The 60948-nt window shown below is 48.2% G+C and overlaps 2 protein-coding genes across 2 annotated transcripts in view; one reads left to right on the top strand and one right to left on the bottom strand.

The window, feature by feature from the left end:
• Nucleotides 1–1971: 1971 nt before the first annotated feature.
• slc9a1a (solute carrier family 9 member A1a) lies at nucleotides 1972–34547 on the bottom strand. The gene is made up of 12 exons (XM_023813091.2): nucleotides 33751–34547; nucleotides 20467–20927; nucleotides 17187–17437; nucleotides 16415–16632; nucleotides 15494–15696; nucleotides 14208–14297; nucleotides 13486–13556; nucleotides 12856–13032; nucleotides 12170–12284; nucleotides 9691–9789; nucleotides 9512–9596; nucleotides 1972–8748 (listed from the first exon to the last, which is right to left on the bottom strand). The coding sequence occupies exons 1-12, from the start codon at nucleotides 34043–34045 to the stop codon at nucleotides 8447–8449; spliced, it is 2367 nt and encodes a 788-aa protein (XP_023668859.1). The 5' UTR covers nucleotides 34046–34547; the 3' UTR covers nucleotides 1972–8446.
• Nucleotides 34548–56551: 22004 nt separating this feature from the next.
• fam110d (family with sequence similarity 110 member D) overlaps nucleotides 56552–60948 on the top strand; it is a 14710-nt gene continuing 10313 nt past the window's right edge. The window contains exon 1 of the mRNA XM_023812995.2: nucleotides 56552–56724. The gene's annotated coding sequence lies outside the window, so the exon portion shown is untranslated. The remainder of the gene's footprint in view (nucleotides 56725–60948) is intronic.

Here is a 60948-nt window from a genome sequence, read left to right as displayed (position 1 = left end):
AGTCCCATCAAACAGAGGTAAGGCAGGACCGTGGGACATGTGCAGTTAGGTCATATACATGCGGTCTCTGCAACGCTACACTGCAGTAAAGTGTCCTGGGAGGACGTCCACACCGGCTGCCAGGAAAACCTGGCTGTCGAGATGATGCAAGCAGACACCCACTGCACACAACTGCCCAGGCCAAGGTAACCGCAAGCATTTGACGACAACAGGATGCAACCCCGTGAAAGGACAGCGACCGGTGATGCGATGGCAGGGGAAAGCACCATGGGACCGTGTGACAGACGTGATCCAGTGGTATCTCAGTTTTCAGTGTTATCATCACCACGTGTCCCGAGGAACAGCGGCATTCTTATACTACGGTTGCTGGGTACGGGTTCGAACTACAGTGCCTTTGGGTTTGAGGCTCCTGGGGGAAAAGGCTCGGAGTCAGTCACAGCGGCGTTTGCACTCCCACCCATCAGTAAATCCCAACCGGCGATAACAGCGACAAAATGCCACGAGGTTACAGAGGGGGGGCTCATAATATATCAGCATCGTGGCGTGGAAACCAGTAGCTGGATCTGGGGTCTTTTTTCTTGGCTTTTCAGTAACTGCATCACAAATGCAAGTTAGCTAATTGTTAGTCATCTTTACTCCTGGTCATAAATCGGGCCGCTGCTGTCCATCACTAGGCCAAAGCAAGTCAGGCGGAACCTATTGGCTAAGAGCCAGCTGATGATTCTGTGGGTCACATGACCTCTTCAGAGGTGTGTGTGTGTATCGGCCAGATCGTCATCTGGCTGAGGGTTGTGATGAGGCATGATTTCGTCTCGTCTTCCTGGAAGGAAAATGAAAGTGAATCCCTTCTTTCAGAGCGAGCGTGACCTTCATCGTCCTCTCGGGTGAGTCACGCCAATTTGGGCACCGGGGAGCTGGAATAAATGAACATAGACAAAGCAGGAGCGTGACGTCGCTCTCGTCATGGACCTTCATGCTTATTTTACCCCCCCCATGTGACCTGTCAGGAAGGCCGTATTTAAATCGGGCAGAATCACAGCCCTGCTCTCGGTTTGATTTAGTCAGTCAATAAAACGCTTTGCCCAATGAATCTGAATGAGTCCTTACCAGATGGGGTCGGGGAGGGGGATGGGGCAAGTGAATTTGCTTACTTGTGCCAAAATGCGAGTGACATAAAGCCAACTTCCAGTTCATCTGCCACCCCGTGATCCTGGTGGTTGCCCATTTCATCCCCCAGAATGGTTCCCACATTTATTACACTCAGATCGAGTTCCAGATCAGCTCATGTCCCCGACACATGGTTCCGTTCATGGAAATCTTACAAGGATCTGGTGAATTTTTTAAGTGTCACTACCGATATTATGGCATTTGATGGATCTGCAACAGGTTCCTGTATTATGACAGTCCCACACCCCCCCCGGTAAATATTAACACATCCATCAGAGAGGCTTTGTTCCGAACGTTACCCATTTAGGCAAATGCCTCTCTAAACGACAGTGAAATTCACTGCGATTTATTCAGAACAGCCTGCACTGTGAGCACTCTGCATATTTTACAAGTGAAGAGTGCTTGACAAATGTCAGATCTGCGGGTTGTCAATTAGGCAAAGAACAGCCAGAGCTAATTTACTTCATTAGCGTGATGCTTCGTGGCACATTTCCACAAAAGGTCACCACGTGTCACACGTCCAAATAAGGACCTTCGTTTATTTAAACCATCCAATCACGCAACCTCGTTTTCTCTCTGTCACACCCTCATCTTTACCCGATTTCAAACAGCCGTTGATAACAGACCCTTGATGCATACAAAATAACCAGGGAACCATCAGCATCAAAACAAAATTAAAACCTCATTACTAATGAATTAATTCACTGTATCGATACAGCAGTTCCCATTTTTAAAATAAGAAGTTTACACAAAATAAAATTAAGCCAACTGCTCAAAACACACGGAAACGAGGCAGACAGCAGATGCATTTCACATGTATTATAAATTAAAACTTTAATTTGGTATATTTTCTTTAAACCATTACAGTACATTAGTTTTCAAAATACAGGGATGGAATGCAGCCTTGCGGAGGGAATGTCCGGTTTGCTCTTTGTCCTACTGGTTCGCATTACACACCGGTCCCGCGTCGAACACCGTAGATTCACACAGTTTTCAATCCATAAATCCTCTATTCATAGTATACAAAATAAAAATCTTCGATATTATTGCAATTTTTTTTGCATGTTGCCAGACAATGAATTAGCAGTGTGAGCAAAGACGGAGTGTTTCAGTGGGAAGGGGGTGGAGTTGAGCCAGGGAGGGGGCGTGTCCTCTCTGAAGGATCCTCCTCGGCAGGTCAACAAGGCGATGTGTCCCTCTCTGCCTGTCTGCAGTGCAGTATTGCTCTTCCTTTACAGCAGAGTTCCATTATAAAGGTTTCATGCTTTCTGTATGCACAGTGGGGGGGTGGGGGGCTGAGAAAGGCACGGTCCAGAGAAACCGGGTCCGCCGCGGTTCGGGAGGGGCAGAAGGCCGAGGCAACCGCTAACCAACATCCATTCTGACCACAGAACGGGTAACGGGCCAAACTCGGAGGAAGGTTCCGGCACTGGGTCCTGCTTGCTTACAGAGCCACAGATGGATATGGTAACAGACAGTGGCATTCCACTGCTCCCCCTAGTGGCAGCAACCAGAGAGCAACAGGCCGTGCAGAAATATCAGGGACAGATATCAGAGGAGAGACCAGAGGAGGAGGAGATGAATGCGCTGGTCAGGTGGAGTCTTTACGGGAGATGAAGAGGAGGTGGGGAGGAAGTGGAGGAGCTGAGCCCAGATGTGGGCAACCCTGTTTACATCTACATGTTCATAAAAACAGCACTGAGACAACAGTGAGCGAGAGTCTATTAGGGGATGCTGTGCTGGGAAGGGGGGGTTATACAGTGTATCACATGTACTTGGGGGGGAAGGGGGGCGCTCAATAGGACCTCACAGGGAGGATGGGAAGGTGCACAAATACATACTGGAAAACACACACTAAGGTTTCCATGACAACAGACTTGAAATAGCACAAACTGACCAACAGAGGGTTAGGGATTTCCCCATTTAACAAAAATGGAACCACAAACTTACAGGATTAAAACAGGCTACTGGCATCCCAGCAACGCCAGGGCACCAGCTCCGGATGAGAAAACTCTGTTAAAGTACTTCGTTGGACACCCCAAAGTGAACTTCGAGACACTCTCAGGATATACGAGTACTGTGCACTCTTTCGTTTGTTTGCACCAGGTCTAGGATATTGCACATGTACATCTTTCTGTGCGCTACATACTTGATGCTTTATGAAGAAGAATTTCCCTGTGGGATCGATAAAGTTCCTTAATTTTAATCTTAATCGCTCAATATGTGATGCTGAGAAAAAGTGGGGATCAGATCAGATCAAAACCAAACAAGCAGATCTGAACTCCAACCAGCTTCTCTCACTTAACTGGTCCAATTAGTCTCCACTGGTAAAATTATTTCCTAATTATCATCATCATTATTTGCTCCCGTTTTCAAACAGCACAGCACAAGACGACAGGTGCACTGCACGCAGGTGGCTGCTGATCTCCAAACGCTCATGATCATTTAATTCATCTACCCCACAGAGTGAGCTGGCTGTTACTAATCGATGAATCCCACCGCAGGAGGGTCTGCGCTGCCTCTAGTCACCGTTACCCAGAATGCCCCTTCCAACTCTACACAGCCACTGAAAAAATTATTATAATTGAATGCCCGAATTATCACTATATTCATGTCACACAGGCACACACAGCGAATAATGCATGGATACTGTGCCAGCCTGTGGTCTTATGAATACATAAGAACCCGCACTTCCTCTTGTGGCCAGCAGGGGAGCTTTGGAGCATGGAGACATTTTTGACCTCTGTCCTGCTGTGTTTGGTGGCACTACCCACAAGCCAAGGTTTCCATCCCAACCACACTGGAGACAGTGACGAAAGGCACAAATAAAAGCCATGATCCAGCCCGAAAAACTGAAACTGGGAGGGGGTCAGACAGAACCAGCTCAGGGTGAGGGGGGGTAGGGGATGCTGTGGGCATCTCGCCTCATTCCCTGTACTGATGGAAAGGCCAAACTACCATCTTCACCCCCCGGGGATGACAAAAATCACAGCCACACCGGCGATGCAGTACCACCAGGATGTGGCAGGGGGCGATCTTGATCACTGCCTCCTCCTTCATAAACATGACACCAAGCTCAAAAACATCAAAGCAACAAAACAGTCACATAGGACCTCCTGTGTGTCATACCAGCCTAAAGGGAGTCACATATATACAATACAGAGTAGCTTATACCAGCGCTGCAATAATATGGCAAAAATCACAGTCTAATAATCGTATATCCCAATATTGCCATTTTTGATACATCATAACAACACACACCCTGCCATTCAATAAATAACAAGCATACATGAAAAATGTGTGGCATCAACTTATTTAATTCTTATTGCATTTAGTTGCACGGAATAGTGCTGTGCAAAAGTGTTAGGCAGTGAAATAAAGTGTTTAACCTTAATCTTATCTGGGTAGTAAGTATATATTTGCTCAGAAACACAATTTAATATCAGAATACATGCAACTGAGCAACAGCAAGATAAATGTATAAAACATGATTTCCAAAGTGACTGATATCTTGTTGGACGGCTATAAAAACACAGCATCAGGTCCCAGAAGTGCCCCTCAGGTGTACCGCCAGCTCAATTAATCAATTATTTAGTTAAATGGTTAATTAGTTAAGTAACTCAATGAAGTACTGATTAGCCGTTCGTGGTGGGGCAGTGATCGGGGCGACTTTAGGAGAAGTTTTGAAATAGTTTAGTTGACACTCTGACAGACACTATGATCATTTTCTTTGACTGCCTAAAACATTTGCACAGTACTGTACGTCTGGTCTTTTCTCCATTTTAACTAACCAGTGACGTGATTTGTGCAAGTATTGGCCTATGCATCGTTTTAGCAGGTTACAGGTGACTCAGATTTCGAACTGCAGAGTAATGTGACAGAAGCCAGCATCTCAGCTGGAGTGTGACGGTTCGTCTATTACAGCTTTACACGCTGGCAAGTCACTCATGAAAAACCTCGTTCAAACAGGGCCGACGTGGCTCATGGTCAGGGTGCAATTTCCTGTTAATGTTACTAGCGCCTCTCAGAGTATCTTTAGACCGTTAGGCAGCTAACTGAAATATGATGTAAAATGTGGCATCTGCACATGTTATGAAAATGATCGCAATCCGGAATTAATCTGAATTCATGGGAACTGGGAACATTAAAAAGTAACTGATATTCATGTGATAATACATCATTAGCCCATGTGTGCGGGTCACAGATATTAACGCTTCATGACGTTATCAGGGGCAGCATGGGGGTGCACTGGTTAGTACTGCTGCCGCACAGCAAGAACCCCCTCCCTGCGTTTGTGTGGGTTTTTGCCGGGGGCTCCGGGTTCCTCCCACGGTCCAAAAGCATGCAGGGTTGGCTGATTGGCGTGTCTGAATTGGCCCTCTGTGTGTGTGTGTGTGTGTGTGTGTGAGAGAGTGTGTGTGCCCTGCAGTGTGTTGGTTCTCGCCTGCGCCCGTTGTTCCCGGGATAGGCTCCAGACCCCCCGCCATTAAGCAGTCACGATAAATCGATGGATGGACATTATTATTTAAGCTTCGATATAAAACAGCATTAATGCTATAACCATTTCCGATTTTTTTATCCTGGTTAACCATTATACCCAAACACCCCTAGTTTACACCCAGAAACATGACTGAGGCACTGGGAGCCAGCAAGTGATCATGTCTGACATGAAGACAACAGTAAAAGCAAATATACAGATTTAGTTGTACAAAAGTCAAATGACTGTAGCTATGATTTACAATCGATTTCATCAAGCTTGGGGTCCCTGAATGACTCACACATGCTCACAAAGACAAAGGAAGGATTTAAAAAAAAAAAAAAAACAGATCATTTTGTGCAGTTAGTTTGTACTCCCAGTACACAGTGGCAACTCAAAACTACCTGAGAACTGACCCCCCCCCCTTCAGTGCATTAGTGGTTCAGGTGTAGTCACGCACCATGCAATGACTCCACATGGCCAGCAGGTGGGGCAAAGTAACAGAAGCAAAAGGGACACAGGAAAAAGGTGCAAACTGCTGGAGTGGAGGCATGTAATGCAGTGTGACAGGGGGGCAAACTATACGTTTAATGAACACCCGTCACCCCCCCCCTCACCCCCCCACCCCCAGCAGAGAGACTCAAACAGAGCATCTGCTGGTAACCATTAAAACTGGACAGAGAGACAGGATCAGGGATCCTCCCTCTCACGGTTCTCAGGAACATGATCATTAGTGGCATTAAGACATTCAAGAGAAATGGGAAAGAACTTCTGCAGGTATACAAAATAGTGTTTATAATATCATGGCAATAAATCTATATTTCTGAAGAAGAGTAATTTCTAATAGTTAATAATTAATTCGTAATAATTAAGTAAAGATTGCTTGTCACTACATTTAACATGGAGAAATGCCAAGGCGGCTCGTTTTTCACGTCTGTGCACGTGCCAGCAAATGAATTAGCAACACGGGGAGACAAAACAGAGACAAAACAGAGACAGAGAGCAGGCGTCGGAGAGGGACAAGCCAGACACCAAGACGCAGTCAGAACCCATCATACACACCCAGCCAGCTGCCAAGCACCCCACTGACCCACCCTCGAAATCACAGTAGTCAGTCGATTAGTACACAGATGATATTGCTTAAGAATGAGAGAGACATGACAGAGAGCTGACAGGTGATGTTACAATACACCAAGGGTGCTTTTCCACTGCACCAGGTCCTGAAATTTTGATGCTTCAAAACATTACCCAAGAGGATGCTACTTCCTGTGTTTGTTTTATACCGGTGTGATAAACTGGTACTGGCACAGAATGACATTACGCCATGAGGCAGGGTGGGCTGGGCGATGTGCAATATTAATATCAACATCACATGTTACGCACATGCGATTCTCACATTGCAAGGACAGCTACAGTCAGCTGGGTTGAGATCACACGTTTCCACACCTTCATACTGTCCAGACATTACAGCACAGCCGGTTCAAGTTCCACAAAAACATTTTACGCTCTTAATAATCAAAACTTGGCAAGCTTTGCAATTTTAATGATTGTTGCTTTTCAAAGATTATCTAGTACAAGTTTAAAAATCTGTTGAAAGTTTAGCGCCGTTGCTTTTGCTTGAACTCTCCATCATTTTCAACCTTCCCATCTAAATTTGTGAAATTTTGCTTTGTAAATATTTATTGCAACAAAATCACACCGCGATGTTTGAAATTTTTCCTATACTGTGAAGCCCTAGTATAAGAAATGCTTTAATTCTTGTTACGGCATCCACATCTCGCTGAATCTGTTATTCTGACGTGATGGAAATTAAAGCTTGGCTCTCTTAATTAGTCCATGCTTCCATTCATATAACCAGGGGTGCCCAACTCCAGTCCTGGGGGGCCAGAGCCCTGTGTAGCTTAGTTCTTTCCCTGTTCCACCATAAATGATTCAGCTCAAGAGCTGTGTGGTAATTAGCACAAGGAGTTGAATCAGGTGTTAAATGAGGGGAAACCCAAAAATGTGCAGGGCTCCGGCCCTCCGGGACTGCGGTTGGGCACCCCTGGTATAACCTTTGTTTAAACTTCGTTTATCTTTGTGCTTTTTCAAGATGCCGGTTGTATTTTGCGTTTTAGAGGCAGGTTCAATAGTCCCGCCTCAGAGTACCAGGAGTACCCCAGGAGCCTTGGTACTTTGATACTGCCACTGGACTGGAAATCAGTGGAAAAAAGTACCAGAACCAGAAGTTCAGGACCTCGTGCAGTGGAAAAGCTTTCCCCAAGTGGAGGTTTACCCGAGTAGTAATTTACAATTTGGGTTTTTTTTCCCTTTTTTCCCTTTTCCTTCTGAATCGGATGCACCAACAATTATGGAACATAAACGAGATGAACTCCGACGTACAGAGAAGAAAGAACAAGAGCGCCACCCGATGGTGGCAGAGACGACAACACCACAAACACTGCATGAAACGGCCCAAACCGGGGTGGGAGGGGTGCCAACTAGAGCCGCCGGAGGGGGAGGTTGGACCCACGTCTGTCCTCCTGAAACAGGAGCGCCACCCTTTGGTAATGCATAGTACTGCAACCCCGGCCTCCAAAGCACCGAAGGGCCCAAGACTAGGCTTATGGCGCAGAGGACATTAAAAACAGACAACAATGGTACAAAATAAATGGCTGTATTGTGTTTTCCTCTTTCAGTGTCAGTTCATTTTTTTTTTGGCTTGTTTCAGTCTTTTAACCCAAATGAATGCAAAATCATGGAGGGACAGCATGGAGCAGGGTAGTCTGCCATCTCCTGGGGGGGCAGGGGGGCAGCGCTCGCTCATGGGAGGAAGGGCTCGTCCTCTTCCTCAGCTCCGCCAGGCCCCGGGTCACTCAGGCACCGCATCAGGCGCTGCTGCTCCTTACCGCCGTCCTGCTGTTCCTGCTCCTCCTTTTTTGGGTCTCCAAGGGGCACTTTCATCGTCAGGCCGCCCGCGTCCTCGTCCTCTTCCTTCAGCGGCACGGCCTCCTTCTGGAACTCGTCCACCACGCTGACGTACTCCGGCGACTGCGGCGAGGCCAGATCCACCTTGATGATGGGCACGTTGCCCAGGGTGGGCTTGGGGACGTAGTGCTGGGGGTCTGGGGGTGAGACAACCCAGGAAAGGAAGAGGCTCAGACACTTCATCACGAGGATCACGGACAGACTGTGAGACCAGGGGCACAGCAGGAAATTCTAGGCCCCCAAACAAAATGTCACCTTGGACCCCCCCACCTTACGACTTCCCCCACTGCAAGGCTGGCTTAAGAAATTAAATGGGAATTTCTATGGCAAAATAAAAGCCGCAGATGACAATAAAAGGCCAGCAGATGGCACACAAAAAGTTTAGTAACTCGTAAACACGTAAAATATATGTACAGCGCTGCTTTGGGGGATGCCAAGGGTAGTAAGGGCAGCCTCATGTGACATCTCACAGTGATCTTTCTGACGTGCATTTGTCACCTTTTCACCAAGGGGACTGAAAACAAATTTACTCTGTTTTTCCAGATTGCCGATGGCCTCCACCCCTAACACCCACGACGGGAAGGGCTGACTGCATATTTTATAATTTTATGTATTGAAGGGCTCCTGAAAAATACCAAGGCATCCATGCTCCTACTGTGCCTCTGCCAGGGACACCAAGTTATACGTGATAAAGGTCTCAAGACCAGAAGGTCCTTAATTTCACGCATTGTGACTTCTCTGGATTACTTTCCGACTCAGAGTAAGGTCTGTCTTGTGAAGCTAACAAGCTGTGTGCTCTCTCTGTCATTCACTGGGATTACAACAACTGTGGCAATAACAGGGTTGGCGGTCTGACAAGCGCAGCCATGGCCACTAGGGGGCGCTCTGCCCTCCACTCACCTGATGCAAGACGGGACCGGCTAAGCGTGGGCGATTCTGGGGGGGGCGCTGGCACGGTGAGGTAGTTACTCATCCTTGATATCTGCTACAGAGCGCAAATAAAAAAAAACCATCCGGATTAGGCCGGGCGACCATTCATATCATAGACCGGTGTTACTGTGAGGAAAACGGAATCTCACCTTGTCCATGTCCATTATCTTCTGCCTCTTTAGGAGCAAGTCATTCCAGCCATCTTCATCGGGTTCCCCCACCAGCGTGTGCCTGTTGTAGGAACGCAACTGGATCGGGGGAAGGGGAGGTTTCAAGTTTAATTTGTCTCTCTCACACACACACAGTCATACTCTGTACTACTGCGTATTGAAAAGCTTGCCCACCTGCTGCCTGGACTGTGCTTGAGGAAATAGGTAATACAAAGAAAAAACTAAATATTAAAAGACTAGAATAAAACAACAACAAAAACAACAAAGAGTTTGAAATCCTCCACAGCGGGCTGATAAGTGCATAAAGTGCTTGTTAGCTAAATGAATTCTTGGAGATTAAACAGTCTCAGGGTAGAAGCTTTTCCTGAGTCTCTTGGTTTTAGCCTTCAGGCTGCGGGAAGGATCTCCCTGACCACAGACGAGGCTGTTGCTGGGATTGGTAAGGTCTTTTATTTTCAATGCTTTGCACCACATACCGCGAGTGGCCTGCAGGTTCAGGAGATCACACCAGACAGGATGCTCTCAATGGGGCAGTTGCAGAATGCCGTCAGGATCTTGGCAGCCAGTCTGAACATCTTCAGCATTCTGACGTAGTGGAGGTGCTGACGTGCCTTATTAGCAAGGCCACTGGTGGGGGCTGCTCACACCAGGTCCTCCGTGATGTGGATACCCAGGTATTTGAAGCTGAACACCCTCTCCACTCGAGTTGCACAGACATCTTTTTTTCAGACCGAGTATGAGTACGAGAATTTGTGTACTTGCCGATACCGAGTACCAAACAAGTACTTAATGTCAACATTTGATTAGACAGCAAAAAGAAGAAAATGCCACAGCTTTGAGTTTTAACATAATGTTACCGGCCCGATACCCAGTGCCGGTACTGGTGCATCCCTACTCTCCACAGAAAAGACCTGATTGCAAGCGGGTCTTAGTGGTCCACCTGTTTCTTTCCAAAGTCCACAATCAGCTCTTCTGTCACACTATGTTCAGGAGATTGTTTTCCTGACTCCAGCTTGCCTGGTTCCGCACCTCCTTCTGGTAGGCCGTTTCATCATTACTGAAGATCCAACCCACCACGTGTCATCAGCAAAGCTAACAATGGTGTGACAACGCAGGGTCTGCACGTCTGAAAGCACAGCTACACAGGGTGGTGATGAGCCCCAAGTCCTTCAGCTTGCTGATGAGCTCGTCAGGGATTATTGCGTTAAAAGCAGAGCAGGTAAACATATTGCAGCAGGACCAGAAAGTGCAGAGCAGATCTATTCCAGTCTCTCACAGCACTGTTGAGGTGGGTGCAACTGGGAGGTAGGATGGGGCTTCTTGGGGACAGGGGTGATGGTGGTTCTTTTGAAGCATGGTGGCACTCTGGCCTGGGACAGTGATGAGTTGACTATGGATAAAAACACTGGAGCTAGCAAGTCTGTGCGGGCTTTCAGGTCCTGCCTGGGAGTGCTCTCTGAGCTTCTCATTTCACCTTTTGATTATATTTTGGTTATAAGAAAACAAAGGCATCCAATCATCCAAACGGAGGTCGAGACAGTACTTTGTAACAGACCCTGAAATGCGAATAGCAGTGATCAAGTCGCTTTCTTCCTTCGTCGGACAATCAATGTGCTGGTAGAAGTCTGGCATTAACTTTTTCACATCAGCCTTGTCAAAGTCCCCGGCTATGATGAGGACCGAGTCCAAGTTGCCGGTTTGGTGACTGCCGAACATTTATACAGCACGGAATCTGCGATATGCGTATATGCATGGAATGGCATGTAAACAGCTGAGAAGACAGAATGATCGGCATGTAACCGTTAGCTACTCCAGGTCAGCTGAGCACAAATGAGAAGGAATCGTAACCTTCTCCTTTCATCTTAGCCCTGAAGTCATCCAGTTAGTTTTCCAAGGTCTGCACGTTCACCAGCAAGAAATTGAGCAGAGGTGGTCGATATGGTCAGGTTTGTACCCCAGACTGCTTTCTTCAGGTCGTTGCTGGTTTATTGTTGATCTGAAGGATACCCACCAGCAAAGCTGAGTCGGTTCTTTAAAGATACCATGAGTAGACCGCAATCCTAAATTCATGAGTGTCATCATCTTAAGTGACAAATGCTGACATACAAGTAAATAAAAGAACAATCCAGTCAGAGCAGGCAGGACTGTGTCTGGACCTGGCCACACCATCTCATGTATCTTGAAGTGAAGTCAACCAAATTGAAACCTTTGTGCTACACTACAGGGATCAAATCGACCTACAAGACAGGAGATTCCCAACTATTTACGGATGAGCACTGTCTCCGGCAGCCGACACGGGAGAAGCTAAAAACGGATACAGTGACCAAAAATGAGCGTAAACTTCAACGCAAGACCTCAAGCTTTGTGGCTGCGCCCTAAGAATCTGACTATCGATCGGACATCAGTTAAAGCCCCAGGTTACTCTGGGTGGTGAAGGAACCCAGAAATGGAGTCTCACCCTCTGCCGGGTCTTCTGCAGGTTGCTCCGCAGAATCTTCCGGATCTCTTCCTCACGGCTCTTGGAGATCTGGGGCAGAGCTCGTTCAGAGTTGGACTTCTTGGGTTGGATGTTCCTGGGAAAACGAGAGAAACAACATGAAGCACACAACCACAGTGCAAGCCGACGTCTCTCCAAAATACAACTTAAAATCCAAAGGAGATGTGCGGCCTCCCATAAATCCTGCTTAATGAAAGGTGCAGGTTTTAGTGGAAGAGAGCAGAGTGACCTGGGGGGGGGGGGGGGGCAGAAGAAACTATGAGGCACTTTCCAGCACCTCGACGACCCATCACGGTTCATCAGGAGCTCAGGATTCACCGTCTAACAGCTGCCACTTACCCAACAAACACCAAGCTCTTAGTCATCGACCAACCAAATAATACACACTCGAAAGATTATTTTTGGAATGTATTTTCAGATCTATTTTTGTAAGAGGCTATATTGTGCGAGCGGAAGCCTGTGGTAATCTGTGGTCTAGAGCTGGGAACATTTGTCTGATCCCGGGGGAAATTCTTCTGCATACAGCAGCAAGGTTCTAAAAGTAGACAAACCCGACATACACCTGAAAAGTTGGGGGGGGAGCTGTTAGGGCTGACTTTAGGACACCCTCAGCTGAGTTTGGGGGCGGGGCTGGGGGCGGGGCTTACTGCATGGAAACGGTAGAGGGCACAGCGGAGGGCAGCTTGACGCCGCCACCGCTCTCCACCAGCTCGATGGCTTGCTTCATCTCCATCTTGTGGTAGAAGGCGATGAGCTGTGGCTCCTTGGAACGTTCTCCTGCGATAAGGCACTTCTTCACGTACTTCTTGTTGAAGCGGTTCAGCCTGAGGGCAAGATACAATCGCTGAGACCATCCCCCACAACTTCCTCCCCCGGCCACAGAGCCGCTCGCGTGACATGCGCGAACCAAAAGACGCTGATAGCGGACAACAGGAACCCTCCCCCCTTGTTTCTCAAACTAAAATGCAGTGTCACTGGCGGCTGTCACTGAGGTTGAGTCAGCCCTCTAATCCAGTGGAGATTAAAAGCTTGCCAACTTTGATGTAATCACGCAGGCTGTGAAGCTCCGCGCTGGGGGGCTCAGCCAGGGGTCCTGCTAACATTATTTTACATTTATTTTATGTCCCGCAGTCCAGGCATAAGCCAGCATGTAAAATTACTGCAAAATCCCAGACATAACTGTCCTGCAGTACATAAACACACAGACTCCCCATCCCGATCAGTAATATATGAGCACATTCTTCTGCTGGAAATCCGATACAGGAAGAGAGACCCACTTGTCCTTCCAGTGATGGTGGCCGTAGTGCCCACAGATGTCCTCGATGCCTGTCAGTAGGTGGTCCAGGAACTGGGAACAACAGGAGAGAGAGAGAGAGAGAGAGAGGGGGAGAGTGACAGAGAGAGAGAGAGAGAGAGAGAGAGCGCAAGCTGTCATTCACGAGTCCCATCTGCATCTTGAATCTGCGACAGAGAGACCGAGTGCTGCAGACCTCAGCTTCCGACACGCAGGCAGAATTCTGCTGACTCATGCATGCAACTGGAGGCTCGGAAAACAGCAGTCAGCTGTCACTTCCGGGGGGTGGGGGGGGGGGAGAATGTCCCATCTACCCTAACAGATTATGACTGTGCAGACAACCAGCAGCCTGACTAGCTTATGCCCCCAGAATGCCTAGTGCACCAGCTCCACGGGACCAGCAGGGGGTACTATTACAGGTATTCGGGGGGGGGGGGGTGATCTCTTGAATTACTACTCCAGTAAGCCAGAAGAAGAACCCAGCACCACCCAGTACCTCAGTCCCACGCAAGCATAACGGAGAGAACAGGTTTGTGAACCGGATGCCCAGTGGGAGATTAGATGTCGATGGTGATGAGTCCCTGCAAGGCGTCTGACGCCTGGAATCTGATGCCGACGGCGGCTCCAGCCAGGTCTAACCGGGCCTGCTGGTCAGGGTGTCACCATTCCGCTTCGCCCATCACCATGGCCACAGTCAGGACCTACCTGCGTGTGGATCTCCTCGTTGATGGAGCGCTTGGTCTCCTGCTTCTTCTTCACGGCCAGGAGGTCCACCAGAGGTCGGATTGTCATGCCCTGATGCATAAGGGGGATTACACAGCAGGATGAATCAGTCTGGAGAACTACAGGCATGACAAAACATCAAACTTGACAAAGGCGTCATTAGTCGTGACCGCCATGCCGAGAGACCAGATTCAGTAAAAAGTCTCCTGTGGACCTTAATGACCAATAGCAGGAGGACACTTTTGCACACGGTCACCCCACCGTGCCACAGTCCACGTGACAAAAACACCATGATCAGGCATCCAAAGGTGCAGATAAATTATTCACGCTGAGGCAAACAAAGGCAGAAAGGCTTCATCACCCAGCCTAGCCTTCGTGACAATACCAGCCACACAGAAAAACTATTTCTCCTATTTGTATTGTCCCGGATTTCTACCTACTGCGCTTTCTCAGAATCTTGCCTCGTATCTGCGAGATGTTTTAGTAAATCACAGATCCAGGTGTCCTTGACCCAGCGAATGACTTGCTGTGGGAGGCCGGAATAGGATACAGAGATCAATCTCTAACCTGCAGCATCGGTCTCTGTGGCATAACCATGCAACGTGCATATATGTCCAATCGTTTTTTTAACATCAAAGAGTAGAATTTCGCAAAGGGTAAAAAGAAGGGATTTAATCATTTTTAAGTGAGACCCTTTTATCTGGAAGATTCCGGGGCTGGAAACACCTTTAATCCTGGTAGATTGCTGAAGCAAACAAGAGCAGCTCTCCTCCTGGGATTTGAACCTATCAGTCACAAACCCAGTTTGCAAACAGGTGGCTAATGAACTGCCTTGGGAGGACACAGTACACAGATCTCCTACTGCCAGCTCTGCCAAAAGATCCCTCAATTCACATGCCGCAATGGAATAGGGTCAGGGTTATGGACCTGTGCCGTATCCGGAAGGTCACGGGTTCAAATACAGCGAATGGCTGAACAATATTACTACCATGGGGTATCTGTGCAAGACCCTTAGAACCCTGGGCTCCAGCGGGAATGGATGCTGGCTGAGTTTGTGCTCTGACCCTGAACTTGCTCTAACCTGTATATACAAGTGCCTCTCTCAAGGGGACATATGCAAAGACTACCCAATTTCTCCATGGGGGATGAACAAAGCACAATTACTCATACTATTCCAATTAACTCTCTGAAAGGAGTCTGCATCACAGTAACTACGGCCCTCAAGAGTTTTGCAGGGATTGTGGCTATTCGTTCCACACAAGACCTACCTGAACAAAGACCGTGAAAAAGACGACTGTGATGATGGTGGTAAGGAACATGTTCCGCATGGGAAATTCTTCGGGATGCAGGAGGTAGCCCAGAGAGAACGCTATCGCCCCTCGCAGGCCCCCGTAGGCTATGATGAACTGGTCTTTGTTGGTGAGCTTGACAATGCGGAACTTGTTGATCACGAAAGTGAGGCCCATCACCCCTTGGGGGAGCGAAAAACGGGCGTGAACAAGGGATAGTTAAAGGCAGACAACTCAGAGGGTGATGAAGTCCTGCTGTTTTACACTAACACTGGGTAAAGGTGTCGGAACGGGGATTGGGGGGAGGGGGGGCAGCTATTGGGAGGACTGAAGACCGAAACTACTCAAGCCTCAATAGGAAACGCCGCTGGGCGTCGATGGTGAAAGGGGCCAAGAGTTACAGGACCATAAACTGAGGTGATTCTAGGGACACTGGGGGACCTACACAAAAAACTACTCCAAGGGGCCCCCCTTCAACTCACCCTCCCCCGACATGGTGAAATTTATTACTACTATTTTAGCATTAAGTCTAAATGAATAATATCAACAAAGAGAGTATCATGAACACAATGACCTTTAATGACCTTTCTTTTTACTTTTGTGAAAAAACAGAATGCATGAATAAAGCAGATTTGTTATTGCAATGTACTGTGTAAATCGGCCACCTTCGGGGGGCGCTCTCCCAGCTTAGAGCCCCAGGCAATTGCCTGCCCTGTCCTGTCCTGTCACTATGCCTCTGATAATGCACAGGTCAAATGAATCACGTCGCTACCCTCAGTATTCCATTCCCCATAATATCCAGGATGCCCCAACACCTGGTCCGCAGTACTTCATCACCCTTACAGACACATCACTGACATATAGCCCAGGGGTGAGTTGTGTTGGGGGGCGGGTTCTCACCAAGCACACGAGCCACGAGGCAGAGGATGATGGTGACCGTGACGAAGGTCCAGTTCCACGAGTGGAGCCCAGCCACCGTGGAGACGCCGAGGAAGATGAAGATGAGCGTCTCGCTCACGCTGCTCCACATCTTCAGGAAGTACTTGGTGGTGGTATGTGACTTGTGGGAGATGTTAGCCTCCACATAGGGGCGCATGACGGCACCACAGGCGATCAGCCTGATGGGCGACGTCAACACGGACACAAGGGGAACAAGAGAGAACCTTTGATCAGGACCATCCTTCAGAAGTGCACAGGCTTAACTGGAATACGGGAAGCATTAGCAGGGTCACAATTTTACCAAAGCCATATTTAATACGGACTCTGACCACAAATCCGTCACAACGCCACAGCTGATCGCCTGCTTGCTGACACCGGTTATGATTCCACTTGCTCCCCATAGGAGAATGACACCGTACACAAACCCCTGAGTGGATCAAACAAGAGCCACCAGGAGCCTACCGTACCCAAATCAAGCCCTGCTTCTGCGAGCTGATCCAGACACGACAAACCAAAACACAGGCTTGAGCATCATGCAGAAGCACCACTCTGTTAATGAACCACTTGACTGCAGAAGCTAAACTGTATCTGAGTCACAGAGTCCTGCAAACTCGAGTAACATTTTCCCATCTCGTTCATTTCTTTCTATAAACTGGAATTTTAGAGACAGTATCTGACATCCTGGACGAAAACGCGGACGAAGGGAAAGACGGACAAACGTGTAAGAGCTTACGCCATGATGCCGGACAAGTGGAACACCTCGGCAGACAGGTACGACATGTAGCTGTAGACGAAGACGAAGAGCGGCTCGATGACGCGAGTGTGCGAAGCGAAGCGGGAGGTGAAGGCAGCCAGGAGGCCGTAGAAAGCCCCCACCAGCACGCCGCCCAGGGACACCACCAGGAAGCAGATCACGCCAAGGAAGACGTCCAGGAACGTGACCATGCCCAAACCCGAGTACTCCTCAAACAGGTGGTACAGGACCTGGGGAGAAGGGGACGAGAAGGTAGTCACCCATCCATCCATCCACCCATCCATCCATCCATCCACTCAAAACTAAGCGACCAACAATTCTGGGATTGCAAAATTCTGGGAGTTTTCCCATTAATTCCCATAAATTCCTGTCAATTCCCATGGAAAGTTTCAAAACTGGGGGTGGGGGTTGGGGGGGGGGGGTTACCACTGGTGAACCATGCCTACTTGCTGGCACTGATTGGCAGATTGACATTATATAATTTTTCATTCTTTGTGGAAAACAAAGGACCAATTACCAGGCCACATTTAATAAGGCCGGTAATCGGAGACCTCTAAGTGATGAATGAGCCAACAATCCCTCGTCCCCCACTACAGAACATGGCCGATCTCTGATATTCCAATTGTATTCATTATTTTAGTAGTTATATCTTTAGCTCTGGTGCTGCTAACTTTGAATAACTTTGATGAAGTTTACATACTAGCTCGCAATATCAACCAAGATTGGGTCTATGACTAACCGATATACCGGCTTCTTAGCTTCTTCTCTAGGCTGCTTGTTGCTGTCTGAGTTCCTGAAATCAGCCTGAGAGCCCCATGGGGCGTCATTCACACTGTAAAAATGACTGCCTAACAATCTCTCTCACACAACCACACATCTGCAGTGCCCTCTAAGAGCCATTTATTAAGAGAGGCGGCAGCTAACCCTCTCCTTTATCTCTGAGGTATTCCGGCCCGGAACGGTCCGACTGCGCACAGTCCTCTGCTACAGAAAGGGTGCTGTGTGCAGATGGGGCTCAGGCACGGCGTGAGGAGACAGACGGGGACAGTGAGATCCCCAGAATGGCTCAGCGAAGAGACACAGCTGAGTGTGTATGCAAGAGCGTGCTTGTGCAGGAATGCAGAAACCCCCCCGCCTTGTGAGCACCTGTGAGCGTGACTCACCCCGGAACGGGTGTGACTCACCCTCGCCATTAAGCCGTTTACACATCTTGATGACCATACAGAGACACTATTATTAGCATAGATGTCCTTCGTGCTGTGAGGAGAAGGTATCACTGCAGAACATCAATCAGACTGGGTCTAGCTAATCCTGAGCTGGGTCTGAGTTGGTTCAAACAAGTTCTTGTACAGGAATGCTTTTTAGACCATTAAGGGTTTAACAAACCCCAGAAATGTAACTGTCCTTCAGGATCACTCTCCCCAGCCATTGTCAGGACACGGCCTTCTCTCTCTCTGTCATCTCTGCTCTAGAACTTTCGGGGGCCGAGGCAGTTCAACGATGATGCAGAGGCACTGCACAACGCTAAAGCTGGAATCAGTCCCAGGGACACCCCCCCCCACCCCCACCCTGTGCCACTGCAGAGCTTCTCTGCTTCGACGCATTCTGAAGATCCACAACCCCCCCCCCCCCACAGCTTCACCACACCCAGCAGCTGGGAGACAAAATGCAAACAAACAAACCAAAAGAGGAACTCTGATGCAGGAGAACAGTCAGTTTGCATACGCGAGTTGAGGGGTCATACACACACATACACACACACACACACACACACACACACACATTATATATGCACATATTTATATATTTATAAAAAAACTGTCCTATGGCAGACCCTGTATTTATTTCCTTTGTTTATCATTAATGGGATACCAAACCATGAACCAGGTAAGTGAGCCATTTTCATACATGGAGGAATATCTTCATTGCCCCAAAAGGGGTGGACAGCCTGCCAGTCTCCCAGCTTTGGCACTAAACAAGATATTAGATTCAGTCCAATGTGGCAATCTTGGCTGATATTGCACCAAAGGTAAACACAACAGGCACTTCCACACCACAGGAACCAGAACTTTTTTTTCCCAGAACCAGGAACTTCTGACATGTTCACACCACAGGACCTCAGCCCCATTGTAGTTCCTCAGAGACAGTTCCAGAACCGTTTTTTAATACCTACTCCAGACTAGGTACTTTTTGTTCAAACATGAACTACTAGGAAGACGCTTACAACGATACGAGATGACTGCTTAGTGCGTTTGTCGTCAACCAATGGCGCTAAGGCAAAAAGTTTCACCGTCAGCATCAACCGCCCAGCTCAGCAAGTGGCTCAGAAGTTAGCAGGTTATCATGTTGGCAATTTGTAATATTGGGCAAAAATACATTAGTTACCGGTAGCGATGCCCCAATCAGCGGTTTTGGAGCTGATCACTGATCACTCATATAAAAATACATAACTTATTGTTATAAAATTTAAATAAACTGTCGATAAGGAACAATGCTTGATAGTACTCATGATCCGATCACGTTATAGAATCTAATGCAATTCCAGCCAGTCATATAGTAGTTTTTTTTTTTTTTTTTGGAGAACAGACAACAAATGCACAGGTTGGTAGAGTTAACGGAGCACGCCACATGCTTCCGTTTTGGAAATGTCACGGAAGAAGTAAACACTCCCACAGAGGAAACTTCAATTCTCAGCGAAGTTGACAGCTCAGCCTCCACAATGGCTTTTATTTTGGAGATATTGTGGACAAACAAGCTAAAATGTCATTGAGTTTCTATGTTGGTGAACCACTACCTTTAACCCACAATGCCCAGTCAGCATGAGAGGACCAAGAGGAAGCGCAACACATGAAGGAGGAACACAACAGATCATGGAAGTAGTGGAGTGTGGAGGAGTCATCAGGAATTGAGAGAAAGGTGCATTTCTAATATAAATGGGGTAGAGGTGGAAAGTTTAGGTCCAGAAAGTACAAATCCAGACCAAGGTTTTGTTTCAACCAACCAGTACTCTGTGACTAAGTTTTTAATAGTCACTGGGTTGGCTGAAACAAAACCTTGGTCTGGATTTGTACTTTCTGGACCTGAACCTTCCACCTCTGGTAAGGGGTAGGGAGTGGGAATGTAGGGCTTTGTCTGGTCTTATTAATCGTTTCTTGTGTTTGGAGTCGTATCTCAGGGGGTTGAGGTTCAGCAGATCACTATGAGGCAGACACAGGCATCCTGGGGACAGGGGAGGGGGGGGTTCTGAGCGCCTACTCACGACGGTGACTGCGTCGTTGAGCAGCGACTCTCCGAACACCAGGATGTGCAGGAGCTCGTTGATGTGGATCTCCTCGAAGACGGCCAGCACCGCCACTGGGTCCACGGCAGAGATGACGGAGCCGAAGAGGAAGCAGGGCAGCAGGCCGATGGATTTAAGGTCGGTGCCTTCTATCTGACAGACGGCGTACAGCAAGCCTCCGATGAAGAAGGAGTTCCAGAGCGTGCCCACCACGGCGAACATCAGGATGGTGCCCAGGTTCTCCGAGAAGGGCCGGATGGGCAAGAAGTAACCGGCGTCAAGGATGATGGGCGGCAACAGGTAGAGGAAGAAGACGTCCGACTGAAGCTCTGGGGGAGCCGCTCCCACCAGCTTCATGAGTCCGCCCACCAACAGCCCCACCACGATGAGCAGGCAACTCTCGGGAACGATGGAGGAGAGACGCGGGATGAGGTGGAAGCCTGCCGAGAAAGGAGGAGGGAGGGAGGGAGCAGAGATGGGTCGTCAGGTCTATCTTCATCCTTTTATTGCAAACCTAGATGTATTCCAGTGTGTTTATCTTCTATTGACACCATAACACACACTTGCTCAGCCTCAACCAGAAGGTACAGTAGAAGTTCCATGTTTAAAGTGCTTTATTATGCCAAAACACATTGCATCACTTCTGTCTCTAAGAGACTGTTTTTCCAAGGAACCACATTGCTGTAGCATTTTCAATCAGACATAAGTAGGGATCCATTACAGACCTTTTTATAAACAAGGACATGCCTATGAGTCTGTGAGCATACGAGAGCATAGACCCTGCCCATTTCCTGCACACTCTTTCAGCTTATTCCTTAACGTGGAAATATGGCAATGGTAGCCTGCAAACTCTGCCTCGTTTCAGACAGTAAAACGGAGGCCATGCTGGGATTCCCACTCATCCTCCATGCAAAGGCAAATCGGTAAAGTCAAAACCAGAAATTCTGCTGCATTCACCATTGCCTAAATTCTACACATTCTAACAACTCTTAATGCATTTACATTGTGTGAAAATGTTGTCAAACCTGTCTCTCTCTACATTTTATATGCAAGTATGTAGCACCGTGGTCTTCAGGAAATGTTATTTCCTGCCGCAGTATGCAGGGTGCTGAATATGACTTGACTTGATTGTGCAGTGGCATAAGGAAATGCAGGAAGTGACATCACACCTATCAGGACGTCCCCACTGGACAAGCAGAGGCTGAGAGTGTAGCCTCCCCAAGCCACTGAACAGAAAGAGAGATGCAAAACACAAGGAACGGAGGTGGCCACGATAAACTTCCTTTCACAACATTGCACACACACACACACACACACACACACACACACACACAAGTGAACTGATTAGTCACACCAATCAGCATCTACCTTCTTGAACCAGTCAAGCCAAGAGGGGAGACTACAGGAAAGACCGCTGGTACTTGCAAAGAGCTCAGAAACAGGTTCATCACCACGAGCAGAGAACAGCCACAGGGAATATAGCAAATGGATGGTGTAATATTTAAAGTGGGTGTTAACTGTGTCAGTCAGCATTATAAAGACCTCCCAAATCCTGAACGATAGGGTAGCAGGGACTCAGGAAGGCTGCACAGGATTCCATAATGAACCATAGAGCGGCCTGAGGGGGGGGGGGGAAACATTAAGGAAATGCAAATAAGTAAAAGAAAAGAAATACAAAAAATGCAAAAATATTTAGGAAAATTAAGAAAATAAAAGAAACAAAAAACACAGAAATCAAACATTTAACATTTTTTTTGTTTTGCAATTTCTTTTGTTTTTTTGCATTCCCTTAATGTGTTTTGCACTTCCAGCCCATTGTAGAATCTCCACCACAAGATCTGGATGCTGAGTAAAGCCAAGGGCTGGCTATACCAGCACCTGCCCAGGAAGCCCCTCACTGAGAACCCAGTGTGCCGGTGAGCAGAAGGTCGCTGGTTCAAACCCAACCTCAGCACATCTGTGGCTCCTTGAGCAGAGCCCTTAACCCCCAGCTCCCTGGGCGCTGCCATGGGTGGCTGCCCTTCACAGCCAGCCTGCTCTCACCAACAGTCATATGCCATTACTATGGGCTTTTCCAGTTAACATCTGTAGCCATCTACCACCAAACACCACATGACCATGAGAATGACCTTCTATTAAAGGACACATGTATGAAACACTGAAACACCAATGCAAGCAAAATGCTTTACAAGAGAAAACCTCATGAGACTAAAATATCACAGCGAGCCCTAATACTGAAATTTTACAGCATGAATCCGTTACTTTAACAGCCCTAATCCAGCCATTTCAATATTCAGTGAAGGTCCAGAAAAACACATGAAATGGGAAAAACTCAGCCCACAGAATGCGATGCCATCTTCCCATCCACCTGTCAGACACAGATTCTGACAACACGGGGGGGGGGGCGTTTTCTCTGCAGATTAACAGGCTTCACGCTGACATTCCCGGATGACGCAGACCCCCAGACGAGGAGCCCTTGGGTGTCCCTTCGCCCTTTGTCCTGTGAAGAGGATGAGTCACACCGACACGCCTGCACCAAGATGGCCGACCGGTCCTTCTGTACCGACTAGGGAGCGGATTGGGGACAGAAACAGGTCATGTGACAGGTGCGAGATCACACCAGATTGCGTGCAGCAGGACCCATGGAACCCTTTTGGTCACCATACCCCCCCCCCCCAAAGAACCCTGGGGGCCTGTGAGGCAAAACTATAGCACCCCCAGGAGGACCTCCAATCAAAACTATTTAAAAAATTCCTGCCCAATAGCCTCACTGCCACGCCGCTACCCAGAAACGGAATGCAGTCCTGTGGTCACACCCTACACGTTGCGTAAAACTGAAACATCCTCGCACCTCAGCTTGTGCAACCTGCTGCCTGCAAAGCAAACAGCACAGAAACCCAGTGCAAGACATACTGGAGGAAGAGGCAAGCAGATCAGATGCAGCACCCACCTCCCAGGCGATAACACGCCCTGTACTAGGAACTTGCAGCTTCAAAAGTAAATAAATAAACAGGAAACCTGTACCAGGTATCTTGAGTCACTACAGGTCATGGTTTAATTCAGGTACCTCAACCCCCCATTCAACTCATTTAGCAGACGAATAATTAAACGCAAGAGAGTGCAGTAACCCCTTTACGTTCGCGGTTTCGGTCATTCGCAAATTGGCCGTGAACAATTATACGGGAATATTTCTGGAGCACGCAGACGACGCAGCAGCCAAAAACAATACTGAAAATGATTCAGAGCGCATAAAATCATGTTATATATCGTATTAAATTGGGTAAGCCGCGCATTTTTGTCTCAGAAATCAGCATTACTCCCTTAGCTGACTTTGTAACCGCGGAATCTCACGTTTCTTCTTAAAATTTTACAGTTTTGTAATAATGGGTCCAGAACGCAGAGCCCCCTTTGCGAACGGTAGTAACTTCGTACTTACTGGGATATAACTTGAATAGTTTGGATATTAACCAAATGTGTCTAGATAAGAATTGACAAGGCAATTTAACATGCAAAGTGTAAAGTACAGTACTGATGGGAAATTGGTGGTAAATAGACTTTAGTGTTCAGGCTCGCAGACTGATATGGGTTGAGATAAGGTGTTCCCCCAAGTATTTTTTGCGAATTTTTAGATTCGTGGGCATCTTCGGAACGGAACCCTCGCGGATGTGGAGGGGTAATGTGCAATGCGACTGCGACCAGCAGCATTCTGCAATAACCCACTGTGCAGCAAAGACCTGCACGGAGAGAGAAGATGCCAAACGATAACCCCCGTGCAGTGAAAATAACGGAATGATTCCCAGCATATCGCTCTTAATGACCAGTCATTGTCGGCCGTAAATGACGTCGGATTTCACCACCATCTGAACGTGTCGGAGCCCAAGTACAGTCGCACCCATATTACAGATGCCGCCTTAACAAGGAAGCATGACTTTGTCAGCAGCTTAATGCGTGAAATAAGTGCTATCAGCTTTGCCAGTGACAACTGGAGCAGCAGTGTCTGTCCAATGTCTATCATTAGATTACCTACGCAGTGGATACTGGATAGATGAGTATCACTCGCCAGTGGGTCGCGCTACAAGCAAAGCAGTTCCAAACATCTGAGCCATTTGTTCTGTGCAGCCTTGCGCCGACTTACATTCGCGTTTGGACCGGGACCAACAGCCACAAGACAAATTTGGACGTATCTCGATATTGTAGCTGTCCATCACATATACATACTTAATTATAAAAATGATAAAAGTTAGATATGGGGGGGGAAGGGGGGCGGCATTGTTACCTCACACCTCTGGGGCCTGGGTTTGAGTCTCCGCCAGGACGGTTTCATGTGTGTGGAGTTTGCATGTTCTCCCCGTGTCATCTCCCCCTGGTACTCCAGTTTCCCCCCCACAGTCCAAAAACATGCTAAGCTGACTGCAGTTGCCATATTGCCCATAGGTGTGCCTGTGTGAGTGTATGATGTCAGTGTATGATGTCAGTGTATGATGTCAGTGTATGATGTCAGTGTATGATGTCAGTGTATGATGTCAGTGTGCCCTGCAATGGGTTGGCCCCCCCATCCTGGGTTGTTCCCTGCCATGTGCCTATAGGCTCCAGACCCCCCCATTACCTTGAACCGGTTTCAGAAAACAGATGGTTGTATATGGACAGCAGGTCATCACACGGCTGGTGCTGCTGCCCATTCTCCTGTATCTGTTACACTAAGCAATACAGCTGCTGATGACCTATATTTACTGTGGACCGCAGACATGACTATCAGGTGTAACTAAACACAAGACTGTATTTGATTGTATAAAATGGCATTGCCGTCTCGGGGTGGTGGGGGGCATGGAGGCACAGTGGTTAGCACTGCTGCTTCACAGCGAGAAGGTCCCGGGTTCAATCCCGGGTTGGGCGTAGGTCCTTTCTGTGTGGAATTCGCATGCTGTTCACGTGGGTTTCTGCTGGGAGCTCCTGTTTCCTCCCACAGTGCAAAAGCATGCAGGGCAGGTTGAGTAGCGAGTCTAAATTGGCCCTGTGGGGGTGTGTTTTGGCGCCTGCCCAGGGTTGGTTCCCACCCGCGCCCCTTGTTCCTGGGATAGGTTCCCCTCCATGACCCCAGTTGGGATTAAGCGGTTATGGTGATGGATGGTATTGCCATCTTCTATAGAAATGTTCCCTTTAACAAGACTTCATTCCAAGATACGAGGCATAGATTAGATAGAGTGGAATTAAGAGTTTTCTTCCAAGCATCAGTCTTTTTTAATTTTCTAAATTGTACATATAAAATAGCGGTGCGGTATCAGTACTGATACTGATGAGTAGCAATAAGCGAGCATCAGTACTCATACTCAGTCTAAAAGGTGCAGACCACCCTTATTACACATGCAAAAAGAATAAAAAGACAGGTGACAAGGTTACCAACAAGCAGTCACCGTCTCAGGCTAAGAACAGAAACAGCTGCCAGGGATTAGTGGTTGAGGGTAACGGGGGCCAGGGTACAAAAGCGGTTTTTGCAAAAACTTTGGAAGGAAGCAAAGCATGAACCAAAATGAAGTCTTTCAGCTGTCAGGTTGACTATTTCTGTTTAATGCAAGACGTCAATAGTGGCGAGCTCATAAAAAAAGAAAATCAATCAAACACCATTAATACTACTGACATCTACACAACATGAGATTCTTGCTCAATCTAGGCAATTAAGTGATTCTCAGAAGATTCATTTCAGCAAGATGTTTTACAACATTCTGTAGAAAGTGCAAGTAAATATTGTGCTAGGACATCCACATATGACAGACCGTACTTCAAATGGAGACCTTCAGAATTAAACAGGCAAGAATTATAGGCACAGAATTACAGACTACCTCAGACATGACAGCACAACACTATTGACTCACACTGCTGACTGCCATGAAGTTCAACAAAGTTCAAAGTACCACTGTTCAGGTAACATCCCAAAGGACAACTGGTCAACAAAGTTTCCCACCATTTTGTCAAAAAGTTCTGAAGACAAACTAAAATGAGGAGTTTCAGTACCTATGGAGGGGCATAAGCTCAGCGAGTTGATGGAGCTGGACACTCTGAGGTCATCTCCCATAGTACAGTAAAAACAGTGGGGGGGGGGGGGGGGGGGGAATGTTGGGCCTCAGTGTCTGTGATGAAAAGGTCGCCAGTTGATGTCCAGTCCTTGGGAGAATAGTCGCACCTCTATTACAAAGTACTTTCACAAATAAATGGCACTTTTATCCAGTTTGGGAGAAATAGCTTTGGCTGTTGGGTGCCTAAGCAAGGCCCCTTAAAAAAGCATTACAATGTACTTGTGCAAATAAAACACACGTACCCAGTTTGGGAGAAACTAGAAAACACCAGAAAACGCCGACAGCACGCTTTGCTGCCACCCATCCCAAATTGAAAAATAAAACCCTGTTTCCCATTTTTTAACCAGTACGGGACACATCTTGTCTTGTATTTCTTCAGGTTGAAAAAGGAAATCCTAAATACTGGTGTCTGTGGTAATGATTCACGTGGTGAAATACGTTTGCGGCATTTCAAGTGTCAGCTGGCAAGTTTACAGTTCACAGCACGAGTCCTGCCTGTCGGACTTTAAGCTGGTAAAGTACAACTACACTGCCAGTATCTTAAGATGTTGTGGCTGCCGAGATGTTGTTTTCTTCACCAACACCAACATTTCCACTAAGGCAGTGCTTATCACTTCCACAATACAGATAACCCACAGTATCCACAGGGAACTGGCTCCAAGAATCCGCGGATGCACAATTCTCATATAAATTGGTGTCGTATTTGCATATAACCTACACCCATCCTCCGGTATACTTTAAAACCTCTATAGATTACTTAGTACCCAATACAATGCAAATAAACAGGGGGAAATGCAGCTGGTAAATAAAATAACTGATAGTTTTATTTTACATCGTCTTCCTGCCTTTACTCTAAAGACTAGTTATCATATACACACTTTAAGCAGCTTCCTTTGTTATCAGTACAATAACGCAGTGTGCGCAAACGAGAAAGGAGAGAGTCTCTCTGGCATTCGGCCTCACGATACGCCAAACCAGAACAGTAGGAGCAGAAAAGAATGAATGAAGTCACATCACATTTCATGCTGCGCCCACACATGACTGAAAATTATGAGAGCCTACCCAAATTACACTTGCAGCGCAGTGCTCCGCACATGGAAAGCTCAAATTTGAAACACCAGCATGCAGCAGGCTCCGCTAACTCAACCAACCTTGCATTTGTTGCGCACAGGCTGTCTGTTCTTAAAAGATGATCATATAATTGGTCGGAGTTGCATTCGTTTCTGTGATGTGACAGGTTGATGTCTGCTATCGAGCAGTGTTCCTTACTGACAGCTTAGAGTTTTTAATTTTATCATTTAAAATGTAATATGACGATAAGTCGATATTTTGTTTGCATCACCCTAACCCTACTTGATATGAGAGGAGAAAGCGCCACTGGATAGTCACTGCTGGTTGTCAGCCACCCAGATCCTGATTACCTATGCGTGCTCCAAAAAGCCACACCCTCTACTTCACTAGCACGCAAAGAAGCCATGAACGCCTAAACCGCTTGGTATTTCCCCTGCTGCATCAATCAGGAAGTGGTGGCACTGCCGGGCCAGGAATGGTGGGTTTTATACCCGCTAGCATTTGGAATGACGCTGGTGAAGGGCAGGTTTCAACATATTTGATGGTAACTAAAACCCCTGATGTCTACGCTCAACATCTTGGTTCTTCGGCAAAGCTTGATGACTCAGTGCTTCCTGCACAGGAGGATTACGGGTAACTCAACCTGATTTTCCAGGTGAAGAACAGGCACTGGCAGGTCTGCCGGGGGACATTGCGTGTGTGGATGCGAGGCGAGAGGATCACCGTAAAAAAAAAAGCTTGCACAGCAGGAGAAGGCAGACTTTCACACCAAGCCTAATGCAGGCTATGGGATTACCGGCACCTGCAAAGTTGAAAAAGTAGCCTAAGATGGCTACCATTCAAATACGAGAACACTGCCCCGACGCAAACCCTCACTTATGAGAGTGCTCATTAGATAGGCTAACCAAGAAGAATAAATTTAGACCAAAGAGGTAAATGAATGATGTGAATTTGAGGATCTCACAAACGTATTTTGGAGGCAGAGAGGCCGGCCTTGTCAGCAGACCCGGCTGAAAACGGTGAGGCTGCTGGTAGGATATTCTCTGATCAGCCAAGCGGCGAAAAACACAACACACCTCCTTCAACACACTGGTCGCTACATCTGGGCCCCCGAGGCAGGAAAACACACTTTGTCACACTTGAACTGGGGAAAGTGGAAACTGGAGTGCCTATAAGGGCTGTGGTGGTGGTGGTGGAAGGGAGGGGGGGCCGCTCTTGTAAAAGCTGCGGTAAACTTAATTCTTCACCTCACCCTGGTCACCTGGTCACCAAGGACTGACGCGCATTAGCAAGACCTGACGACCATGGCAGGAGACCCCAAAGTACCATAGTCGGCCATTATGGTTCACAATACTCATGAGAAGGTTCAACTAGGTTTATTATGAACGGCCGCCATTATGAAGTCTGTTACTCCTTATCCATCCATTGGAATTACGGGCTAGATCCGGTGGCACACAAACAAATGCCATGTTGGAAGAGAGCAGCATCCATTGCATATCTGTTTAGTGTGCTGTGCAATCTGCACAAACAGCTGTCTGCTCCAATCCCACCTTATGATTATGGGTGCTACTGGATTGATTAGCGGAAGGACCAGCAGAGAGGAGGCTATTGCAGATGAGATGCTACACCATTTAGCCAATGACTGCGTGGGGCAAATTATCCTATTTGCAAGCAGGATCCCACAGAAAACAAATTCCAGACAACAAGGGACTGAAAGTTATTCTCTGACGATTTACAGGGATGGAATGAATGACCAAGGGACAGTGCCGATCTTTGACACATGTCTCAACTGCTCGGCCAACTCGTAGGTGCACTAAGAGCTGGTGCTGACATTCCTCCCCATGTCATCATCCCACACCTTCTACCGGTGATTCAAGCTAAAATCATCAGAGAAAAATACGGCTTCACCCTGCCATTACAGGGTATAACTGCTGAGTATGACCCAGCACCTACCACTTAGTCCAGCAGTAGTTTTGGACCACAAAGAGGTAGACTCCAATCTCTACATTATCCACCACATGTAATTAACCAGCTAAATCATCCAGAAAAAAGACAAGTGCAGAAACCTCACCCTTTCCCTGATAGTTGCTCCCAGAACACTCCCATCCCCTCATCTCTAGAGGATCGTCTAGAGGACATTGTGATCAAAAGGGTCAAATCTAACAACTGGCACCCTACAGCAATCTTCACAGCCAAGCAGACACATCAGTACTTACTGAAAAATATTTACCCTACCAAGTGTAGAGATTTCATCACTGCAGGACCTGGAATAGCCATAACACATTTTGAATTGGCCAAGGCAATAATCACTACATGAGCCAAGGGGATCATCTCTTATTTCTTAGTCATACCAACCCAGTGTGTAACCCATCCACATGCAGATTCTCACAATTTTTACTGAGTTTAGGAAAAGCAGTCCTGCACTCCTGACTTTAAGCCGCTAAACGTCGCACAACCAACTCAAGTTCAAACACAGCTATGCAGATCAAGAAGGTATCATCAGGAAAATGATTACGGTCTACAAAGGGTGTACTGCACGGAGAAGTAGACCTACTGAAAGCTAGCTGCGTCACATCTACAAAGACAAGACTCATACGTCTTGAGTAAATGATGCCGGCACATAGGCTTTAAACACAAGCCAGGTCTTTTTACTACTTATTTGTTAGGCAAACAAATTAACAACCGTAAACTGAATCAAGCTTTTGCCGATAACCTGATTAAACACACACACGGATCGCAAAAACAGGGTGTGACGGATCTGTAATAGCAATGATTAACCAAGGTTGGCAGAACCCAGGTAGACTTTTATGCTAACAAGTAAATAACTTAAAAGTACAACATTAAAAATTTTAATAAGCAAGCATCAAATTTCTGCCTGAAGTGCACCAAAGGCTTGGAGCACTGGGGACAGTTTCCCCACATCAGAGACACTGGGTAATTTGAGGTGTCCTAGAAAGGCTGGAGCTACTGAAGACCTTTCAGTCGTGCGGCAGCCACATCCCTCACATACCGAGTGCCTGGCATGATCTGGCCAAATGTCCAGAGCCCAAGAGAGAATTGGCTGGCTGAGGAAAGGTCAACACAGTGTGATCGCCGGACAGCTGAGGGTGTAAACGACCATGAACTGCCAACCACTGGTCATCAGGCTAATGGGGATACCTTTTATCTCCACCCCCCTCAAGGGTGAAGTAAGCTCGCTACCATTATCAACCAGTGAATCACCTCCCTAGTTAAACACAGACTTGACTTTTGAGACAGTACTTCAGCCTACAATTTTGGATGACACAGATTTTGCCACACAAATACTGAAAGTAAACATAAATATATACTCCCTTAGGTAACCTTAACACTGACGCTGTGAGGTCATTCCTCCCTGGGCTAAGTGACAACAAAGCCCAAATTGTTTTTCAAGTCTACCCATCATGCCGAGCAAGAGCATCTGCTAAGTGAATACAACGCAGACACTGATGTCGTGCCTCGCAGGCAGTCATAAAGAAACACGAAAAATCATACATGTGCAAATCGGGACAGGGGCGGGCTTTGAAACGAACCTCGATAAAACAATCATTCAAATCTATCTGGGAAAAACAGGTGGAGTTATAAAATTCTAACTGAGCTCTGCTGTGGAACAAGCCAGCAGTGATCACTTCCTGTGCACAACCTCAGAAAGCTGTGCTTGAAGGACAATAAAGAACTCCTTTATTTTATTTAGTGTCCCCTTCAGTATTTGCATAGCTGCACAATGCACATTACTTGGATATTCAAACCAACGGAAAGCCAAAATTCAACTGTCTTCAGCTGCCACTCCGTTCACCCAAGATGTGGTTATCTTCTGGGATAAGACCACAAGCTTAGCACTTCTACCACCCATGCTGTGAGTCAGTACAGAAGCCGCCGCTATCTCAGTGCTTTGCAAAACACAATCAAGTTGAAGTCATTTAACAAGGAGAAACCAGAACTGTTGAAAGGTGATAGTCAACAGTCCGCACCCAGATTAATGAAATGTTCGTCAAAAGGGGTGGGGAGGGTTGGGGTCGAGCAGAGCACACACCCCATCCAAAGTACACCCAAGCTTCCTATTGGAAGCACACTGCACACAGTAATGACAATACAGCCATACACATAGAATTCCTACTAGGCCCAAGAGAGTGACCAACCCTGAGGGTGTATCAATAGAATCAAGTTAATGGTATGTATATTAGTGCTGGGGAGATATAAGATTGAGAAAAGCAAGTAAAAGGTTGCAGGAGGGAGACATGCAGCCACACAACGGTCCTACAGAACTTGATTAATTCTCATGCGAGTCTGTTCTTGATAAGTGAAAGAAATATGCAAGGTATTCAAACTCATGCAAATGTACAAAAATATCTCCATCATCACTTAGGAAATTCAAGCTCACATTGCAGTGCATCCTGCACACAGAAGGCTCACTGCCGTCTTCTACTTCCAGAATCTCCATTTCCCATCGGGCCTCATCTGCCAGGCTTTAGCCCAGCAAGTGGTGACCTAAAAGCTACCGGGACCTGAGATTCTTCTGCACCGTCTTGCTTTACGTTCGACATGCCGAGTCCTCAGGTCTCACTGGCAAAACAAGCCCCTCCCCTGCCCCTGGGCAAGACAGATTAAAATTGACCACATACCGATTTCATGCGTGCTCAGGAACAGGGAAGGCCTGACCGGCAAACCACGACAAACATCCCAACACGCGGGAGAGTATTTCACCCTCCCTCTGTTGTCACCTCTAGCTACCAGCAAACACAAAAAAGCAGGGGACATAAACATAGTATCAATCAGGTGGACGGTATGTGACAGCCATAGATAGCAAGGGGGGGGGGGGACACAGCTGCCGGGACGTGTGAAGGATGGGCAGACTGAAGGCCAGTCCAGTGATCATCCTCCACCACAGGGGTACAGCATCTGCAGGAGAGCATAGAGGGCGGGGTGTACCTGATTGGGGGCAGGGGGGGTCAGCTCAAGAGATCATAAATATCAGGGGGGGGGGGCAGGGTCAGGAACAGCCATGGGCGGGGTCCAAAAAGAAAAAAGAAAAAAGAGGATTTAGCCAGAAACAAAGAGAGCAAGTCATAGAAGAGAAGGAGAGGAGAACAAGACACAGAAAGAGGAGATGAAAGAGGGAAGGGCATCAAATCGCATACCACTGAATAAATTAAGGAGGGGGCGGGACGGCAGTGGTTGCTAGGATATGATGATATCACAGGGCATGTGCACACAGGTGTAGGCCGAGCGACGGGGGCCAACGTACGGCGCACAAATCCGAGCGAGCACTTCCGCGGTAAACCTGCAGAGTCACGCGCCCCTGACAGCACGGGGAGAAGGAGCCTTTGTTTCATCTGGACATGGGGGGGGGGGGGGACTCAGGAGGAACCGGCTAGCGGATTATCATGGCGTGCGCTGGAAATCCCTGGAATGCTGGGAGACCCAACCGGCCACATTTCTGCCACACTTTCTGGCGCTAAAACCATACATCCAGCGGTCTCCTGTCCGCAGCCTGCAGCAGTGATGTCAGGAGGGCTTCCGTCACAGAGGTGCATGCAAAGCAGGGCCCTGACCCAGCCACCAAGCCACCGTTCATCTTTCCTGAAGGAAAATGTGACTTCCCACCCTGTTTTAAACATTGATTCCCTTGAAAACCAAAACACAGACAAAACTTGGAGGGTCACCATGCAGCACGGTGAATGACACACAAGGGTGATCCAGAGGACAAGTAGAAAATAACTTAATTCAGTTAGACTGACAAATTGACATAAAACATACACTGAAAAGTTCTGGATGGAACAGATATCTGGTATATCTGTGTACATCTGTGCTCTGAGTACACTGTCCCTGGTGCTAAGAGCGTGTGTGTGTGTGTGTGTGTGTGTGTGTGTGTGTGTGTGTGTGTGGGTGGGGGGGGGGGGGGTGCAGCTTTAAGAGGCTTATTTGAGCATGAAGACACCACCCTAAAAGTTAAGATGAAAGCTCTGTTCTCCAACAACCATTACAGGTGCCCAGGTGGTGCCCCAGACCGCCTGTGGAAAAGTCATCAGAAAACGAAGGAAGACAGTGTGACAGACACTGGTCCCAGAAGGAGAGACGCACCTCCGAAGGGAGACAGTCTTACCGAGTTTCATGAGGGAGGCCAGCAGGACCCACAGCGAGATCTCGAAGGGGATTTTCACATGCGCGAAGTCGAAGGTCAGGACAGGAAAGATCTTCTTGGTCTTGTTGACTCCGTGCCCGTCGCCGTGCGAGTCATCCGGCCGCAACGTGACTCCGGTCCCGTGGCCGTTCCCCACCGACCGCCGGGTCTTTTCCGCGGCGCCCAGGGACAGCGCCATCGGCACAAGGAGCGCAAGCCCCAGGGCCAGCGCCAGCAGCAGCCCCCGACGGGTCCAACACGACATACTGGGGTACATCCGAGAAACCCAGCTAGTCAGCGATCGGGTTAAGTCTCATCCACTTAAACCAGAGCTACGCTTGTTTTATTTACTCTGCGCAAAGTGATGGATGCCGGTCCGGCGCGGGCTGAAGTAGGAGACCGAGGGGCTGGACGGGCAGCCCGGGATGGAGCCGAGGATCGGCTAGTGCGCCCGATGCTTTCGCGGGGAAGCGCAGCTCTGCACGCCTGCGGCCGACGCGGGGATCAGTGCGGAGGGACGCATCGCTGCCGAGCCGATCCGAGCCCGTCAGCACTCCGCCAGCTCCGCGCTCATCGCCGGGATGTCCCGCATGCCGTGTATCTTCCTCCTCTTCCTTCCCGCATGTACTCCTTTTTCGTGGGAGAGTGTATGTCTATCTCTTCCCCTCCGTCCCCTACTGCCGGTGTACGCCGATTCACCGCGTCTGCCACGCCGCGCACTTCACCCAGCGCTCTAAGTACAACCTCCGGGGAGACGCACATATCACACACCCTTTAGAGGGAGGGCAATTAAACGGAGGAGGGGTTGGGAATTTTCCGCACGCAGCGACATCTACTGGAGAGGAGGGTCAACGTTTGCGCCGTAACGTGGCATTCGGTAGCTCCTCATTTAAGCCTCATTTCGTGCGGCCGATCCCAGCAGTGACAGTCTGTTTACCGAACCCTGATACTAATCATAGCAACCAGGAGGCTGCTTATCTTCAGCATCGGGATTTAGGTGTGTTTCTATCCCCGACATGTACATACACATACAAAGATACAAACACCCAAGGAGGCAGTGTGTGTGTGTGTCTGTGGGTTTGCATAGATCACATTTGAGGACCAAATTGTCCCCAAAGTGTAGTAAAACCTGAAATTTCTCTACTTTTGTGGACATCTTTTGAGGTCCCCATTTGGATAACCTGAGTTTTATTTTTAAAAAATAAAAAAATCTGTGAATGCAATCAAAAAAGTGCCAAAAGTCTTGTATTTTGCTTGGTTGTTCATGGTTAAGGTTAGGGATGGGTAGAGGTTAAGGGTGTCGTGATTGTGATTAGAGTTTGTCCCATAGAAATGAATGGACGGTCCCCATTTAGATAGGAAGACCAACTTGTGTGTGTGTGTGTGTGTGTGTGTGTGTGTGTGTGAGCGGGTTTACCTATCCTTATGGGGACATAATGTCCCCATAACGTGATAAATATCTGTTTTTTTTCCCTTATGGGGACCGGTTTCCTGGTCCCCAGAAGGGAAAACTCTATTTTATAAAAATCGGTGACTGATATCAGCTCTGCCAATCCTTTATTTACTGGTGCCTAACCCAGGGGCTATTCTAGGGATTTGTTTAAGGTTGGAGGACATAAACGAAATGTAATTCAGTCAGACGAACCAACCTTATTATTAGCCAATGATATGTTTTGAACCGGTGAGTGACTCTGGAGGACAGTCATCTTTCAGCTGCCCCTGCGGCCTAGTCCTGTATGAGCTCCTGGCCTTAACATTTTCGTTTACCTGACCTATATTGTGTGAGTTTTCTCTCATGTTATGCTGCTTCAGCATTCCTAAAAGCTTTTTTTGCCAATAAAAAAAAAAAAGGTTTTTTTTAAGCGATCCAACGCTGAGGCGATTCTAGGGACTCTGGGGGCCCCTAGGCAAAAATACTCTATGGGGCCCTCCAACTCCCCCTCCCCCAACATGGTGAAATTTATTAGCATTATTTTCGCATGAAGTCTCAATGAATACTATCGACAAAGAAAATTTAATAAACACAAGTACTTTAATTTATCTTTTGTGAAAAACAGAATGCACAAATAAAGCAGACTTGTCATTGTAATCTACTACATAATTGGTCGGCCTTGGGAGGGGGGGGGGCCCTCCCAGCTCGGGACCCCGGACAATGGCCTGCCTGACCTGTCCTGTCGCTACGCCTCTATCTGTCTGCGCTCCTTACCCCTCCCAGTTTCTGTTGTGGAGTAAGAATGAGACGACTGTAAAACACACATTTCATTATGGTGACACCACAGACAGGCTTCTCTGTGCGGCTGTGGCGATCGCCGGTCTTTGGCAGAAGGAGCACAAACAGTAAACAAACCGTAGAAAAGTTTGAGAGTGGCTCAGCAGGTGATGCAGCTTGTGAGGGTCATGCGTAAGCGTATCTAATGAAATATTTACAAAAATCTCGTATCACACCAGCTTTTTATCGCGAAAATGTCCCGTAGACGGGGAGTTTTGACAGTGGCCCCAGAGATAACAGTAAACGTGATAACTGCAGACGTAACTTTCCCTTTGTCTGTTTTCAGTCTTTACTCATGTAAAATGGGAGCAACAGTAGCCATCTTGCCCAGGCTGGTGCTGTCTTGATGACATGGAATTTTTAAAATTATTTTTATATATATAATTTTTTATATTATATTGACATGTCCATGGGTGACATGGACATTTGGCATGTCAGTGTAGTGACTGCCAGTAATGCAGGGGTCTTTAGAAGTCACCATAGCTAGACTCCTACCTGGATGCAAAATGAGAACTAAGCCCACACCCTAACATCACCTCCATGCACTGACCCGGTGGCTTGTACTGCAGTTTTGAAGTTGTCTGACAGAATTCTTGAAATCTCAAATATATCAAGCCAGTCTATTTAAAATGGTCAAAGTGCACCTGAGTCACACAAAGCAGGAAGGATGTGTGTGATTTTTTTTCTCTTCTGATGGGAGAAAGCTCACAACATTAAACAAGCAACAATAAATATTAATCTGTCATCTATCTTCATGAATATTACTGTTTCCCAGGCATATGTCACATTCCTTGTTTTTTTCTGAGCTGTCTAAATTTACTACACTGAAATATAAATAAAAACTGTTTTTTCACTTTTTCAAGTATGCATGTGTTTGCCATGGCAATGGCCCAGGTTTTAACTTGTGCTGTAAAGGTGTGTTTTTCATTACTGCTTTTCTTTTCACTTGTAGTTTTTTGTACTTCTTCCACTCGTGTCTGTATTCAAGCATATAAATCAATGCGCCTCCCTCTTTTGTTTTTGCTGTGGTTCAGGTCTCACTGGCAGCCCTCACTTTGCACACGGGAACAGCCCTGCAATGCTGTCAGCTGCTTGGGGACCCAAGACCACGCACGTGGCCACGGTTGGGTGAAAATAGACCAAATTACCCAGCATGCTCCAGTTAAGGCCACGTTGCACTTTCTTTAAAATTGCGTTGGAGTCATGCTTTTATGTATGCTGTGAGGTACCGCAAGGCATGTTTATTCATTATTGCTGTAAACTGGCAAGGTTCCTACTCTTGGTCCAGTTTTCTAGTGACCCATAACCCATAAACATGTTCTGGTTGTATAATTAAAAAAAAAAACATGAGAAGCTTGAGGATCATCCATTTTGAAAAATCACAGTAAACAGAGCTGATGTTTTGGCAGGAAAGTCAACATACTTCCTAAACCCTACATGAAAGAATTATTTTGAAGCGGGGAAAGATTCCTCTGCAGGTCTCTTACTGGAGTCACATGGCTCTTTTTTGCATCTCCCATTGCCCTGTGAAACGCTGACACACAAAAATAATTTTCCAAAAACAATATAATTAAAAAACACTAAACAAAACAATTGTGTCTCTTTGAAGGAATTTAATAAGAAAGAGGAAATTTCGAAAAAGGGGGCGGCTTTTTCTGGCCACTTCTCCCTCTGGCGTTACTGCACGTCTCAGTCGCATTTGAAGCCGGCATGGATGAGGTCCAGACTCTGGAAGCAGGATGACTTTGTTGGAAGACACTGTGCATACTTCATCTCCTTCTGATGTGATTTAAACCACAAGTATTTAATTTGTTAAGTTACTGAGTGCTGTACAGGATATTCAAATAGCATCTGTACAGATGGAGGTTGGGGGGGCAGGACTGCCTGTTTCTGGAGTGCAAATCCCCCCCCCCCCCGGCGACTGGCCCGGTCATCCCTGCCACTGAGGACAGCATTCGGAGTTGAAACGGCAATAACGACAGTCTGGTACTTAGGAATACATGAGATGTGATGGGAATTGTAGCGCCCATCTTACAATAACTACAGCAGGCTGACATTCTCCCATTACGCTGTCGAGGGTGTACGGTGTCCCGCTGCATAATTTATCTGTGCTTATGTCAGCCACTCATATAGCAACCTCAGGGGAGGCATACTTTCTCAAGATGTTCGGTGCCCTGCAATGGGTTGGCGCCCCAACCTGGATTATTCCCTGTCTTGTGTCTGTAACCCCCAGGACAGGACAGGCTCCAGACCCCCTGCTACCCTGAATAGCATAAGTGGTTACAAAAAATAGATGGATGGATGGATGGAAGATGTTCGGTTACTCTTAATTTTAATCACAAACCATAACCACAACTCCCAATACAGCACTGGAGACCTACTGGTGATGTCTAAAAATGTCGCCTCTCCAATCCTTTCCAATAACCATGTGTATTAGATCCTTCACAGTTCCCAAATTCTGTATAAAAGTTTCTCTTGTGTTTCCCTGGCTGAAATCCCAGCCTGCGTGGAGGAGGAAGTATCCCCCTGCCCCCTGGGATCCCTCGTACTCGTTGTCCAGTTCTGGGGTCATCTTCAGCACCTTAAACTGCTGCTCCATGAGGCTTGCACAGCCATGCAATGTAGTGGTACTGATGTGTGTTCCACAGGCAGCAAAGCCACATTACCGATTGTGAGCATGTTTCAAACATTTCGGCTTAAATGCATGTGAATGGGTCACCTGGAGCCAGTTTCAGGTAGCACGGGGGTAAATGGGCCCAAAGCAGACCAAGAGGCGAAGTGAGAGGGGGCCAAAGGGTGTGGGGAAGAGGGTCTGAAAGGGCACGAGGCAGAATGGGAGGTAGAGGATGGGGCAGAATGTGAGGCAGGGCACGAGGCAGAATGTGAAGCAAGGCGCGAGGCAGGACATGTGGCAGGGTGCAGGGAAGAGCATAAGGTAGGGTGTGAGGCAGTGACAGAGGCAGGACGTGAAGCCGGGTGGGCATGACATAGAATATGAAGCAGAGCGTGAGACAAAGAGAGAGGCAGATTGTGAGGCAGGGTGTGAAGCAGAGCTTCAGGCAGGATGTGAGGCAGGATATGAGGGAGGATGTGAGGGAGGATGTGAGGCAGGGAGTGAAAGCAGAGCTTCAGGCAGGATGTGAGGCAAGGCGTGAGTAGGGGCGCGAGGGAGTACTCCTTCTTGAAGGTTCCATGGAATTCTTGAGCTGAACTGTGATAAATTCACACAGAGATGTCCTGATAAAATGGCCTGCCAGTTTCCAGCAGCCAGACATAGGCTTTCAATGCTGAATTCACTGGAACAAAGACTTTTATCCTGAAAATAAACAACCAAATGAAAATGGAGGTTGAGTATAAAGAGAGACAGCTCTGCCATCCAGTGAATCCAAAAATACAAAGCACACCTTCGGCATTGATCTCAGCAATGAATCTCATAAAGTTTATTTAGTTTTGGAAATGAATCGTTTGGTCAGTAACAATATCTGAGCCAAGAGGGGAAGTTTTGAGCAGCGGAATGTACATCACTGTGCAAAGAGCCACAAAACGAGTTCCGGAAGTCGAAAGGACTTCTCCTTTATCACATGTGTATTTTGTCATTGAGAGCCGGAAGCCCCATTGCAGACAGCTTTCTCAACAGCCTGGCATTTCATTGCTTGCCTATATCCCTCGCACTTCTCACAGAGAAGTTTAACCAGTTTCCAGGGAGACCGACTTCCACCTGGCAGGACCTGGCAACGACAAATATAACGCACACGCCCCCTGCTGCAGGTTTCCCCTTATTACACCATGATGAGGAAGTGAGGATTAGTCTGGCCTAAGAGGACTTCACATACAATCCTGTGCAACACTTCCCCCCCAAAACACCAAAGAGTGACACCAGATAGAGGTTTCGAAATACTCTCAATACTCTCAGAAATACTTCCTATATTTAGGCTGTCTGAAGGAACCAGGCTTTAATGATTGCATGATTTGGTCACTTTTAGGGCTGGTGGTGAGAGTACTATGAGGTGCAAGATGAACAATTCATAATCAAAGCTAAAGGCGGCCTAACAAAAAATTCAAATGGCGACTTTTTTTTTGGACAGGCAGTGTATTTGCAGTGTATTTGCAGTGTTATTTGTCTCACTTCTGCGTTACTTTGGACAAAAGTGTCTGCGAATAGGAGTATCTTATATGGAAATGCATGTCAGAGGCATCAACAATGGTTCAGGAGATATTAAAGTGGCAAATCATCCAGCGGATATCGGCAGCAGTCAGGAACAGTGGAAAATAGTTCATTGGCTGACTAATTGCACTGTAGTTTGAGATAAGTACTGCCACAGGAAGATATGATTTATTTAAGGGCGTCGGTGTTTTTCTGTGCTGTAGCTGGCATGGTGGGTTCTAGGAATGCTTTGCGGAACTGAAGTCATCTACGCATGTAAACATTTCCATCTCTGTAGATTGTTCCGAAGACCTTTTGCATTTCCATTATGATCTGTCACCAGATATTTGCTGACAGTTGACCTAGTCACATGGACTTAGTGGGCCAGTCCAAACCTTTTGTCTTATTACGGAGGTTTATGTCTCATTGTAGTTTTGTTGGGTCATCCTAAGTTTCAGTTTCCTGGTTACCAACAGGCCCAGTCCGTTGTTTGTGGTATTTTCTATAAAATTTCTATAAATAACAGGATCCTTTCAAATGATAAGCAACAGCTGCGCAGTGATTGACCGACATTGATGGACTATGAACCTAAATGTTCAAATATATGTGACAATACAGGTGTGCCTGGTCCTTTATGATAAATAATAAACCTTTTCTTTCACCCATCCATCCATTCATCTATCCATCCATAATCCTTTCCTTAATTTAAACCTGCTTCATGTAAACACACCAGCTTTGTTCAGCTGTCTGCCATGTTTGATTGACCTTTTCCTTACTGGATGTACTGGTTTCGTGCAGCATTTGTACTCTGCTATCACCGCAGTGAAAAGCCAGAGTTGCTGTTCAGCTGATTTCTGCTGGTGTTCTTGGCAGCTTTTGCTCTCAACGTCGTCACTGTCCCAGAGGTGCCCTTCATCTCGCAGGGCTGAGTGTGAAAAATAGGAACAATTACTCTAAAGATGGCAGGCCACATTAACCACTTACTGTGTAATCGGATTCCTCCAGCTGTAAAAATGAAATTTCCGTTTTAAAGGTGGAAGACTTCTGTAAATGGAGACTGATCAAATGATTCACCAGTCACTGTTTTCAGCATAATGCAGTATACAATATCACGTGTAATTAACTCAATGTTGTTCCCTGAATGCCCAGAAGAGGGAGCTCTACACATGCCGCAAAGAATTCAGACTGTGGGAGCTATTTCTGTTCTAGAGAAACACACTGTCTCCAGCGAGGAGCCAGCAGAGAAAAAATAATAATAACAATATGAAGCAGTTCACAAATTAATAGTTACTTGAATTAATACCAATTGAATGCAGGATGCCCTTGGTGAATCTTAAGGTGAATAATGTTTTGCAGAACAGCCGCTCATGGAGGTTTCGAGCCTGCAGTGGGTCAGTCATCACCGGCTGAACGTCACGGCTAGAGACGGGGAAAGGTGAGGTCGTGTGAGGTCATGAGGTCGGTGCCGGCACAACACGTTTGCTCATCTCTTCCAAAGCAGTCATTCTGATGGTCAGGATGCTAGAAAATGCACAGAAAACAAAAGCAATTGAACCTCATCTCTAGGTCTGTCCACCCCCTTCATGCGTTCCCAGAGGGGCCAGCAACTCCCGCTACCTGTGAGTAAAGGCTCTGGCTGCTTGAGTGTCCTGCGGGGGGATGTAAGATTACCCAGAGCTCTCACTCCCAAAGTCAAGCCCGAACAGCGACTGTCAGTTCTGTTTATTTCACTGTTTATTTATCTCTTTCGGGTGGGGTGTAAATCGGGGCCATCGGCACACGGGCGGGGCTGCCGTTTCGGAGACATGGGAAGCTCCGCAGTGGCGGTGCGTGGCGGCCATCCCAGATCCCACATGAGAGGTGTCCCGCGGCTATAAACGGAAAGTGGTGGGGCCCTCGGGGGCCGTGGTCTGCAGGAACCACCCATGGGCCAAACGCCGGCGCCTGAGCGGTGGCTGAAGCGGGGCCAGTGTACCGATATGGCATGAGATCCGAGCCTGGTTTTGTGCATGTTCACATAGGCAGTGATCACTCACAGACCGAAAGTAACAGGACAGCCACTCCAACAGCAGCTGTGGAAGTGTGCACAAGGCATTGTGGGAAATATTCCTTAAATTATGGATAACTATCTATGGGAGCCACAAGAGATGAAACCACGCCATATTGGGCCCCAATACAGGACCAGTTAAACTATGCTGCAAAAATTTTAGGGCCCTTGTCACTTAGGGGCCCTTGGAATCTTCCTAACTTTCCCCCCTTGACGGTGCCCCTGTAACCATAAATATTTTGCCTTTTCAGCATAAAAACTATAAAAGAAAATAAGTAACTAATTTTTAAATGTGCAATGACTTCCCCCAGCACCAGGGTGCGCTGCTGAATAGTGAGTCATCCGGATGCGTTTACCTTCTTAGCCCAGAACCTCGTTTTGATCTAGCAAACACCTCGGATGCTGCCTATATGGAGTAAGGAGTGGCAGTGAGTTCAGATCACATTAAGGGACAATGCCAGGTATCTGGCAGAACGATAACCAGCAGAATAATGTGTGATTAAGCTTTTAATTATTAATCAGCACCAAGAAAAACAGATAAATGGGACACAACTGTGGTGGGGCCCCAGATGGGCGTCAGCTACACCTCTCCACCCCCCCTCCACCCCAGAGTCAACGGAAAACGTCACTGGTGTTTCGGCCGAATAGCATTCATTGGCTGCAGCCATGTACACTAAACCATCAGCTACACCATCATTGCCCTGGTTTAACTGGTCTGTTGGCCTTTACTGAATCACAGTGTTCAAAAATTCATATTAAGCCCAATAAGACAGAAGTGCGGCGTACAGAGTTAGAGGAAGTTTAGCGACAGGAAGTTTGGTGAGCGAGGCATCTTGGCTGGCGGAGACAGATCAACATCCCATCCGGTGCGATTACCCCATAAGTGCACTAAACGTGTGAAACTCATTAGCTGCCAGTCCTGAAGAGCAGGTCACGTGTATCTAGACTGAGCACAATCAAGCTGTTGGACCTCGACCCACACTGCCCCGGCTCCGCCTCTTTCATTACATCATTATCATTATTTCGCGTGAGGATGGTGCTCTCATGATTGCTGAGGGGTCCCTGGTGATGAAATTCGCTTAGAGATTGCTAACGATAAAGTTAGTCGAGTTGGGGGGCGGGGGCTGGGGGGCTGTGTTCTCTGATGATGCTCATCGGGCTGGCCAGGCAGGCGGAAGAGCATCGACCTGCAGATGTGAGCGAAAGAACAGCAGCTATGGTAGCTTGGCTAGGAGGAGAATTCAGCTGTGTGTGTGTGTGTGTGTGTGTGTGTGTGCAACTGTGTGTGAACTTGTGTGCGTGTGTGTGCACATATGAGTGTGTGTGTATGTACGACTGTGTGTGTGTGTGTGTGTGCTACATTGAGCATTGTTTTTCCACACAGCCTGGGGCAGACCACAAAAATGTGGGTGTAAAGCAAAAGTGTTGGAAGCATGAATCATCGCATGGGGGGGGGGACACGACACAACGGTGGTGAGGCTCCCCTAGAGAGCTAACCCCCTGCAGTGTACTTAAACATTTAAGGAGGAGTGTGCTTGGTGCCTGTTTGGCTGACCTCTGTTCCTGGGTTCTCCTGTCGCCCCCTAAGGACCGCAACACTGCCCCCAAGGGGCCATACTCGCAGTGACAGAGAAAAGAGATTCCTGTCGTCCTGGGGTGGGAGGTCAGAGTTTCATTTTGAGATGTTGCCGTGCGTTTGGAATAAAACCACAGAACCGTATGTTTGGAAACCTGGCAGGGAGACAACAAACTGGGGGGCAGGGATGGAAATGCTGAGAAGGGCAGGAGGATCAGGATGGATGTGCCCAGCGTCCCAAAGATGAAAGGGATGAGTTAGAAGAAAAACAGTACATGGACGTCGGACAATGTGGAGGTGACTCAAAAACAGTGTGATTTCCTAAGTTACAGCAGATTAAGAGTCGCGCAGGAGGAACATCTGGCAAAGAGTTTGGGTTAACGACCGTGTTTTATTGAACTCAACATGACTCAGTCATTTGTAGCCCTCAAAGAGCCAGAGTGGGGGGACGAGCAGAGCAGCAGGATGGACAGAGCAGCGGGACGGGTAGAGTCACGGGAAAGGGAGGCATAGTGGCAGGATGGACAGACCAGCGGGACGGGTAGAGTCACTGGAAAGGGATGCAGAGCAGCAGGATGGACAGAGCAGCGGGATGGGTAGAGTCACGGGAAAGGGAGGCATAGTGGCAGGATGGACAGAGCAGCGGGACGGGTAGAGTCACGGGAAAGGGAGGCATAGTGGCAGGATGGACAGACCAGCGGGAAGGGTAGAGCTGTGGGACAGGGAGGGGGGGGGGGGGGCATCCGGAGAGCGATGGGCCTATGCTCCCACCCCCATGGCCACGTGCCTCTGTCGCCATGACAGAATGGTGAAAGGTCGCTGCCCCCCACTACCACCCACCCCTACCGGAATTTCACTCCCACACAAATAACTGCCAGACAGAAACTTGTCAGCCGCTCACTGTCAAAAGGGCTGGAGCCCCCACCAGACTAAACGACAGCGAACCAGCACAGACCGGCAGTCTGTTATCTCAGAGCAGACCCGAAGCTTTGCTAACAGCCCTTTTGGGGGGGGGGGGGGTTATAGGGCAGCAGCTTCTTCAGGAGAGTGACCAAAGGTGGACAAAGGCCGATGCTGCAGCTGTTTTAATGAAGCTGGGGGCGTGTGATCATGTGGCGCTGTCCAGCAGGAACAGGATGTATTCTGCTTAATAAATGATAAAGTCCTCTCTTTGTTCTTCTCTAAACGGCAACTTGGTGTCTGATGTGGGTGTAACATGACACACTTTTCAGTTGAGCTTGGCCTGATAGTGACGGTAAGAAAATCATTTCCAGTTTGACCCAAGCCTGTTTTGAATCTTTTCTGGTCACGTGTACAGACAGGTTGGTCTCTCATATTAATGACTGTGCACCAGGAAGCAGGAGAATCTGGGAGATGGAGGGTAACCAGGACCAGGTGGAAACTCTGCTGAGATTTTCATCCCATTTTCGTCGCCCTGGCCCACCTAGAAAAGCCAGAGCTGATTTCGATAACAGTGGCATGAGCGAATGCGGGCGGCGGGCCGTGTATCACCTCACCAGAGGGCAAATCGCATCGTGTCTGAACACTGTGTGCCGGACTGCAGGCAGATGAGGGCCAATATTGGAATAGGGTTGCTTTTTAGACGACCGGGGAAGGAGGATGCTGGGAAAATTTGCCAACCAGTGTTGCCTATTGGGGCAGGGCTGCCCTGGTAGAACTTCTCGCCAACCAGTTTTACTATCACTGGGTCACAGAAAGACAGATTTCTGGGAGATTGCACATCATTCGTTGTTGTCAGGGAGCTGCTGTCAATTTCCAGGAGACTCCCGGACCTTTCCGGAGAGCCGGGATTCTGCTGCTCCTGGACGGCACCACATGCTGCCGGCTCTTCGGCGCAGTACCACAGCCGGGACCGGACTTCTGTCAGCATGATTTATTTGCGGGCCTTTTCCTGAGCCGGGCCGTGCAGTGAACAGGAGCCACCTCTATAATTAGAGAGCCCCTTCTGCTTTGAAACATTAGAGTCGTCTACAGCTGGGACTTTCTCCGGCGGTGACATCAGCGAGATGCATGCCTTCGCGTTATTAAACGGCACATCCACGGCCTCATCCGGAATGTGCCGGAAATGCCTCTGGCCAGGAAGCGAAAACACACCTTTTATATTTTACTGCCTTAATCCTGGCTGTACTTCACTTCAGCTTGCTGTGTTTTGAAATATTAAGCGCAGGGATCTTGCTCGCCTTGAGAGGGAGCGGTACAGCTGCAGGTGGCTGGACTCCCACGTGTCATATTTGCGGTGTTATTTCGGAGCATAAGAAGTAGATAAGATTAGACGGGTAAACAGAGTGTGATGTCTCAGTCGCACACGGTAAACATCAACCTGGTTTCCTGTCAGGTGTTGACACAGTGTTTACCAAGTGTGTCCTTCATTGTGCATCTGTGTGCCGACCTACAGGCCTCGCCCAGTCATTCGTGAGACTTTCACTTTCACATCTCCAACACAGGCACACCTTTTATGACTGTGTTTGGCTACATGCCGCATCTGCAAAATACCCTGAAATACAAGCTGCTTTAACATTATCGGACCTGGGAGTCCGGGCTCTTTGTCGTAGCGGTCGGAACGTTCTTTAATTGGAATAACAAATTCGCAGCCTGGGAGGCTTTCAGACACTGGGCGCCGCTGCCCATCGCTGGGGAACAGATGGGTGCAGAACACACAGCCCAGGTGACAGAAGCAGTGATTCACAACTTCGGAGCTGCCTGGAATTAAACTCCTGTCATGGAGGTTTTCCGCACGACCAACCGCACAAGGTCACATGCCTCTGTGTGTGCGGGACTGTCACAGCGCCTATCCTCTCCTTCCTGCCCCACATGCTCCAGATAAATTCTAAGCCCCAGGGTGACTGGGAACTAGCGGACAGGAAGGAAATCGAACGTACCCCCTTCCTCCTGTTTCCTCTTCCCTATACCCCTAATCTCCATTTGATCCGTAGCTCATTCTGCCATCTTCTGCCCCCTGTGCTGACACAGCTGCTGCCCGGGGGGGGATTTGAACGGACTCTAACAGGCTCCATCTGCGAGCTCCCGTTAAGGTGGGGTTATCTGGGCCTCCGGGAAGCCTGCAAAACAGGAAATTTCAACAGCGTGCGTTTGTGTGAAAACGGCCCCTTCTCTGTCGCCGTTAAACCTGCCCGTCCTGGGCAGGCTGCTGGGGGGCTGCAGTCCATTAACCCCGCAGGAACGTGCTTCCTTCCGATGACAGAGTACTTTACAGTGACTCATCAGTGCCCCATAAGGCTCAACCCTTATTGTATTGTTATTGTAAGCGCTTGTTTTCATTCAGGAGAATTTCTGAGGACTTGGGCATGTAACCAGTACGGGGTCACTTACTGGTAAGCCAACAAAGTTTGACACCAGCATCAGCATGTGACTGGAGCGTCATGGAGCGTTTCTGGTCTCGATTTTCCCAAAACACGTCATTCCATGATCTTTGGGTCCATCCATCCAGCGACGGCGGAGGGGTATGAATACCGTGACAAATTCAGGGGGCCCCACACTTTGCAGGGGCCCCAAGATCGCTCGGCAAAATCAACCGAGCGATTGAAAGTGCCAACCGGAGTAGGGGGCCCAAGGTGACATTCTCTCAGGGGGCCTGGGATGTCTAGCTAGTCCCCTGCAAATATCCACGACGAGGGAACCCCCACTTAATGCCCAGCTCTCCCAGCTACAGCCACAGGGCACCAGGAACTCCTTACCTCCCCATTCAGCATTTCCTACAAGCATCCCGGCGTTTGAGCCGGCATTGTAAAGAACTGAAACAAAAGGTAAGAGAATCCCAGCTCTTGACAACATGCCAAGCCTGCTTTCCCTGAGGGTGAGAGCCCTTCTCTCCTGCTTTTTGTCACCCGACGACTGAAGCCTTTCAGAGATCTCCTGGGTGGCTGCTCCCAGCAGGTCCATGTGTACAAAGGGTTCCGTCTCTGTTCCTGTTTATAGCCCTCCGTCATCCATGTTTTGTGCCCAGAACGCAAGGCAGAAGGTGTGGAGAGATAAGGATGTGGGGGGGGGGGGGGGGGCTTGGGAATAGCTTGCCGTAAACATACAGATAAACAAGCATGCATGAATGGAGGTCTGGCTTGGGGTCTAACCAGTCTGAGGACCTCAGTGAAATGAGATGATGCTTCATTTGCCATGTTCTCAGATACGTTGGAATGCTTCTTTTCACATATCTGAGCTTCTTCTCTTTTGAGACAACACATATACTGTTGAGAGAGTCAGCCATTTATCTGGCCCTCCTTCAGCATTTTTTTTTTTGGGGGGAGTGGGTCAAGGGCCTTGCTCAGGGACTCAATGGAGATGTGGTTATTCAGCCGAGGTTGGGATTAGAACCAATGACCTTCTGATCAGGGACACAGAGGCCTACCCCCTAGTAGAGAGCCTCTGTCACTGTGTGCTTCCTACCCTGTGGTCGGCCTCCATGTCAGTGGAGAGCCTCCTTTATGGGGTTCCTCCTTGGTGGAGTGTCTCTCCAGCAAATCGTCTCCCCGGGGAATGACCATCCCCCCTACTGTGCTCCTCCAGGTAGAGCTCCTCCTCTATGGTGCGCTGGCACAGATGCTGCTGAAATTACTGCCTGCTCCCTTTTCTCCCCATGGTGATAAACGCCACAGGAGACTCAGGCCTCTGATACAGGCCATCTTCTCCAAATACAGCATCAAACAGTTACTTCCTTTCAGAGGGGTGGTGTGTAGCTCAGTGGGTTAAGCCTCTGTTGCTGTGATCAGAAGGTTGTTGGCTCAAGTCTCATTCTTGGTAGAATATTTGTATCTCTGTTGGGTCCTTGAGCAAGGCTCCTAACCCCCCATCCCCCTCCAAGAAATGCTTCAAGGCCACCAGCTTAATGACTGACCCTGAGCATATCATCCATGCATTTTCTATCCCTTCATATCGTATGCAAGGTCGCTGGGGTCCGGACTGTGTCCGAACTGACCTGGCCCAAGCCAGCATGACAAAACTGTATTTGAGTGTGTATTGCAAAACAAATAATTTGAATATAGTAATTCTGGATATCTACTGCCACTAGTGAAGACCAGGAAAACTGGGGAAAACCCTCTAGTTTGTCTGCCTGAGGTCTGATTTGGGTGAGACTTTCTAGAACTTAGAGGTTTATACTATACTTTGCTTTGTGGAGACAGAGTGTCAGAGATCATGATATCGCTGCCCAAACCCATAGGGTGTCCTACCCACACATCCAGAACATAACCTGGACAGAACTTCCCCACAACCAGAAGACAGTGGTTAGTGTGTAACGTGACTGTTAATCAGTGAAGCGTACTGAGGGTCACAAGTTTAACATGCCCCCAGGTCCATAAAAAGGTCATCCCACCAAAAACGGTCCAACAATGGGCCTCAATGTGTGAAAGCCCTCATCAGGTTCTGATTGGCGGTGCCTCCACATCGTAGCGACGCGAGAAGATTTAAGGTTCCTCACCACGGACACTAAATGTCCAGCCTGGTGCTGGTCACACTGACTGAATTCCAACACTGCCGGCCAGCACACCTCAGGGTTGGGAGAAGTTCTGGCACAAAGGGCCGCCTTCCGTTGAAAGCACAGAAGAAGCTGGAACGGGCCCCTAAAACTGATTGATGGGTCAGGAAGGGGGTGTTTGCTTCCCCCCGTCACACTTCGCTGCACCATTTGGTGGAAGACAGCGGCAGAAACACAAAAGGCCGTTCCTGGTATCGCTGGAGTCCTGTAGCGCGGGAGATAAACACGGCACAATGCGGGACGTATTCGCACAGGAGGGATCTGGGAGCCGGGAGTTAATGTTACAGACATCTCGCAAGTGTAAGTGTACGGCGCTCCAGACGAGCGCTGGCGCATTAACAAAACCCATCACTGGCACGTTAGTGCTTTTTGTTGCTCCATATAAACGCAGAGAAACCCAGTTGAAAAGGCGTCTGGTAAACAGTGAGCAGAATCCGGGAAGTAATGAATGCTGCCCGTCCCTGTTTTTGAGATGTAGCTCTGTTATGAAAGCTGTGTGATGATGAGAGGATGGCTGTGGGGATACGCTTTGGGAACGCTTTCACCCTCTTGTCCTCCCGTTCTGTTTAAACATTCGAGCTTGTTCGCCATCTGGTCTGAGTCACCTTAGGTCCGGCCGTGTCCGGCCGCTCTCAAACTTGACAGGAGCTGCTCTAGTCTGACACGTGTTTCCCAGATGTCTTGACGAGGGAGGTCTACATCAGGGCGGCTTGCACGGGATGTTTTTGATAGCTGCAGGTGTCCAATGCAGCATCCATCTCTCACCGCCGAAACGACCCACAGTCCCGATACGGCTGTTTACATCCACGGCCCCTTTGGTCCTGTGGTATTTCCTGGCTCCAATCCTTAGCCCCTATCTAACAGAGGGGGCCCGGATACGTGTGAACAGCCATGACGGCTTCCTGATCCCGCCCTCCAAGTAAAGACAAGAGAAGTGAGAAAGGGAGAGTCCAGTCCCAACTCCACTTAGTAGCTTCTGTTTGGAGACAAGGTGCGTGCTGACAGGACACATCCGCTGGTGTCACTCTTCCCCAAACAGAAGGAGGGCGTGCCCATGCAGGGTGGACCCCACAAGAGCAGGTGTCCCGCTCACATTCTGGGGGGGGGGGATAATTGGCCCTCTCAGGTAACTGCTTAGTGTTATGTTCTGCAACATCGACACTGGGGAACAGGTGGAGGGGCATGTCCCCCCCCCACTAAGCAGCAGAGGAGGTCCACTGCCAAGGATCGAGCCACACTATGGTGCTCCAGGGCCTGATGTGGTGAGGACCTGTTTGGTTTAGTGCCACTCCTACCATCTGCACGAAGATGTGCTGTTTCCAGATTGTTCTTTTTTCCCCCCAAGACCCATCTGCAAAGCCGACTGGGGCCAAATATGTGATAGATGCCTTCTGCCGACCCAGGTTTTTTTTTAATCCATCTTTGAAGTCTGCTTCTCTTCCCCCTCTGCCTTCATCCTTCCCGAGTCCGTCTCTCCTCATAAAGCCTCACAAACGCAGAGCCGGTGCCAGCTCAGGTAACGACACTGGAGAAAATGCACGATATCCTCAGCGCTTGCATCTGTCAGATTAAAGTGCTTCAGTATTCTCAGCTTCCTGGAAGCAGGAGACGTGAGTCTGAGGGTCCGTTTGGTGAAGACCGTGACTCAAACAGCGCTAGGCTTTGAAACTCGGAATTCCTTCTGGGTGTGACTGGATAAATGTGTTTTTTACACTCTCACAGTGATGGTGTCTCGTGCAATAAGGCCTCCAAACACAAGCCCTATTTCCTAGTTCTACCCTTCATGTGGCTGAACAAAGGGGAATCTTCAGAATCCAATATCTTACCCTTGCAGCGTTAATGCAAATGCTTCCAAGCGAGGGACAATGTGATTTCCGACATCCTATTGAGGCCTCTGCTCCCTCCCTGTCCTCTTTAATTCTTTAATCGATGCACAAATCCTCACCTGAGGTTCCCTGGGAAGAAACCCCTACCTTCCAGGTTGTCCCCCCCCCCCCCCCCCGCATGCTCAGGGTAAGTATTGTCTTTTAGTAAAATAAAAATAACTTCTCTGCATTCCTTGTTCATAAAGACCTGCTCCTGGCTTCCTCTAGTCAAGAGGGACTCCTGTGAACAAAAGGCAGAGGACTCCACGTGTAAACAAACCCCACATCCTTGCACGTCTGCCATCCATCAGGACGCGCCGTCCGCTAGGAAGCCGTGCGTCTGATAGCCAAAAGGGCAGCTTCTGCCGACCGCCCTCCCCGTGGCTCCGATCACCCATCCGTCTCCCATCAGTGACACATACGCCCGCTTGGAGCTCTGTTCCCCTCTCCCTGCCTCCTGCACCTCCCTTGTCCCCCCACTGGCATTAAGGATGACTCCATAAAGACACGATGGTCCCCGACAGACACTATGAAGCAGCGGCCGAGGCTGTGAGCAAGCTGGGCATGTCACAGAGTACAGATAACCTGTGGGTCAACAGCTGAACCTCTGCCCTGGTCTGGAAGTGTAAACCACACGCTATAGGATGGACTGTGGAGGGAACAGCGGGGATTCAATCGCTGTTTCACCATAGCCACATACTCTGGAATGAACAACTCAGGCAGCACTTTTACGTCATCTTTCTTAAGGAACCAAAACCACTCATTAAAATAGGATAAGTGACCAGATCATTTGTTCCTCAACTGTCTCTTTTGTAAGAGATGCTCCGTGTGTATGACTAGGGTCAGGATTTTAAATAAGTAATTCCCCACAGGGGGTCACAAACAACCAATCCCGGTGTAATTCAATCTGGAAAGGGGAGCACCAGCTTGATCTATGCTTCAACAGGCATTCCAGGGCTTCAGTGGTGAATCCTCTGGACTGGAGTAGATAGATACGTCACAGGTTTATGCACGTCCCTTAGTGGTGGATGGGTACCCAAGCCTGCCTCATTTTTACTGCCAAACAGGGCCAGGACGTTAGCCACCAAGGATAGAAGACACAAACAGGCAGTGGATATTTGGTGGGGGGGGGGGGCAGGAAGCATACTCCCACTCCTGAAGGGGCTATTAATCACACAGGTGACCCCTAAGGACGACAGTCAACAATCGAGGTCCCTTTGCCTACATCTGTAGCCTGTGTGAATCACTCTGGGTTCGGTTTAGCTGAGGCGACTGCAAACCTTTTATTTAGAGAATGCGAGAGATGACAAAACCTGACAGGGACGATTCAGAAAGCATGAAAAATGCTGCCAACACAAACCAGTGCCTAGCTTTAGATATCTGTAGCTCTCAAGCCGTGCAAGACAGTAGAAGTATGACGCTCGGTGTAATTCGGCTGAGGAAGCCGTTGAAGTTGGGTGTTGGGAAAAAGCACTTTTGACTCTCACTGAGTGGTTTTGCTCGGTCGAGACTGGTTTCTCAACCAGCGTGTGTCGGCATCTGACAGGCAAACAGCGGGATGATTCAGCGTTGCTAAACACGCAGTGCTGCCAGCGGAAGCTTCCGGAGGCAGCAGCAACACAACCTTAGTGGCCTTGATGTCGCAGCGGTGTGGCCGTAGCCACAAGGCAGAATTCTGGGAAGGGTGCCCAAAGGTGGCCCTCCACGAGCTGCGCTGATCCAGATCCTCCAGCAGGGGGCTCTGAGGGACCCCAGGGGGGGTGCAGAGGCGGGGTGGTGCATGTCAGGCTAACATTAGCTCCCGCTAAAGCTGTGATCTCGTCGCCGCCCAACCCCCCCACATTTCAGGAGTGTGGGCGAATGGCGAGCTGGGACCACACCCCACCTGACATGGGCGTTAAACCACAAGGCCGAATCATCAGTGAGGACAAGGTCTGGACCTCCCACCGCTAAGGATTTAAACATGAACTCTGACCTGAGGCATGGAGTATAATGTTAGGGGCAGAATGCCCTGTGATTTCCCCTCCCCAGGCCAGGCAGTCTGACATATGCAGGTAATCTGATGCTCAGTCTTATTTCTTCTGCGGTATATGTACCTGTTTGTCTCCTCCGGCTGGATGTGAATCTATAGCCTACTGGTGTAATTCAGTTTTGTAGCCAATATAGCTCAGTGATTCCGTGAGTCACACATCAGCAGCTCTCACTATGTCAAGACCAGAGTTCTCCAAAATTTCCAGAGTGTTCTAAAAGCGTGTGACATGTACTGTCACGTTCCCAGACGTAACATAAACACACTGATCGGGACTCCCTTTGCGACATACCGGCGTGGACAGAAACGCACAGGATTACGGGTCGTAATATAAGACCGATGCAGGACAAACAAGGAGCCAAAGCTTTGAATGTCGGCCCACATGAGAGCGAGAAGCTTACGATCATGAAGACGGGATCCACCACCTCTCTGCACCCCAAGGTGATGACACACAGTAGCTGCTCTCTCAGCCAGACGGTGGATAAAAAACTCGCTTCTCAAAGGTCATCCATACGGAAGAAGGCAAACTGACATCTCCGCTCTTACCTCATTTCTTAAATCGGATGAAATGTCTGAGTTTGACTACACCTGTAAAGAAAAAGTTCTATGTTTGTGACCTCAGCGTCCACATGTGTTTGTAGGTAGTGTGTGAATGGTGTGTTGGGAAAGGGACTGTCACTTTAGCGTGTGTGTGTGTGTGTGTGTGTGCGTGTCTGCCTGTCAGTCTATCTGTCAGTCTGTCTGTGTGCTGATTCTGTCTGACTCCCGGGGAGAATTCTGGAGCCCTCCTGCGATGCCTGTCATCTCAGCCTGAGTGATGAGGTGGTGATAAGGGACAGGTGTGCAGTCTGCAGATTCCCCTGTCGTCAGCCTTTTGCAGCAAGCAAAGCGGGATGCAAAGGATTCTGGGAAGGAAACCATGACACTGTTGCACTGCATGGGGGCTGGGAAAAACACACTGATTGGCTGGTCTTGTCACATGACTTTTCTGTGCGCAGATGGAGGACCACTCCTAGTTTGTCGATGTCTGTATGATCACTGCCCCCCCCCCCCCCCCCCATACAATGATGCACCCAGAGCACCCACCAGGCAGTCTTTCTGGATAATTCCAGGCTGGTTCTGAGAAGCGGAGAAGGGTCTCAGGAGGACAAAAAAAAGGATCTGTTAGCGACTACGGGATGTGGATTGGTTTCGCTTTTATTGCAGGTCAAAACACACAGCAGACAGCTTGGGTGATGTGGAACATGCCCACCACACACCAATCCACATCACTTTGTCTAAAGGGTTTCATGCATTTTTGAGAAAGCCGGGTAAAACAAACCCTAGAACAAATGGGGATTTGAGGTCTTGCTTACTCTGTTCACCGCAAATTTGAACTGGCAACCTTCTGACCACAGCTACAGTTTACTAACCCATTGTGCCACAAATCACCCTGGTCACCCACCACTCAAGCCTTTACTGCAGTGAGTGGATGGTCCAAGGGGAATCACACCCCTGGACTTTGAAGTCCCCTATGCTATATTTTGCCAACTGGGGGGGAGGGGGTTCCCCAAAGATATATTTTAGTAATTTGCTGACTGTGAGGGTTAGTTTGTTTGGCTGGCCTGCTGGGAAAATGCCCTGATTGCTTCCAAATGATCTGTAGTATGAAGAAAGCAAACTGTTCAGCCTCTTCAGGAGACCCGGAATCACATCAGAAAGACCAAGACAGACAGACCTGCGAGGGGCCCTGATAGCTGACATCATACAAGTGACCCCTAAGGATAACAGCCAACCAAGTGACATCCCTTTGTCTATTTTTGTAGCCTATGTGCAACAGCATACCGAGAAATTCTGGGCCCCCTGACAAAATATCACCCCCCCCGCCCAGTTTTAAATATGATTTCAGGCATTCAAGGACCCCTGTCAAGTCCTGGGTCCCCTGAATTTGACAGGATATCCGCCCCCCCACAGGAAGACCCCTCCGTGTGTGAGTCTCTCTTGATAAGGTTTGACTGAGACAAATGGACAATGGACAACACAACACAACCTCTTTCTGTACGAAAAACTCACAGTCACATTTAAAGAGTTCAAAGTGAAGACTAATTAACAAATGTTCCGCTCCCCCTCCCACACCTAAGTCAGTTGCAATTAATTAGCAAGACCAGCATTGTGCTATGTTCTATGCTGGCATTCTGCACCTTTGCATAACTGATTTGTTGGTACCCTAAAGGGAGACAGAGTAATAGGTTATGTGTGCATCAGATACGCGCGTTAACACATAAGGTAAGCAGGATGCCGGCTTTTTATCCCCCGAAATGCAAACATCAAACTCCTCCAATGGTTCTGGCTTCACACTCCATAGGAAGTAATATGTCTACCTCTTTAATTCTTCTCCGTAAAAACCGGAGAAACATTCTCTCCTAGCCATCAAGCGGGCTTGTCCGGCGTGAACACTGTGGATTTGTGGCCCAAAGCAAACTCACCCGATATGCGCTTGAAGGAACCGATGGGTGGTAATAAGCGGACGGTTAGAAGTACTGACAGCTCTGCTTCCCAGACCGATGGTCCAATTAAATAAACGAGGTTGAAAAAGCCTCTTAGCAACCTGATGCTGCAAGGCATATCGGGCTATTTCAAGGTTTTATGCATCTAATACGACTTAATGGTTTTTGTGGAAACACATTTCAAGCCATAAATTACTTCGGACCCGGTGTGTAACTTACTGCCCGTTTATTTTCTGAATTAGCTTTTCTCTAGTTTACCCATTTTAACCAAGTCCTTATTAAGGTGAAATATTGACAAATGTGTTGCTTAATATATTTCAAGTCAGTGGAAATCGCCACGATTGATAAAATAGGTCTACATACAGTATATTTTTAAACTGGGTATTTAACAAATAGGACCGCTTTAATAGAAAATAGAGGGGATGTGACAAGCGTGATTAATTGTGCTGGTATTTCTGCTGTGAAGTGTAATTAAAACTGCATTATAATAATCCAAATTAGCGTCATTAATAAGCAGCGTGGGCTCCCTGCCACATAAGCTGCTCAAACACAACATTTCAGATTACGTCCTATTAAATTCCTGAAAGGGTTTCGCGTTCAAACCAGGGTCCTTTTATGTTTTCGATAATTAGAGATAATAAGGAAAATGTGACAGGGATGATAAATGCCCATAGTGCGGTTCCCTTCGTATTAAACGAAATCACCCGAAGTACGTGACGGGAATGACGTGTAGGCGGCACTGCAGCGGGGTCTGCGGTAACGCGCCCAGAGCGCAGGGTACGGAAAACCCCCCATCCCCCTGCCCAAAGTCTATCCCAACCCACCCCCACGCTAAAAGGTGGCAGGCGGCCACACCTGCCCCCCCCACACACACACACACGCGCGCGCCGCTTTACAGGGCGATCCCCACTCGCCACTTCGCAGTAGACGTGCTCACAGCTCCAGGGACACGGCAGTTCCGCGGCTGACTGATCAGACCAGCAAAGCTCGGATAAGATCCCGGACGGGGTACGGGGGCTGCGCAGTAAGACGTGAGTAAATAACTCCCTGTTTGCTTGTTGTGGTTAAACATGCGTTTGCGAAATACAGGCTTCATCCCGTCTGGCTCAGGGATGCCAGATGTCCATACAGAAGAGCGCATGGGATTAGAACCTGTCACTAAACTGACCATCAGACTCTAGCGGTACCGCTTGCAGTTTGACTGGAAATGAACTTCTTTAGTTTAATTCTAACCTGGGTGCAGACTAGGCTACCTGTGACACAGCATATAAAAGCAGCTAAAGTGCACTGGAGATCGGGTTTCTGTAGGGTATGGAGTGGTAAAGTATACTTTAAAGCGGTGAACCAGTGCGGACCCATCCGATTTCGTTATTCTGACATGTTGATACAAACGGACGGAAACATTTAAACCAAATATAACGAAACTTAGTCCTGAGCCTATGCATGATGCGACGTATTGCTTTCATATGCTTACATTGACACCTGTATTAAGTTGGATTAAAAACTTGCTAGTGACTTTAGTTGCATTAACGTGAACACTGAGTTAATTTGGGACTAGAGTGGAAAAAGTATAAAATTAATGTAATTCAAGCGTTAAACTGAACGTGATTAAGATAATAAATACTATAGGTTGTTGATCGATGGGAACTCTCTGCGTGATGATCCGGGTGGACCTGTTGGTTGTAAAATACCGGTAATTTAATTTTTGTAAAGTGGACCTGGCTTTTTTCCTGCGCGCAGTCTTGCCAGTAATTAATCTTATGCCTGACTTCTTTTTTTGGGGGGGGGTCGCTTGATGGATCTAAACACATCTCCTTATTTGTTTGGCCACTTAAAACTTATATGTGCAGTCTGTTAATGTTGCGAGCTTTCTGTCAGCTAAAATGACTGTAACTCAGTCTTATGCCATAAATAATTTTTGGCGGAGTAAATTCAATATGCGGCCAATTCGCTGCGCACATTTTTTCCCCCCGATTTTTATGTCTCTGGGACAGGCGATGCAGACCTGATGCCGTTTGTCCTTCACTTCACTGCCTACGATTTGCGATACAAGGTCGCAGAATAATTATACAGAGGCGCGGCAGACCTTTAAGTCGGAGTGAATGAAATCAGTCTAGACATGAGAAATGTCTTAGGATACTGCACATCTTGAAGATTAAAGAGGGTGATAGCAAAACGGTCAGTCTAAGCACCACTAACATAAACTACTTTTCCCTGTAATTAGACATCAAGTTCAGCTGCAGTCTTGTGACATTATACATCTACAGTACATCTCAAGACTCCTGTGTTCACAGGAGCCACCAGTTGCAACTGAACACCTCTAGCAAGCACTGATGAACCGTGAATAGGATTTATCAGAATCTTGGGCATAAAAATGACTTAGCTGGGAGACTGGGGGAAAGAGTGGTTTCTGATAAGTTAAAACTTTCAAGCAGATTGCCCAGTACCCATGGTGAGAGGCCCAAATACTGACCAGGAAAAAAAGGTGTTGTTTGACATCTTCTTAGGGTACAAAAGTTGTTAACTGAGCTAACGAGAACATTTTGATGGAAGGGTAGTGTTAGAGATCCCTGTACACACAGACTCTGACAAACAGACCACAACCCCAAACATACTTCTTAGAGCAGAGCAGAGACTAAATTTCTCAGGGCCAGTCAAAACTATACAGACAGCCTAGACCAAACTCAACCGAACTTTCACTCAACCACATTTCCACAAAAATGCGTCTGACTATGAATCCAGTGGCTCATCACAAAAGATCAATGCGTCAGGAGTCAGTGCTACCAGGAGTCAGTGCTATCAAGGGTCTCTGCTACCAGGAGTCAGTGCTATCAAGGGTCTCTGCTACCAGGAGTCAGTGCTATCAAGGGTCTCTGCTACCAGGAGTCAGTGTTATCAAGGGTCTCTGCTACCAGGAGTCAGTGCTATCAAGGGTCTCTGCTACCAGGAGTCAGTGCTATCAAGGGTCTCTGCTACCAGGAGTCAGTGCTATCAAGGGTCTCTGCTACCAGGAGTCAGTGCTATCAAGGGTCTCTGCTACCAGGAGTCAGTGTTATCAAGGGTCTCTGCTACCAGGAGTCAGTGCTATCAAGGGACTCTGCTACCAGGAGTCAGTGCTATCAAGGGTCTCTGCTACCAGGAGTCAGTGCTATCAAGGGTCTCTGCTACCAGGAGTCAGTGCTATCAAGGGTCTCTGCTACCAGGAGTCAGTGCTATCAAGGGTCTCTGCTACCAGGAGTCAGTGTTATCAAGGGTCTCTGCTACCAGGAGTCAGTGCTATCAAGGGTCTCTGCTACCAGGAGTCAGTGTTATCAAGGGTCTCTGCTACCAGGAGTCAGTGTTATCAAGGGTCTCTGCTACCAGGAGTCAGTGCTATCAAGGGTCTCTGCTACCAGGAGTCAGTGTTATCAAGGGTCTCTGCTACCAGGAGTCAGTGTTATCAAGGGTCTCTGCTACCAGGAGTCAGTGTTATCAAGGGTCTCTGCTACCAGGAGTCAGTGTTATCAAGGGTCTCTGCTACCAGGAGTCAGTGCTATCAAGGGTCTCTGCTACCAGGAGTCAGTGCTATCAAGGGTCTCTGCCACCAGGAGTCAGTGCTATCAAGGGTCTCTGCTACCAGGAGTCAGTGCTGCTCTGAATCAGTGTTATGATGTGGGGACCAGGGTCTGTGACTGGCACTGGGCTGACATCCCATAACGCATACTGGGTGTCCCTTGTTAACTTGAGCTGGAGACCCAGTGGGTGAGCACATGAACTGCAGAACTGGGCATGGGGGGCGGCTCATGTGGGCCCATATCCAGGTAACTTTCAGAGCATCTTTAAGAATGCTGTGATGAAGGATAATGAAAAAGTTTAATTATTTGAATTAAACAACTTAATGCAAACCAATGAAACTTTATTAATAAAAACCTTAATTACTGTATACTGTGTTTTCTCAAAATATAACTGACAAGTAAAAATGACTTTATACCCCCCTTTAGCCCCCCCTTTGATGAGATGCATTCTGCTGTCCATGGGTGAACCCCAGCCCCCCCCCCAGTACATACTGCACAAGATACACACCACATTTGTGACGAGTTTGTTCAGGTGTCACTCAGGAAAGCTGCAGAGAACATCAGGCTGTTTCCCCCACGAGCGACCAGGTCTCGCAGCCATCCTGTCCTGGGGGGCTGATGGGGAGTTGTTGCCTTATTAAGGTGGTGGAATGAGATTTGTGTACTTCTGCAGGGCTTAGACTTTAGTGAGGGGTTTCCGGACAGATTCCGGACACGGGGGGTGGGGGGGGGGCATCTCAGAGTGACCTCTTGGCCCCGTGTGCTGGGCCACGTGCTTCTGACACACAGTGCAGGCTGCCAGGGTTGGAAACCTTCACAGGCCCCGAATAGCTGCAGTGGTCGTCTGCAGTGACACCCTCTCTACAGTGTGGGACGTGTAAGAGGGTGTCCCAAGTTAAGATTCATGCAGGGGGGGGCAGCGTGTGCCTCATCAGGTTAAGACCCGTGCCTATGAGCTGATTGTTGCTGGTTCAAATCCCAGAGTCAGAAGAGTGATTTCAATGTTAGGCCCCTGAGCCAGGTCCTTAACCCCCCCCCCCCCCCCTGATGGGCTGTGTGACCCTGCTTTCTCAAAAATGTTTTTCAGTTTGGATTAAAGCATTGACTGAATAAGTACTATGTAAATTCAAACGCGTTCATTCTTGGTTTGTTGTATGTGTTTTTTTATTCCGATCGTCCTTAAATGTATAATCTTAAGGTCCAGGTTAGCTTTCGCACATCCAGCATATCTGCTGGCTGTGCAGCTCTCAGCTACGCCATGGCTTCAGCTTCCGACAGGCAGTCTGCGCGGGATAAAGTTCCTCGCTGCAGTGAGCAACTTGCATTTTCCCCCTTTAGCAAATAGCTGTTTCCAAAAATTGAAACATTTGCTTTCATAATTCCTGCCTTCCGCAGTGGGGGGCGTGACTAGCTTGGTGGGAAAATGCTTTGAGTTACAGACACACTCTCAAGTTTCCTAATTAGAGGGGATAGTGTCCCCCTAAGTGACATCACCTGCCCCCCCACCCCTCCCCCGGCGCTTTGGGGAAAGGTTGAGGTTCTTTCGTGTGTGTGAGAGACAGCTGGTTTGACAGCCGCTTCTGTGGGACTTCAAACACCGTGCTCCTCGCACAGATCGCGAGCGGGAATCGGCTTTTAATTTGGCTTCATTATTCCCGTGGCTCTGCCTGCCCCATTGTCTCACCGTCTATGGGAACCTTC

Source organism: Paramormyrops kingsleyae, chromosome 9 (assembly GCF_048594095.1).
Source record: "Paramormyrops kingsleyae isolate MSU_618 chromosome 9, PKINGS_0.4, whole genome shotgun sequence".
NCBI lineage: Eukaryota > Metazoa > Chordata > Actinopteri > Osteoglossiformes > Mormyridae > Paramormyrops > Paramormyrops kingsleyae.
The sequence above is the reverse complement of the archived record's forward strand: the minus strand, read 5'-3'. Positions and strand labels throughout refer to the sequence as shown.

Coding starts and splice junctions, on each gene's coding strand:
- slc9a1a (XM_023813091.2), bottom strand. CDS start 34,045: ATGTACCCCAGTATGTCGTGTTGGACCCGTCGGGGGCTGCTGCTGGCG. Junction 16,633..17,186: donor CACTTGTCCGGCATCATGGC/GTAAGCTCTTAC, acceptor GTCGCCCATCAG/GCTGATCGCCTGTGGTGCCG. Junction 13,557..14,207: donor ACGAGGAGATCCACACGCAG/GTAGGTCCTGAC, acceptor TGTTGTTCCCAG/TTCCTGGACCACCTACTGAC.